This window comes from Strix aluco, chromosome 6 (genome assembly GCF_031877795.1).
Source record: "Strix aluco isolate bStrAlu1 chromosome 6, bStrAlu1.hap1, whole genome shotgun sequence".
Lineage (NCBI taxonomy): Eukaryota > Metazoa > Chordata > Aves > Strigiformes > Strigidae > Strix > Strix aluco.
The window spans coordinates 30,687,348-30,758,649 of record NC_133936.1 but is presented as its reverse complement, the minus strand read 5'-3'; the positions used below and the strand labels follow the sequence as shown (position 1 = coordinate 30,758,649).

Here is a 71,302-nt window from a genome sequence, read left to right as displayed (position 1 = left end):
CTGTATTGAGAACTGAAATACAGGGACTTGTGAAAACATACTATTTTCCTCCCTTCTAAAAAAGTAAGCAGAATCATACACGTCATCTTTGTGGACAAAGGCAGAATCCTACTAAACATTACCCTTAGCACTAGTTGAGAGGAGGAAGTTTCGGTACAAGTTTAAGGGCACTGGCTATTTGGCACTCACTCACCACACAGGCATTAAGCAGAATGTGATTTACTTTGCTTTCAAAGCTGAATGAACTGCCACAGAGAAAGGCACCATTACCATGCGCTAAAAATATCCAAACACAGGGGGAGCACAGAGGAATTGGTGCACTGTAAATTCATATTCCAACATATTGCACACTAACTTTCCTGTACAGACAAGCCCTTAGACTAATAGGCACCTGGGAGTCTTCAAGTCTGAGTGCCCAATAAATAAAAAGGCTATTTTATTTTTTTTTTATTGGTGCTCTGGAACTAAGCTCTGATGTCCCTACTCAGACAATGCTTCCATTGAAATCAAGTCTTGGTCTATTATTAAATACCATTTCTTTTACAGCTGCAAGCTTTCCAGGTTAGAGGATAGGGATTTCATATCAAGCCAAATCACTAATCTCAGTCCAAAGGGGACTGTGCAGGCATTTATTTTGATTTTATATAGGTATCTAGATACTGCTTGATTCAACAGACCTGCACTAATGCCGAGTGAAGTAACTCCCCTCATGTCTACCAATTCCCAACTCAGATAAACTGAAAACAAAAATAAAAATTCAAATTTAATCTCATTTTTAAAAGTGTTTCAGATACAATTTGTTTGGGACAAAGTTGAGGACCACTGAGAAGTTTGAAAATCATTAACACAGCTTTCAGTTCTAGTTTGCCAAGCTTTAAAAGCATAATGGACCCTCAGAACAGAAAATGGTGTCTGTTTAAAGGCTCTGCTGCACTGAGTTCATATAGCTCTGCTCCTCAAGTTATTTTGAGCTGCTCCCCCCAACCACCACAGCAATCTCCCATACTGACAGATGAGGCTTGAGTAGAAACCACTGAACTCAGTGAAACACCACTAGCGATGAAGTTAACTCACTGTCAAGAGTTCACAACCCAGTTTATCAATGTCCCAATCCCAGTGAGGTCCTGTTTCAGGTAACCCGGCTACTCATAGACAGGCACTACTAGGAATTACTTGCAATTCTGTGGAGCTGTGAGGAAGTGACTGCAGAGGTGAGCCCTCGGCTAGCAAAGCAGACCTGGCCAGCATTTGCTTTTTAGCTCTATCTGCAAGAAGCTTCTCAGATTGACACAAGAACCCATTTCCCCACTTGAGGTACCCAGCCACACATGAAGGAAACAATCACATCCATGCTATTTTAACTTCCTTCCTGCTACACCTTCTGCTTTTTTAGAATGATGGGTCAATGACAAACACTTTCCTTGTAGGCAGTTTGCTCACTTATAGTGGTGTTCATAGAAAGTTTGACAGCTTTATCTTATTTCTCAGCTACTTACAGCTGTGACTCCATTACTTAGAAGTCAACTTGGATTTGGCTGGAATGAAGTGCAGACATCAGTGACTGGGGCTTAGTGCGTCACCTGCATTTGTTATCTTGCAGTAGACAATTTAATCAAATATATTTTTTTGTCTAGGCACAAGAACAAGACAAAAATGCTGATCAGCATTTCACAGGGTTGTTTCTTCACTGCTAGCAGGCCATTTAACATCTGATAGACCATATAAAAAGGTCTTCCCAGGGGCTTAGAGTGTTTGGGTTGTTCTTTTTATAGTGCAGAAGGTCATTAATGAGCAAGTGAAAGCAGTGTGGAAGTAGCTAGACAAGTCTTGTTAATAAGAAACTGTCATTCTGCTTCAGTACTTTCTCATTAAGCCTAGCAATGTTCAAGTTGAAGGAGACTGATGGTACAAATCTATTTTAATGCTCAATTTAGTTCCTCAAGACTTGAGTCAGAGCAAGTTTACCCCTTTTTTTTCCATTACTTTTGCAGTTCAGCAATTTCTGAGGAAAAACACTACATTAATTTTACAGATGCAGCTCAAAAGCTGAAATTCAGATCTTTTAAAAAGTGTTAGATGTACCTTGACTTTTCTGAACATAATACCAGTCACCCCAAATCAAATTTTGTCCTCCTGCTGTTATAAAAGTGTCTATAAAGTTAGTCACCATATTATCATACTTTGCATGTTTTCCTGGACTAGAGTCTTTACTACAGCTTTGTTGTTGGGTTTAAGTGTCACACAGAAATTAATTCCCCATTGCTTAAATAGGAGCAAGGCACAGACACCACCTCTGAGTCTTAAGTATCAAGGGTCTGTCATGCAACATTAACAATGAATCCAGAGAACCACTTCTTGCTAAGAACTACATTACAAGAAAAGCTTTATTAACTCTTTAGCTACTCTCCTATGCCCCACTTAATTTTGGTACTTCTGACTAGAATCTTAACCAAGTTCACTTGCCTTTGTTCTTGCCAGGTATCCTTCCACAGAAGATCAGTTACAGAGCTTTTGTTGCCCAATCCAAGCACTTTGTCTTAGCTTTTACTGCTGTACTTATTATTCCAAGCAACTGACTTAGTAAAGCTCACCATCACATGGATCACAAGAAAATGCAGCTCAGATACTTAAACATGCAACAGTGATCTTCATGTAACACTGAGGTTGCTATCAGTTTTCTCACACAATTCATTTAAGTGAGGATATAGGGTAAAACATAACATCCTTGCTGGCCAGTTGCTGATGCTTGGTCGCTGCAAGGTCAGTCTCTACATACCATCACCCCAGACTGTGCATAGAAAGCCATGCTGGCACTGATGCAGCATTCAGTAACTTAGGCCTAGCTTCAGGCACATGGAAGTCCAAGAGAAGAGGGAAGGAACAGATTAGAGGGAAGTTCAACAAAGGAAACTGATGGAAAAGAGCCACATGTTCCCTTTTATACTTTACATGTACAAAACCTTCATGTGTGTATCAGGCCAGAACTGCTAACATTGAGCAATATCAGTTCTCTCCTGCTGTTTTTAACACTAAAGAAAACAGTGCAGTGCATTAGTGAGGGAGTTTCATTCTCTTATCTGTTATTCTCCAGCATTTGTTAGCTAAACCTCTTAACTCTCCTGGCTACCCATTGCTCACACCAGGGAAGTTCCTAAAGCACACCTTTTCACACAGCATGGGTTTCATCTCATAGTTGATTTCTCTTTTCTGAACTCCACACATACGGAATTTCTTGTTAGTAAGCCCATAACGACTGTACATCCCAGCTCTGAAAACTCCCTCTAGAGCCGTTTCCACAGAACTCATTTTTATGTTAGTTTCTTTTCCTTTTCTTCTCCTTACAACAACCTCCCCAAAAGTTCCTAGATCTTTCAAGGCAACGTACTACTTCCTGCAGCGCAGATACTGTGGTAAGGAGCTGAAGTTGCTGAAGGTTTGAAATCTCAAATGATTACGGTCATACAAAGGTGAAAAGCATTTAAAGGACTGAAAAAGAGATGAGAAAGATAAGATGCATCCTGACATACCAAAAATATTGCAGGATTCCAGTAATGTAAATAACCATTTTTCATTATTTGCCATACTGTTTTTGTGGGATGCTTCAGAAGCTCACTGATCTGAGATAACTTGAGAGAAGTCTCCCATTACTGTAATCCATGAGTGCTTCCCACTATCATTCACTGTTGCAGAAACAGTGCAAGACAACTGCAGTCTTCTTCCCTCCCAACTATGTTTTTGCCAGCTGAGCACTGGCAACATTCACAGTACTAGCACTCTTGATGTTAGTGCAGCTGCCAAGGAGGAGAAAAAGGAAGACTTCAGTTAAATCTATAGTATATACCCCCCACCACCTTAAAGCAAATTTAAGGCTGACATTGGAATCATGCCTAGCATTACCTCAATCTACTCTGCACCATGTGAAGACACAGCGGACAATAGCATGGACCACAGAAGCAGCAGCGTGGGCTGGTGTAACTGACAGTACATACTAGTAAGTGATTGCTTTATGCTCAAAAAAAGACTTTAACTGCATTCTTCTGGTGAGGGAGAAGGGGACAGCAAGGCAGCAGAAATAACATAGCCACTAAGACCAGTAAGAGCTAAACATTCAGAGCAGCAAGCACGCATGCTTTGATTGTGTTTCTGGTTCTGCAGCTGGTCAGCTCTGTGACATAAAGTCATTTAAACTTACTACAATATGAACTAATAAGAAATAAACCTGCAAAAATAGTAGTGAGAATTCACGCAAGGCTTAGGAGCTTCTAAAAGATCAAACAAATGCAGAAAAAAGAACACAGTCTCAGGAAGTTTACGTTTTTGTGTTGTGGTTGTCATTAGAAAAAAGATTCATATTTAAAGACTTCTCTCCATTTTGATTTTTTTTGTTACATAGTCTGCATCATATAGGTTTGGCTTTTCTTAGCATATACTGCTGATTCTGGATACCTGAAGTAGATCTCCTGAAGTCAGTATGTCCTATGTAAAGGAGGAACTCTGTTTGGCAAAAGGTAGTTTCCTCCTTGCTCTTCCATCTGCACTTCAACTTTAGTGACGATTGCAAGATATGTCAGCAAAACTCTATTTTTCATGCTGCCATCACTGCTTCTTTCTTGCTGTTTCAGGGCTGGCCTTAGGTTGTACAGGGCTCTACATGCCACTATCACATACAAGCTGATCTCTGACTCCTTCCTCAATTATGATTAAGTCAATATAATCAGCCAGCATGGAGGAACTATGCAGGCGTTGCCTCCTTTCTGAAGACAGAAAGATACTGGAGTTTTTCTCCCCCAGGCGAGAAATGAGAAGTGAGAGATGTGATTTGTGATGAAATTCAGAACCACGCAAAACTTCCCTGGTTTCAGATTTCATTACCCCCACACTAGAAAAGTTTGGCAAGGTAAGAGATCCTCTGCCAATTAAGGACACATATCAAGAATTCAGGAAGTTTCCAGCATGCGGCAAGGTGAGAAGTTACAGCTTCAGTCAAGTCTTTTGTTATTTGTTCAAGCTCTGAAGTCCTACAGGGTTTTGCTCGTGGGCCAAGAAGCTGCCAAGCAACTACACGTGCCCCAACAAAAGTAAATAGACCCATTTTGGCTTTGCAAATTGTCATGGGTAACACAGCAGCTGGGAATGCTGCGTTCCTTCTTGGGCTTGCAGTATCAGCCTTACAGCCAAAATAAAATAAGACTGGTGCACACTCTCAGAAGGAAGCTCAGAACAGGATAGTAGCAACTCCCCCACACTAAGGATGCACCTTTTTCAACAGTGCTGCCAATGTTGTAGTCTCAACAGCAACAGATGACTTCAGGAAGAACGGTTCATGCTGTTACATTGAATTTGATTCCCACTACATTTATCATAAGTTCTGAGACTCATAACTACATATTTAGTTGGAATTCACTTGTCCCTTGGCCCTTTCCTGACCAACATCCTGTGGCACATGAGATTGCCCCCACTCTATAAACTGTTTTGAGACAAGCTCTGTGCATATCCTAGGTAAGTCACTAAAGGCTATGCAGTGCAGGAAGCCTAAAAAACCAGAAACATGGAATCAAGCCTTTAACTGTTAGGTGATCCTTGTGCAACTTCATTGGGGGGGGGGGGGGGGCTTTAGGAGGGGAAGATCATTTTCAACAAGAGTTCTTTTATTTGCTTAAAAATTTATGTGAGCTTTTACAGTACCACACTTCAGTGTTGTGCCCTGACAGCAAATGGTACCATCTATATGGCTTTGCACACATCCTTGAAACAATGGCTCTCTCTGCTGGTGCTTTAACATCCCACACCACAGGCCAGCTCTGTAGAGAAAAGCACTGAACACCCACAGCAGAGCGCTTGCTTTTTTTAGGAAAATCCTGTTCCTCCCTCTCCAGGCCTGAGGTTCACTCTTTTAGTAGGTGTTTCATAAGTACTGTCCTTATACATTGGAAAGACAATCTTCTACTGCTAAAGAATTGCTTACTTGTACAGTTTAGTCTCTTGCACCTTCAGCTGATGCTAGCAAGAAAACTGTCTCCAGGGGCTTTGTCAGGAAGAGAGAGAGATCCCTGTTTAGAGATCCCCTTGTCTTTTTCTATTATTAATTTACCCAACTGTTGAGGTCTGATAATTGACAGCACCAGTGTTTATCTAGCAACTTCAGTCTGGCTCACAGGTCACCTGCAAACTTTTATTTTAATTTAAAAAACAATCCCTTTAATACTGCTGCTCCTGATACAAGGTCTCAGGAGACCTTTTACCTATCTTATAATTTGAAAGCTCAATATATTGGTTCAAAGATTTGGAAGTATATCTGAACCTCAAACCTTCAGTTCTAAAATACTACCTAAAAGCATCCAAAAGAAATCCCCCCCTTCCCAAAGCTGTACTATTGTCACTTTTGCCTCTAGAAAGTCTTTAAACCTAAGTTTGGCAAGTTTTTTTGGTTTTTTGCTTTGTCCCTCAATTCCCAACTAATTTGAGCACATAACCACTAATTCTTCTTATTTAATCCTTATTAAGACATATTAAATTATTCTTTTTGCCACCTTACACACTGAGAAAGAACACATTTGATAGGACTACGAGAAATCTGTAACTCAAGCCAGAAGAGAGTATAACATCAAGTTCCACAATTCTCTTGGGGTGAGGGAGTTAAACATAATCACCATTTTTTTTTTCCCAATGTCAAATTTAGAACTAAAACTATTCTCTTATCCTATGGTTTGGCTACTTATTTACGGAGTCCGACAGCACTGAACCACAGCTGCAGCACAGATGTTCAGCGAGGAAAACTATTCTGCACAAATCTGAGTCTGGCCTAACCTTACCAAGAGTTGAACTTCACTTTTACAGATCCAGGCAAGCAAACAGACAGAAAACCTGAATGCAGTATTACACAAATGGAAACCTGCTTTGACCATACAACAAGCTTTTTAGTAGAGATGTAAGTTTACACAGAAACAGCAGGTTTTTAAATTTTAACTTTTGCTTCTGAAAACAAAACTCAGACTAGGTTTCCACTTCCTTTGTTTCTATTTTAGTCAGGCATTTTAATTACATTATTGTCTATCACATTGTCTAACACAGTGAAGCATCAGAGTGGAATTTCTCAGCAATCGTTCCCCCAACAATAGATGTCTCTAAGGCCCATATTCATAGCAAGAAAGGAGAGTCATTGCCTCCTATTTGTACAGAGACAGATCCCCTGTCTGAGTCCTCAGATTAAAACGTTTGACTGCTACAGCATCTAAGCACTTTTAGGGTGCTTTGATGAGACCTCTTAAAACTGAGAAAAAAGAAAAGGCTACATGAAGTTTACTGCTCAGATGTAAGTCAATTCATTCAAGTTAAACACTAACCATACACTCCAGCCTAGACAGACTCCAGAGGAAAACTAACAAGAGACACAGAAAATGTATACCAGAAACAAGCTGCATAGTGACACCACAGAAAACTTAATCAGATAGTTAAGTTCCACAGGCTTTGTGCTACTTGTGCCACACAAGACAACTATAAATTAGTCTTAAACAGACAGTTAAGCCAGGTTTATGACTCTTCTGCATAGTAGTGTGATGCTAAGTACCAGGGACTCTGAAAACACGGGGAGAAGAGATATACTTAACACAGATTGTTTTCTACAACTCTATATAGGCCTGGACAAGCCTCTCAGCATTTATTTACAGCAGGTGCCCAAGGAGAGGGTTCTTCAATGCAATTTATACCAAATGACCACAAAACCAAATCAGTTTTTAAACCAAAATTAAAACAAAATTAAAATATCCAACTAGGATTAAGATTTTTTTTTTTTGCCTCCTCTCTCACCCTAGTAAGTAAAATGTTTTATACAGAACTTGTGTTAAGCTGAATGCAATAGTTATTACATTCCCTGCTCAGAATGAACATCTTTTTTTTTTTTTTCCCCACTACTCCGACATTGTGGCAAGAGGATCAATGCACCATGACAGTGCTAATTATTTTACACAAAATCCTTACATTCAGGTCACACCTGTCAGAATTTACCCTAAGACAAGAAGCAAAACATTTTCTTCTAATTATGCTATTGATTTACAAATGCACCTCTTAGAGCCATGTTCAGTAAATACATTCCAAACAGGACTTCACAGAAATTTCATACAGAACTTACTAAAATGGGAAATGTCATTATTTGTAGCTTGATCTTCAGTGAAACTGAGCACTTACTGATGCTGCTAAAGTCACTGGAAGCTACGGATACACATCACGCCTAAAATAAAAATTAAAATTAGACCATGAGTTTTGGAAATACTTCAAGATCTTTGGATGATAAGTGTTACAGAAATGAAATTGTAATTATTAAATATTCACGATTATTAAATATGCAAGGCACCTGCGAATGAGTCTTTGGATCTTCCTTGCTGCATAAGAGAGAATGGGACTTGCATTCGTCAGTAATGAGGAGACAAGTGATCTCCAAGGAGAGCAGCAGCTACCTGCTAGGGCCATTACAATTACATGAGTTGTTCATTATATAGTACTGACAAATTATTCTGAAGAGTTTCAGGGCTTACATATGTGCAAAACATGGTGAGAGGTTAAAGCATGAGTGAAACCAAACCTCAAGATTTTTCTACACCTTCCGAAGTTTTTTGTTTGTTTGTTTAAAAAAAAAAAAGGTAATCAAGTCTATATTTTGATGGTTAATTTTATTGTTGCTCTCTCCCATCTCCCAATTTTTTGAAGACAGGATATAGAGCCTGAATCTGCATCAAGAGTTTTGAGATTTCCCAGTCATCAGGAAATGCAGGAGACATCTGGAGTAAAAACAGGTACTGAAAAGCAGCATGCAAGTGAAGAAACTTCCAAACGAACACAGAGCAGGAAAAAAACAGTTGGCATCAGCTTTGTAAGTCCTACGGCAGCAAAACTTCCTGCCCCTTGTCCTGGAATGTCTTTGACTATATATTTATGTTACAGACTGATTTCAGTCATGGTTCAGACACCAAATGCAATGCACTAAGTGCTGTCTGGCTTGTAGTACAGATTCTGTCTGCTTTGTACCATCAGGATAAAGTTAAGGTGGCAAAACAATCATTCATTTGCTGATGAAACATACCCAACTGCTAAGTGACATATATGTACATATAAGTACAGACACTACTGATTAATGGTAGAACACTGTTCTTCCTTATAACCCCTCCGTAGGCCAGTAGCACTGAAAAAATACAGCTGGAGTAGCAGAGGACAAGTTCTGGCTCAAAGTGTGTTCTGAGATCCCATCTGTTTTCTCTCACTGATTCAACAACTGATCTTAGGGTAAAGTGAAACAGGAGGGTCCCAGTGCACAGTAAACAGCCAATCTGCTATTAGAAGGAACTGTAGGAGCAGTAACAGCAGTTAATAGACAACAACAAAACCCAACAATCCACACAGAGCAAACAGCAATTCTTTACACAATCAATAGATGTTGGTTTAGCTTTTAGCATAATCCTAAACTGTAATTTATAGAGGAAAATAGTTTCCTTTATCTTTTCTCCAGCTATTTACCATTGGTGAGTACAAAGAGCAACCCGAAGTTGTCTTTATGTCTCAGACAGGTTTGCATGCAGAATTTTTACGCCTGATAGCACAGGAATACATTTTATTTGGGGTGCTTGTAAAAGAGTGGGCTGTGGCAGTTGTGGTAAAGTCCTAGTGTGTAAATCCTGAAGAGATACGAATATTCTCTTAACAGTGGCTCTTGTGAGGTAACTAACAAATTGGTACAACAATTTCAGCATTTGCTCTTTGCCAGGAGATGAACTGATATCCCTTATCACATATATCATAAGCACACACACTTTGACACTTTTTTAGGATGTGGGAGCTGCAGAGACTAAAGTCAGAAAGAGCATCAGACAGAAGTTGAAAAATTACAAAAGTGGATCCAGCATCCAAAATACAGAAAAAGAAGAGTAATAAGGACTGGCAACACCACAAGGCAGAATGTTATAGCTAAGTTTAATAAACAAAAGTAAATATTTCAGCATCTTGCTGAACGTTATTTTATTCTAGTTATTTCAGTGGGAAATAAAGCAAGGGTATATAAAAGGATTAGCATGTTACAGTCAATTTCTTCAAAACAGAATGAAAGAGACCATCCAGCCAACTTTATTTTTGTCCTTTTACTTGGTAGTTGCTTGTAAGATCAAAGACCAGGGAAAATTTCTGTATTTAGAGATTATTTTGTAGTTTTTGTGAGTGGTAATAATCAACTGTTATTAAAACTAATTTCATTATTATTAAGCCTCAAACAAGATATATCAAGCATCACTAACAGTCATAAATATTTTAACTACACTTAGAGTAAGTGTAAGGGTTTTTTGTTTTGTTTTTGGTTTTTGGGGGTTTTTTTATAATCAAAAAATAAAGGATTACAAATTGTACTAACAAGCAGGCACGGTAGTTAGTTTTTTTCCTCTCTAGACCATGCCTGTAAAGCAGAAAATCCCCAAGTATGTCTACTAGGGCATGCACTTAAACATGGTTTGAGGTTATTTAGGTATGCCTGTTTGCATTAGGGTCATACCTTGAAACAGAAAGTTGGATTTTGTTGGGCCTTACACTGTAGGCAGCAGACTTTCAGAGACAGAAGACCTGTGCAAAGTTAACTAGCAGGCCAGAGGAAGCACGGAGCTCACAACTCACCTGTCTCATATTGCAGCTTCCCTCTGCTGGATATCACAGCCTTCTACCATTTGTCCACAGAAGAGATTAAGTTGTGAGCAAGATCATGGAGCAGATTCTCCTGGAAACTATGCTAAGGCACATTGAAAATAAGGAGGTGATTGGTGACAGCCAACCTGCCTTCAGTAAGGGCAAATCATAACTGACAAATTTGGTGACCTTCTATGATGGGGTTACAGTGCTGGTGGATAAGGGAAGAGCAACTGATGTCTTCTACCTGAACTTGTGCAAAGCACTTGACACTGTCCCACACAACATCCTTGTCTCTAAATTGGAGAGACATGGATTTGACTCAGTGGATAAGGAATTGGCTGGATGGTCACACTCAGAGAGTTGCGGTCAATGGCTCAGTGTCCAAGTGGGGAGCAGTGACAAGTGACATTCCTCAGCAGTCAGTGCTGGGACTGCTCCTGTTTAACATCTTTGTTGGCAACATGGACAGTGGGATCAAGTGCACCCTCAGCAAGTTCACCAACAACACCAAGCTGTGTGGTGCAGTTGACACTCTGGAGGGAAGGGACGTGCCAGCCAGAGGGACCTGGACAGGCTGGAGAGGTGGGACCGTGCAAACCTCATGAAGTTCAACAAGGCCAAGGGCAAGGTCCTGCACATGGGTCGGGGCAATCCCAAGCACAAATACAGGCTGGGTGAAGATTGGATTGAGAGCAGCTCTGAGGAGAAGGACTTGGGGGTATTAGTGGATGGAAAACTGACTGTGAGCCAGCAATGTGCGCTCACAGCCCAGAAAGACAACCGTGTCCTGGGCTGCATCAAGAGCAGTGTGGACAGCAGGTCGAGGGAGGGGATTCTCCCCCTCTACTCTGCTCTCATGAGACCCCACCTGCAGTGCTGTGTCCAGCTCTGGGGCCCCCAACACAAGAAGGACACGGACCTGCTTGAGCAGGTCCAGAGGAGGCCACAAAGATGATCAGGGGCTGGAGCACCTCCCCTGTGAGGACAGGCTGAGAGAGTTGGGGTTGTTCAGCCCAGAGAAGAGAAGACTCTGGGGAGACCTTATAGCAGCCTTCCAGTACTTAAAGGGGGCTACAGGAAAGATGGGGAGGGGACTCTGCATCAGGGGGTGTAGGGATAGGATGAGGGGTAACAGTTTTAAACTGAAAGAGGGTAGACTTAGGTTAGATGTAAGGAAGAAATTCTTTCCTGTGAGGGTGGTGAGGCACCGGAACAGGTTGCCCAGAGAAGCTGTGGCTGCCCCCTCCCTGGCAGTGTTCAAGGCCAGGTTGGACGGGGCTTTGAGCAGCCTGGTCTAGTGGAAGGTGTCCCTGCCCATGGCAGGGGGGTTGGAACTAGATGATCTTTAAGGTCCCTTCCAACACAAACCATTCCATCATTCTATGATTTAATCTAGACAGACAGACAGAAGTTTCAGCCTTTACAAGAGGAGTAGTACCATTGATTAGGACAAGATAAATTATTATAGGTTTATAGTCGTCTGCACCAAAGTCTTAACATTTTCTCCCAGTTTTGCTGTCTGAAGTTCACTACAGTCCTGCTGATGCATTTGTTGCACCTTTTTGATCATAACCATGAAGATTCAAAATAAGATTCTTCGTGTATTTGATTAACTTAGGTGGAGTAGGAAACAGAATAGAGGCAGAAAGACCAAGAATAAGTTTTAATTCTAAGAGTTACCACATTATATCATAGAAGCAATTCTCTTACCTAGAATGAGATTTATATGAAAACACAACTTTCATCCTGTTTATGATCTGACATGATTATGATTTCCCCTACCATAAAAATATTACATAAATCTAAAAATCAACACATTAAGAACAATCAGATTTACCTCTAGATAGAAAGACTTGTACTCTGAATGAACAATCACCACAGTATCCACAGCATCCAAAAGCACATCACTTATATCAACAATGTACTACTTCAATAGTGATTTGGCCATACTAGGTTTGGAAAGCTTTGTGCTTTTCCAGGAAAACCAAGAGAGGAGAGCCACAGGGAAGAAAAAGACCCATGTGGAAAAGGCACAAGGCAGAGGAAGGCAACCGGACACCGACAGGAAGAGGGCAGCTGGCAGCAACCAGCCCACTCACTCTCTTCCCAGGGCAGACAAAGCTCTCCCTGAAAACCAGCCCCATGCAGATGGCTGTGACCTTCCCCCTGGCTCAGGCCACTTGACTCTAATGGTCACCCCAACCAGCAGCAGCCACACAGCAGCAGGGCTGTGGAGGTGAGAAATGGTGCCTGTGGATGCAGGCAGGTGCTTGTGGGTGTGGGCAGGGACATGTGCTGAAGCAACTTCCACACAACGGGGATACAAAAACAAGAACAGACTTACCCGGGTTGTCCTTACCTGCTACAGTTGGAGGGCAGCTCTGCTGCCAGCCTCCGCCACCACAAGATGGCTGCCTCCTCAGGGTGTCCATGCCCCCACACTAAGGAAGAGCCAGGCCCTCTCTCCTCACAAGCACTCTCGCAGCCCCCACAAACCCTCAGCGCACCCTGTCACCACCCTGGCAAGAGGCTTCCCCTCAGAGGAGCAGCACAAGGGGCTCCTATCCCTGGCTCTCACTCCCCACACAAGGCCTGGCCTCTTGGGCTGCCCCATGCCAGACAGAGCTCCCCAGCAGCCCCAGCTCATTTTTCACCCCAAGCACAGGTGTAGCCAAGCTCAGGTCACTCCCACACTCATTTATCCTCATTAGCAACAGGCTTGGTTTTGTTTTTTATTTGCCTGAGCATCATCCATACAGACAGGTATGGGATGAAGCCATCACTCTTGGAGGCCTTCTGGCAGGTTAACTTGACAAGGAAAGGAGCAGCTCCCACCTGCCATGTCACAGCAGGTCATGGCAGTGAGGACCCCATGACAGCCTGGCTGAGGGTGACAGGAGCAGCAGGTGAGCCCAGGCCAGCCCCCACTCCAACTCACAACCAGCCCACTCCCTCAGACCCTCCTGAAGGGCAGGTAAGATATACTAGTTCCTCACCTAACACAGCCGACCTCCTCCTCTGGCCAGGCAGGCACAAAGCTGTGCTTCCTATCATTAACTGGAGCTTCCTCTTAGGAAGCCCTGGCAGACATGGAGCCCCCTGCCCAGGCAGGCTCCTGTTCACACTCTCTCTTCTTCGCCCTTTACAGTGCTTCGGTGAGGAGGCTTTCGCTCACGCAGCGTATCCGTGCTCGTTTGGCTCATCTGCCTCAGTTTGACCAGAGATGCTTTCCCGCCAACCCAGAGCGGCAGCAGCGCACAGGAGCGCGGGGCGCTGAGGGGAGGCGGAGCGCGCCCCTCGCCGCCGGCGGCAGCCCCCCTGCCCCCGGTGAGCCCCAGCCCGCCTGCCCCGCCTCCCGCGGCGGCCAGCCCAGCAACCGCCGCGGTTCCCAGACCAGTCTCAAAGAAAACCTGGGGCCCAGAGGCGCTCCCCGATGCCTTTTTTAAAGGGACAGCACAGACGAAGGTAAAAAGGCTGGTCGGGTATGCTCCCGCGCTGGATCTTAAATCCCTGCAGCTCCTGACAAGTTTTCCTCCGTCCTGGTTTAGAATTGGAGAAATGCGGACTGTTTGTAGCCTTCCCATTTCACCATAGTGATCCTCCAGCTGACAGATCAACTACTAGACTTTTAGCCTTTTTTTAGACTTTACCCGTTTCCTCAAAGTGTCCTCTCTTTTCTGGAACTAGATGAAACCCCTGTGCCTGCCCCCTCATGTATTACAACTTCAAAACATTTAGAAAAAAATACAGGGGAAAATACAAAGTTGGCAGAGGTTCAGAGCACTAGCAACATATTGAGACACTACTAGGAAATTAATGTAAGAGTCACCAGATACAACAAAGGCAAGTACTTACCTACTGGAAGAAAAAAATAGTAAAACATTTACCATATAGAGAAAACAGGCACTCCTGGCCACAGTGACAGGCAAAGTCCCAAATAAGTCAAATTTACTTCAATTAGTACATAAAGCATATCTCTCAAGAATTTTAAATCTCAGTAACAGATAAATCATCAGAATGTCAACTTTAAGTGCATTATTAATTATATTCCTGTTCAGATTCCTTCTGGAAAATGGCAAGAAGAGAAATCTGCACAGGAAAAGCTAAGAGCAGAAAAGGCAGAAAGGCGGCAGCTACAAGTGGAGAAGAGAAAGGAACAAGAAGAACAGAAATGGAAAAAAAAAAAAAGCAGCAAGAACAAATGGAAAAAGTGAAGGCAGATCTGGAAAAGGAGGAACAAAGGAGCATGGAGAAGATGCCAGTGAGAATAACATTCTCAACTGAGAAGGGAACATTTGAATGGAATGACGACACAGAACTACTGTAGTCTCTGCTTTGCTTCTTGTCAGCCAGGCATATACATCCAAACCCATCAATGTCCCAGCATTGAAGAAACACATCTATAACAAAGAATCTTCTAATATAATAGAAGACTAATAATACATAAGAGCGTAAAAGAAGCCAGCAAACTGATCCAGTACCCCCGGGGAAAATTCCAAACTAGAGGATAACATCACAGACCTTTTCATCTGAAACATGTGCATACATAAAGTTCCATCTTTTAGCAGCATATTAGATTTTTCCCAAGTTTAGTATTGTGTGTGTGTCTACTAATTTAACTTTTAAAAATACTTTCATCCATTTATCATTACTCTAAGTTCTGAGTTGGTCCTAAAATTACAGTTTTCCAACTCATTAATGAAAAATCAGTATCGACAGTGAATCAAAGTCATCAAATTCAGTTTTTCAACCAATTGTACCTAGTTTACAGTGAATTCATGAAGATGGTATTCCACACTTTCCATACACCAAAACCACTACTGAGCATTTTCCCTGACAAAAACCTCAGCATGGTTACAACTACATGGTTATAAAGGCATTTCATAGCAATGTAGGTTATTTCTTAACAATACAAGAATTTTATACTACAAAAAAATGCAGTAAGAGCACTTTTGCTCTTTGCCTCTGCTGACATAGCATTAGGGAAAAAACAACCAGCAAATAATAAGGCAAAGCTCTGGGAAACCCATCAGTATCAGAAACAAGCTCTGGTGTAATATAATTATCACATTTCTATTCACCTTTTAAAGTGTTCTGCTTATACAGAACAACACATTCTGACACTATCCTATTGCTTTGCTTCTGTTATACTTGTTTTCAAGAATTGTATTTACTGGGGAGAACAGCGACCTCCTTGGGTGATTTTGAAGAGCTGCAGCCTACCTAGAAATGACTGAACACTTCGGAGGGGTATCCCCTGGTTACAAACATTTTAAGAACCAGATTTGTAGAAGTAGCGTCTTTTAATCAGATGGTTGAAAAGAAAGGACAAATCTGACTTATAAAGCATTTTTCGATATTAGTGCCATGCCCTGCTTAACTTTATTTCAGGAAAAGCAAGTAGGCATTCAAGTCAAACTGCTGGACTGAGAACCCTGCATTATTTTGGAAATTATTTTAAATAGTACTCAATGAAACAGAAGACCTCTGGTTTGATTGTCCTTAACTCCCCGTTCTCAAAATAAGGAGAATATTCCTTTGCTTCATGAACCTCCCTGACTTTCTTTCATGCTCCTTACAGTGTGAATCCTCCTGCAAAAATAGCCCATTTTTGACCACCATTCTGTTTACACCTAAATCTCTGACAAGGCTCTTTATTGCCTCCTTGCTTGTTGCATAGCCTGGGTTCTTGTTCTGGTCTCGTGTTCTAGTTCCACAAAGATGTATTGCAATTTTTTCTTCTAGCTCTTGCTCTCTGAACTTTCCTAGTTGGCCCCATGCTCTCCTCCATCCCTTGTCTCCACATCTTTGTTTCATGTAAATCATGTACCTGTATCCCATAGTCCTCATGTCCTCCTCAAAAGCACACACATAAAAATTACAATTCAGGTTTTTGCTCCCTTACAGGCAGTATGAAGGAAAGTAGACAGTAATATTTTTAATATTAATTTGCAGAACCAACCAGTCATATGCTAAGTATCACTAATCAGCACCTGTTGTCTCTTTATTCTAATTTCTCTCCCCTTTGCTTTGGCAATCGGCTTAACTCTTTGGGCTAGAACCTGCTCTTTTTCTGGCAAGAATGTTCAGCAAACCCAAGGTTGCTATAGCAATTAATAATAATTTACATTTTAGTTTACAGAAACAGAAACTAGAAGAAGAGTGGAGGCGCCAGGAAGAGGAGGCAGCAAAGAAGTCACAATCAGAGAAACCAGTGCAAGAACCTATTTGGCAGAAGCAGGAGGATTATCACAGAAAGCTGCTGCAGTTCCAGAAGAGACAGCTAGAGGAAAAAGAAGGGGCAGGTAGTCTATAGAAAGGCCAATGCTTACTTTTAGCTGCAGATAATTCATCTGAATGGATGATTCCAGTAAAGACATAGACTTAGACTGTGCGTCCGATATGGAATTCCCATGACAGTAAGTCCCAAACTTGGAGTACGTCAGCTGCTCCTCCTCTATTAAATAGATACGGTAATAATAGTCCTCTCTTCCAGAATCCCTGCCACCTGGATGAGTTCCACAGCCTAGCTACAACACAACTGTGCAAGACACTAGCAATAATAAGATTCATGCTACATCAGTTCATTTATGCTTTCATTATATATCTTCTGTGAAAGCCCGAGTCCCAGTAGCTACAGTTTAAAAAAAGATTCTACTTTTAACAAATAGTTGCAGAGGAAGACTTGAGAACCTAAATGCCAAGCAGATTTAAAAAAAACCCATCCAATTACAGTTTGACACTCACATGTTTGAGACAATATTAAATACTTGTAATGTCAGTATAACAGTATTTTCTATTTGTAATCGGTTAAAAAAATTTCCTAAAGAGGAAGTATGCAAGCAACTAATAGCTGCTGGTGATCTATTTCTAAGAGGCATAAAAATGCAGACAGAAAGAAGGAGCAATGTGGTTAGAGGAGGAACGCCAGCAGCTGGTGGCGATGGCAGAGGAACACCTGAACTACAAAAGAAGAAACTGAGAGAAGACAAGATACGAAGCTGAGGAGCAAATGAAGAAAGAGGAAGATGCTAGACTAGCTCTAGAGGAAGCCAAAACACAAGCACAGCTTTTAATCAGGTATGTAGCTATTAATCAAAGAGTGAAATTAATTTTTTCCTTAGTAATAATACATCTTTACACCTAGTGCCAGACTATACAAAAATACTTCTCTAGTCAGGAGTTCTACCAGTGTAGTAAACATTGAAGAGCAGCATTGGTACCTCAGGAGTTAGTTAAGCTGCCTTCAATTCAAATGCCAAGACACAATGCAGTTCTGCTATTTAACCAGTTTTCCAATGTTTCCCCAAATTCCACCAGCAATCCATGTACATCTTATCTGCATTCTTTAACTGGTTTTGTTTATAATATGCATCTACACTACAGAAAGAAGCCCAACTAGATTTCCCCACACATCTGAAACTATGATTACATAGTCCATCGGAGTAGGCTCCAGCATAGCGTGCTTTCAGAACTCATTCCTACCACCACCTCAGAACACAGGAACTGGGAGTCTGCAAACCACATACTAAAATACTGCAAATAGCATAACAGGCCTTCTTAAGGGAAGCCTAGATCAACGTCAGGCACAAAGCAGTGGCAGGGATAAGAGGATACATGGGAACTACAGCTGACCAGGAATAACTACCTCCTGCTTGCTCTATTCATACTGTTGTGACAGAAAAACATACTGGCACACAAGAAGGTATTAGCATAACCCAACATTTTCTTTCCCAGCCCATTCCAAACCTTGCTCAAAGCCAACTCCTGGGGCAAGTTCAATCTGTCCAGGCTCAGTGCCTCAGAATGCATGGTATGCACTGTGGCAAACTCACTTCAACTGCCCTTCAACAAGCTAACCAGATATGTAGGTTTCAAGTCAAAGCATCAGCTTTCTAACCCAAGGAGGAATTCTGTCCTGTGTCTGCAATTCACTTTATTAACACTATCTGCAGGCAAAGAGCAGATCTGGAACATCTGCAGTTCCAACAAGCACTACTAATAGAAGCTACCAGACTAGAACACACTCAAGATGTTGCTTATCCATGGGTGTTTTATTATTTTCAGCTGCTTGAAAAACTAGGCCCGAAAACAATACAAAAGAATAAATAAATGCTTGGTGTCAGCTCTTTCAGTTCCAGTCTAATTAAAGATTCCAACCTGATTCAAAAGAGGAACCAACATTCCTTTTTGTGGTAGGTGTTACTCTCATTCACAAATTATTTTCCCAGACTGCAACAGTAGTCTGTGTATACATTCTATTGATAGCAAGTAAAAGCATTCATGTTTTATCAGCCAGTAGAAATGAATCCAGACAGACCTCTTGAGGTGCCAAGAACACATTTAGTTTATCCTTTGCTGCTTCATCCCAGACTCTGATTCATTTTGTGTTAAGAGAGAAAACGGAGCTGTCAGTTTACAAAAGGTATGAAGACCTCGGTGCTGACTTGAGGAATCCTCCAAACTAATAAAACGCAATAAACATGCTACTGTTTAAGAACAGACTAGATTTCAGTATCAATAATGACAGCAGAAAAACTATAGCAAGATAAGAATTTTTCTTCCTTGTATATCAGGTTTATCTTATTTTCTGCTTCTCTAATGTTCTGTAACATAAGAAAGTGTAACATTTGTAGATTCAATTCTTATTGCAGTTCCTGTAGAGAGTCTCCTGTGGAGAAGAGTAATCAATTTTTGCAGTCTCTAAACTAAAGCTGAACTTCATTAATTTAAATATGCATTAAGTACTGGTCTTAAAGCAAAACAAAACCAGTTTATACTACTCCAAACTTGCACAATTCCTACAGTTCTCTGTATGGTGCCTCAGAAGCTGATCTTCTCATTTAAGAAAATTTACCTGAACAGCAGTAATTCAAAAGTGCATACAGAAGGTGCGCAGGTAAGCACAGATATCTTAGCATTGTATTCTTAAAATAATTTCCATTTAAAGTAGGAAAAAAGGTATACAGTGTAGTGTTTCTAAAACAATACATGGTTATTAAAAATGTGGCACACTTCAAGATTTAGCAATATCTGACATCCTAACTGAAGTGCAAATCCTGCCAACGTGTACACGTTTAACGTCCAGGAAAAAAACCCCTAATTTTGTCGAACTGATGATCTTGTAGACATATTTATACTTAAGAGAATACACAAATCCTTTAAACACACCAGCATTAAGAAAAATCTGTTGCGACTGATAATTTTGTAAAGCACTTTCAATACAGCTTTTATATGTCACCATAGTGAGTACTAAATATATTAATTTCACAATTAGAAATAAAGCAAGGATTAGCTTCCAGCTTCCACTGCATAACTGACTCAGTGAAGACACTTTCATTCTCCCACCACCACTTTTTTTTTTAAACACTTAAAACCAGCCATTGACAGCTGAACTCAGTTACTCTAATACACAGGTAAGCATGTGAACAAAGAAAAATTTAAGGAAGAAAAAAGATTCTTTTCTCTGCTTTTCTCCAACATTTGAAGGCCAATCTGACTTGTGCTTCAAAGCTGCAAGTGGTTTAGAAATTCTACTCCAGACCATCTTTTCAGAAAGGAATTTGAGAAGTATTAGTTCTTGCTGAGAAATGAAGAAAATTCAAGTCTGTCTACTCCTTGACTTCAAAATCCAGGTTTTATTTCAATGTACAACTTCCAAGAATGAACTTCCTTAAAAAGGGTACTAGTGCATCTGTGTAGCATGTGTATCTTCTCATTTTACATGAAGCTCTCAATACTAATCTTTGAGGCAGAGTACAGTTTTCCTGTTATTACTGTTCCATCACGTTGTAACAGTACAGACATTGCTTTAGACCAGCAGCTCCGCTGAGATAATAGTTTTCTGAGGTTTCACAAGTCTGAGAAAGAGGTCAAATCAATTTGTCACTGGTACCATATCCACTCTATAAAGAGATGTATTTTAGGACAAGGTTACACAACAGAAAGAAATCTTCGCCTTGAGCTTCATCCTACTGAAGCTGCATTCTGCAGGAAACCCTCCTCCATAGTCTCAAGAGAACTAAATGAAGTGCTTCAACTAGAAAGCTGATACAAATGAGCATATAAAACAGATCTGGAAGAGGAAAGTTAACAGTAAGAAGCAAAGAAAGTTGGTGCAGCAACTAGAGTACTAGCATCAAACCCAGGGGATCTGGATTCTGTTCTCAGCTCCACTTTCAGCTTCCAGAGTGACTGGAGTAAACTACCATCCCCTGCACCTCAGTTCCTAATTTGCAGAAGAGGGATAACAGGAATTTATCTACTAATAAAAGCATTATACAAATTTTAATTAGAAGATGATCTGATAATAATCATAAGGCTGGTTTACTTCTGGTATTCTGAAGCAGATATATTTAGTGTTCTAAAAAAGCATTTGGAGACAAGTGCAAAGAAGCCATGTTGTTCTACATCATAGTAGCAATCCCTCTTCCCCCTAAGAATTAAATTACATTGAGTACTTCAAGAAAACCTCATATTCTGGCATTTTGTAAACAAAACTTTTAATCTTTAAAAAATTGCTTAGTGCAACTATGTGTACAAAAGTATTACTAAATCAGAAACAGGAGTAATACAAAAGTATTACTAAATCAGAAGCCACAAGCATGAAAGAAAATGCATTCCTAGCTTTACAGCAAGCGCCATAAGAACTAATCATTCAAAATCTGCAATTTCTTCCAAGTATGCCAGCACTAAAATGTGTCTTTAAATGAAGTTGGCATTCATAGTGAACTCGATTTACCATACCAAATCAGAAACAAGTCCTATTTATCTGCAGAAAGGCCGAAGCAGGGACAGTGCGGAAACCTTCTCTGCACAACACCCCGCCCATAACCTCCCATCTGAGCTTTCATATCCAGTAACACGTTCTCAAACTGACCATTTAAAACCTGCAACTAGCTAGTACATGAAGTAGACCCTCATAATGATTCCTGATGAACTATCATGACACTCCCATGTCATCCATCATAGAGATTATTTAATGGTACCATGATAATATGAAATGTAGACATTGAAAGTTATCTTTGTATTTCCCTCCAAACTGCATTTTCAGTTTACCTTTTGTGCATGAAGTGAAGCTTTATGTAACTGTATGTGAATATTCTCTAAAAAGAAAAGAAACAGCAAGTAGTCTCAAATAGTCACCTGCAAACCAAGCAGATCAAGTATTTTACTAGGGCAAGTAGAAAAAAGTAATTTTTTTTTTTAATGAGGTATATTTACAGAGCACATTTTTTTTCTGGCTTCAAAGTATAGTTACTGGAAAAGCATGCCCTAATTATAGCTTTTTATGGTTTTGCTCATTTCCAAACATTTGAAAAGAAAATGCAAGTTGTTTATAAAATTGTTTTTCTTGTTTATTTTAAATGAAGCTGGTACAGACAATGTCCATTCAAAACCCACGTCCCAGGCCAAAAGGTACAAACAAGAGTGTCAAAGTAACACCAGTTGTCTGCTGTGAACATTCTTGCATGAATACCTGCGTGTACTAATTGCTATATGAAGTTAAAATGCTTCTGGGCTCTTCTGGCAAGATTTAAGAATCATTAGGGTTTTCAATTTTATGTCTTCAGCAAAGCCATCTCTGGAGCAAGGTACAGATGACAACAGTTCTAGCTTTTCCATTTCCAACTCGGTAATCTTCTTCGTTGGGCCATCAGCACAATTTAAGCAAAATAGCTCTGAGTTATGGATACATAATTTCTCCACAGTTTAGTTCTCTGAAAAACTTCATCTCGCACTGAAAGTTATAGTCCAGGAGTGAAACAGTCACACATCAAAACTTCAGGGCAGATATGGAAGTCATTAAGAACACTCGCCCACCTGGCAGATCTTACAGCCTTCGTGCCTGAAATGCACGAACCTAGTGAACATACAAATGCATGTGTGTACATGTATTTCTAAAGGGGAGAGCAGAAGGGAAGAGGGGAGCAAGGCTGCAGCTGGATCACAAAAGTTCAGCACAATGAAAACAGAAACAATAGTGTATAATGAGCACGAGAATTCAAAATACCAGACGCTTGAAAATAAACTCCCAGAGATGGGGTGCCAGTTTCAATTCAGTGTTGAACACCACATTACAAAAGAACTATTATTTAAAAATAAAAAAGGATTAAGGGGGAAGAAAACAAACAGAAGGATCTAAACTGTTGAGTGACCCCCCGTCTGTTCCTGATAAACTTCAATCACATCTTCCTCCTCCATCCCCAGCTGTGAGAACAGAGAAAAACAGCATATAATTGTTATAAATCTGGTGTACTGAATTCAGAGCAGGTCCTAGACAAGTTATACAATGGTTTGTTCCTCTGCCCCATCATAATTCATCCAAAGGGTGAAAAAATTTTCAGTCACCATCTCATTAGCCAACATTCAGGATTTTTAGTCCTTTTCCTTCAGTCTTATACATCTCAAAAGCCTTATCAGTGAAGACTAAATCCTCTTGTGGAGCAATACACATCACTCTGGAAGTTGCTGGCTTTATCTTTCTCCAAATCCTTTCCTGGGCAACAGACGCACAGGAACATAACCAACATCATAGTGCGTGCACCAGCTGTACAGCCACATGAAACATATAGCACACTACTAGCTCACAATATAGCTAAAACCTACAGCTTGCAACTCAAAGACTGTTTACAGCTGTTCTCTCAAAGAGCAGAAATTGTTCAATTTCACAGTGCACAAGTTTGATTTTTCAGAAGGTCATTATTGTAACAGTTTCTTCTGCTTTGTCATAACAATTGGTGGAAGTTACTAGACAGCAGAAGTGGTGTTTTCTGTTTATTTACACTTTCATCTAATAAATATGAACTAAATACATATTTATTCCAAAGTCACACTGAAGTTCTAGTTCAACAACTGGGAAGTTCCCTTCAGTTTTTTTCCTCTCTCTGGTGGGCAGTGATTACACCCTTCCTTCTGAGACAACATTACACATGAAGGTCCAATCAGTCTCTTCCAGAACTGCGTATCTGCCTTACTAAAGATTCTAGTCAGACTATATTTGACTAAATATAGTCCAAAAAGTTGACTATATTAAAGAAATACTTTCATTCTGGTTAACAGGCTAGCAGAACAGAGAAACTAATCAATTTGGTATTTAGTTTCTCCAGTGAACTATGTAATACTTTCTAGAAAGAAACTCACCTCCTTGGGGGTATGATTATCAGTAATTCTCTGACCCTCGAAGAGGAACCTGAGTGAATTCATTGGAACACCCTAAAAAAAGAAACAAGATATACAAAAAAACAACTTACTGAAACTTGTACAGATCTACAAGAAAAACTTTTAATAAGAATAACACATGTGAAAGTCAAAGAAAGTGTTAGTTCCTGTTACACAGGGAGCACAGCTATTCTGTCGTGACCATGTAACTACAAAGAAGCGAGTCAAGGAGTATGATAGTGCTGAAATGCGTGTTTGTTCCAGTCTCACTGGAGTTCTAGCTCAACAACTTGGGAAGTTTCCTTAGCCTTTTTTCTCGTCTTCTTTTATTTATAGTGATTACACCCTCCCTTCCAAGACAACATTACACACAAAGGTTCTGTCTTTTTCTGAACTGTGTATCAGCCTTATTAAAGATCCTAAGACAACAGAAGGAACATGATGTTTACTTCATTAACTCCCACCCTTGCTTTCCCAATCTTATATCACCACAGGAAGGAATAGCAACCTTTACCATTATCAGTTCTGCAAAAACCCTACTCTGGGGACAAGAAAGAGCAGAGCTGAGGGGAAGAAAAAGGAACACAATTCAAACAGGGAGAATGGAGCATCCTAATGGTAAATAAAGTTAAGTTGCAGTATGTCTATTGTACAGTGTGCCTGTGTTACAGCAGAATATCATACTTCACATCAATAGATGAGGTAAACACCTGATCTTTTTCTTCTCTTTCAAGTTATGAAAAAAAACACAGGTGAAATATGATCTGGTTTGTGTCTCAAATAGATCTCAGAAATATTGCTTGCAAATAACTAGGCAGAAAAATTCACAGGAAAGAACAGCTCTTCACACTGTTCCAACAATCCCTCTGGCCAACTTGGAAGAAACATTCAGTCCCTTTACCAGAGAAAAGCTACTTGACACCAAAAAACATATTGATTGCTGATAAAGGAAATCACAGACTCTCCAGAATTCAGTCCCCGAGATTGATATAGCTGTGTTCATTCAAACAATTATGTCTTAAAAAACAGAATTCTACACACATGCATTTTCATTAATCAATAAGACTGCTGCATAAATTATTTCCAAAATCTATTTTAAAAATTCAAGTTTTTCAAATTAATTGCAATTCTAATAATTTGAATTGGCTATAAACATATCTGGTGTTTGATCTTGTCTTTCTTCTTACTCCAGAAAGATAGCAAAAAAGAACACATTCTACAAAAGAACACTTCAACTGACAAGTTCAACTTGTCTCAAAGTAATGAGAAAAAAAAAATCAAAGTATTATTTCTTATAATTATATCTCCTGAAGTGAACTCCAACACAGTTACTCAAGAAAAGGCCACACAAGGCATCTATCCCCAAAGCTGGGGGTAAACTAGGCCAGGGCTTCTGGAAATAGCAGCAGTGAATCCACAATATCTGCCATAGAATCTGGAAGTGAAGATACATTTTTGTTCTCTAGCAGGAGTTACTATTTACCTACATCCACACTTCGTGTTGCAGATTTCTTTAACTTAGGGCATAATAGCTAGTGTTAATCGATTACCATAGTAATGGCTGTAAGAATGCCTAAGGCTGCTCTCATTCTAAGCTGCAGTATTCTACAGCTTTAAGGGAGTTTTGCCTGGAGATGGGAGATTTTACAGTAATTATAAATGCATGCCTGGGCATTTTAAAAGATAACTTCTATGTCTTCTGAGCAGCCACTATATATTTTCAAACAGTAATTTTAACTTACTACAAAATTCACAACTACGTTGCATAGAAATACCTTTACTTGCTAAAAGAAACAAGGATATTCATTATATTGGTACCATCCGATACCTGTCCTGCTGGTAACTAGACAGAAGCTTGACTGTCTCAACAAATGTCCTTATTTGAAAGAACAGTGAGAAAAGTAAAGCTAAAGTATTTGGCTTTTCTATTTTCTTTTTAAAAAGAGTGTCACTGTTTCACAAACCTGTCTCTGACAGTATGATTCTTTGAGTTTCTTGAGGTGTGTTGTCATTTTCACCTTGAAGTGAATTTCACTGCTGTCCTAAGAACAGAAAAGAAAAAAGTTACTCTCTTTGTAGTAACTGCTTGCTTTATCTATGCTAATTTTAAGACTTTCATTAAGAAAAACTTAAGTAAACTACCATGGAATGCAGTTTAACTATCACCATGCATACCTTGGTGCATCATAACATGAACCTCCAGGATGATCTATCAGTCACTAAATTCATCATGCACTTCCACAGGAAGCTCTATTTTAAAACAGATGGCATAGTATAGCCTTAGGCTCACTATGGAGGTTTTGGATTTAAAAGTACTAAAAAGCATACATGGTTCAGTCTGTGCTTCCATCTTTCCCCAGCTGATGTACTTATGAAATACAAACATACATATGCAGGGGACTTCTGCTCTAAGATTCCAAGAGACAAGTTAAAGCTTGCACTTCAAAATATATACGAAACCTTGTTCAATATGAGTAATTATCTGCAAGTTAAGTTACAGTCAGACTTGGCAACACAAAACTAACCTAAGGAGAACCTTAGTTCTCATTATTCTAGAGTCCTTCCTACCAGCCATAAATTACACATTAACTACAACTGTCAAAACAGCTACAGATAAAACAGACTACAAGTAGTTCTGTGCAAGAACCACGTGGGTCACATTCAGCTTTTGAATGTGTTCTCATCTCTGCTGATTAAACCAGCAGGAGGTAAGCTAGTTTGTGGTAGTCCTACTTTAATTCACCCATCCCAAGTCAACAGCACAGCAATCACACTGATACTCCAACAAACAATAATGAGTGAAGTCATATGAGTTAGGGGTTCTTTGCACAGAAGGACCTCTGCATTCACATTCCAACAGAACTTGAATTCAGATTTATAATCCACCATTCACATCTACCAACATGCCAGCCAACAGAATCCTCTCCCCTTCCCTGTTCAAGAAAGCTGACCTCATGCTTACTGCAATACATGAACTCAATTTATCACTTTTGCCACATATTTCATTCATACCCCTGGATAAATTAGCCCTCAATGCATCAGGTCCCCTAGTTGCAAGATGGGGATCACACTGATCAAATCCCGAGTCATAAGGATAGATCACTCAAGCTTTAAAAGAAAAACCAACCCACTACACCAGAGAGTATACTAACATACATTACTGGCAATTGGCAAGTAGTTTATTGAAGGGGAGGATCCCCATTAAAGAACTGAAAGTATCAACTTTCATTTGTTCATTTCTACAATACAAAAACTCACAACTTCACCAAATGTCAACAAGTAATTATGTAAAAACTCACCTGCCCAATGACTTTGAGTTTAATGTATTCCCCTTCTTTCTTATCTCCTAAGTCCTCAGCTGAAGGTTTTGCTTCCTGCAAGAAAAACATTTTTAAAAAATCTGATCAGTTCAACACTTTTGTTATTTTCACAGGACAGTATGTCAGCTGCCATCCTCCTTATTACATGAAATTAGACTATCCAAGGCACCTTATTTCTTCCTGTGTGTGAAAATAATAGCAGCATAGAATTATGAAAGGCTGTCTGACTGCCTGTGAAAAGTTTAATTAATGACGGAAGAGAAACACTGTGAAGAACATTAAGAGACAACAGAAGGATCATTTGGAAATAGATGACAGATGCAAAAATGAGAAGTACAATTCTATACCATTAACTCCTAGTCAACAGACTGCAAAAAATACACAAAGTGTACTAAGAGGCTCAGATATTTGACAGAAAAAAGAACACAGTGAGGAAAGTAAACAGAAAGTACTTGTGACACCCTATCAGTGTAAAGAAAGTGAACCATGCAAACATTTTTCAGGCTATTGCATCAACAGTAGTCACTACTTTCAAAAGGATGGTCAGGCACCTTCTTTTCTATGACAACAAAACAACAGTAACAGCTTCCTTCTAGTATGTTTGGTTTAAGACCACAATTCTTAAAAGTTGCAATTGTAAGAACTATAGTATTTTGATATTCTTCCAGGGTAAGAATTAATTGTACAGACAAGTTTGATTCAAGAACTTGAGCGCTAAAGCTCATCAAAAGGGTTTAAGTGTTATGTTCTATAAGACATGAATTAAAGACATCAAAGTTTTCATGTTAGCTGCTGATAAAGAAGACAAATGAGAGATCAGGTACTATTAACTCCATCCCTTGCCTGTCACTACATATTCTGGATCAGGCCTTTAGTTATGTTCCAATGCAACACAAAGGGATTTTACACAGACACTGCCTCGGGTCCAGATGGTGCTTCATGAAGAAATCTTCCCAAGCAGTCAGAAACAAGGATACCCTGCTGATCATGTTTCAAATCTTTCTTTTATATTTTATTGCTTAACACAGTAGACAAAGTAAACAAAATATGTACAGGTGCCTACCACATACGTTTTCCCAGCCCTAAAGGGACTTTTTGCTGAGTATACAGAAACATCCTTTGTATAGTTAGACTTGAACATTCTTTAGGATCAAGCACCAAAAACACATGATAACCTTCTGTATTAAGTCCAGCCAGAGAGGTCTCTCTCTCCAGATTAAAGTGCCAGACAAGCCTTCTCAAGCATTTTTTTTTTCCTCCCCTTAAAGAGGTTAAACATGCACAACTTCTTTGAATGTTAAAAGTTCAGGGAAGGGCAGGGAGGAAAGTCTGCAAACACCTTCCCTCTCTGTACCAGTCTCAGTCTGGAGGAAAGAAAGAGAGGAAGTGCTCTTTGTATCAGTTTGACTCACTGCCTCAAGCCAGACCCATTAGGGTTTCTGTGATGACAAAAAAGTAGGAGCCAGAGACTCCACCTGGTTCTAATACTTTTTACTGTGCTCCCCACTAAAGTTTTCCCTTTCTAAGATATCCAAACTCTAACCTCATGGAACTATTTGCAGGAATAAAAATACACTGGTTTCCACTATTGACTAAAAAGGAAAAGAAAAGCAAGAACCTGCAGCTTTTTATGATAACTTGCACAAACTTAATTTTTATTGTCCATATGCAGGATTACTAACCTCTAGGAATCAGAAAGAGATCCAGATCTTTACAGACCTGAAGTCTGTAACTTCAAAACTATCTCCTGTTTTGCTATCGCTGAAAGAATTTGTGAGAACCTCCTGTCCTTTTACGTGACACTTCAGGTCAGTCACTGCCTTAATTTACTTTGCATAGAAACCAAATTGCACAGCAGCATATTATCCCAGCAGCAGAGACATTTGTAGTAGTTTATACAGTTCTGTGCATTGTAACAGATCTACCTACTTCGCTTTCCAAAACAAATCATCCTGTACATGGTATGACAAATCATCGTTGCTACTACGACAGTGCCTCTGGCCAATGTGAGTGGAAAGCAATGATTCATAAGATGTTTGATTCCTACCCCCAGGTAAAGAGGACTCTAGGACTAAAAACGAGTAGGGGAAGCAGCAAACAGTAGAAAAAGCAGAGGGAATTGGAGTCTTGAAACATCATACCATAAAAGATGCTCGTTTAAAGCCCCAGCAACCTCTCACCCACAAATAAGAGCAAACAGAGCTGTAATTTCAGGAAAAGAGAAATAAGATCAAATCGATGTTGACAATGCCAATAATTGAAGCTTAAAAAAGGAGCAAAATATTTGAAATCAGAACACAACAAGACCCAGCAAGTCTGAAACAGCTCCCTGCATTTTGTCAGTGAACTATACTGCCATTCAACACCAAATGGTAAAGCCAACACAAAAACACTTAAGAACAAAGAAAGCAAGGAGATTGCAAATTTACTAAACTACAAGCATTCACTAACAAAATCCTGGATCAGCAATCTGCAAGCAAGCCTCCAGACTTTCTACTTGCACTGTGAAAAGAACTGGTGTTTAGAGTATCTCATGAAACAGTACATAAAAAAGACTACCATACAAACAGAACAGCAATACCACATCACTCCAAGTTCTAACTTTTCATTAGATGCCTAAAGTTTTAAAGGCTTCATTCCACAGTTTTCCTAAAGAGCACAAAGCAATGCTCCTAGTACTGTCTCACATTTATATATCAACACTAAATTCACAACTGTAAAAAGCACCCAGTTCCTTGAATGAAACACACTGGTATTGCTATTGCAACTAATGAAACAAAACAAAGATTGTAAGGCAGTATATTGCAAATTTCCTCCTCTGGTTTTCCGAAGTGCTCAAACTTCAATGTCCAAGCCTAAAAAAACCCCTATACTCAGCACGCTTTAGATCATCTTTAAAAAAAAAAACAAAACAACAAAACCAAAATTACTAGATGAATAGGACTACAGCACACTTTCTAATACAGCAAATGTACTCTTACATTTGTTATAGGAGTGGGAAAATGCATACAAACTACAGTATTCTTTATTAGTACATGAACAGATAAAAATGCCAGCATCTAGATTCAATTAAAGCAAAACCAGCCTGAGACCCTTGACGGGAGGGGGAAAATGATTCTTTTTGTTTCTGCTTAGATTCCACCAAGCAGCCATGCGTTTTCTGAAGTCTGCCCTTCTTACAAATATTTTTACTTATCATAAAAGTTAATTTCCTATTGGAAATAAAGTAACTAAATCAAGTATACCTTCTTTAGTAACTATATCAAAAGTATGCCTTCTTTATTTATACTAAAAAGACAAGCCAAAACTCATAACTGGTGACAAATTATGTCCTCTTAACTCGATTCCGGGGCCAAAGAGACAGACACTAAGCAATCCACAATTTTGAGTAATTCAATTATTCCTGTAGGATTGATAAACAGAGGAATGAGATTAACAGTGCTGCACTACCATACGTTATACTGTTACTTAAGCATCTGTTTAGCTCTTGTTGCACAGTCCCCCAGAAGTGAATGACACAACATATAACAATGTTTAGCTTACCTATTAAAAAAAAAAAAAGAGGGTCCTTATTCCAAGAACTTTAAAATACATATCCAAAAAAGGTTATCACATAAAATGAATTTTACATAGTTCAAGCAGTCCCAAAGTAAAAACATGTATGTGTTTTAGCAGAACTTGCCTGGAGAAGGAATTACCTAATGAAAGCTGCTATGTGTTAAAACATGCCTTAGTTCACAAATGCAGAGAGCTACAGAGCAGGTCACGTGAAGACCAGTCTACAAAATCTAGTTCAGAATTTGCCTCTTTTCTTATGCAGCCACTTTCACGTATTTTACTACACTAGAAATGTGTCCTAACGGGTGTCAGCAATAGCTGTGCTCCTAGCTGCACTCACAGGCAGGGACAGGCAGCAGCACCATCCTCACCAGGAGAGTTGCATTGTGCTTGAAAGTTGGGGGCGGGGAGGAAGACTACCAGCACATACAGCAATGTTTCTATTCACGGGTCAGAACGTATCCAGGCTATTCCTCAAAGCAGGAACAGTGTATAGTAAGCTTAGCCTTGTCTCTGGATACTTTTAATTTCCTGGCTGGCAATAGTACTACTATTCTTGACTCCACAGCACTGCAAGAGACATTTCTAGATACCGACATTGATTTTTCCAAAGTCGAATCGTCGTCATGACAAAGTTAGAAAACACTGCCATATGAAGGCAATATAAAAAATAAAGCAAAACAGAACACAAATTAAAACCGGAATGCTGTTTTAGCTTTCCACCAGCAGGTCACATAGCCTAAAGCAATAGTTGCAAGCAAAGGACTGTATACATGCCACGCCAAGCAAGCCAGGAACTTGTGGTACAAGTAACTATTTAAGTTCCCGGTTGAGAAGTCAGAATTGACAGGAACGTAACAATGTACAAGGAGTGAAAGCAGGGCAGAGTCTTGGTGAAGGACGGGGTGTTTAATATAGGCAAGCAACGCTCAGCTAAGAAAGTCCAGGGTTTTTCCCCCCCCTCCTTTTGCATTCCTAGGGCAAACAGAGGACCTGGCAGGTCTAACCCTACCCCACACAAAGCCTGCTCCGGGGGAAGAGCATCCTACCGCACACCTGGGAAATGGAAATTGAAAGGAAAGAACTGTTCCGCACCACGGCTCACCTCTCGCTGCACTCCTGGCTTTCCAGGGCCGGGGCTGCCCCGGCGGCGATCCCGGCCCCGGGCCCTGCGGAGCCGCCCCCGCTCCCGCCGGAGGTCGGCCCCGGCCCCCCGAGTGTCCCGCGCCTGGAGCCCGCCCCCGTGCTCTCCGCCACATACCCTGAGCGAAGGGGAAAGGGGGATTAAAATACCGCGGGGGGCGGCGAGGGGGTGTCAAGAGTTTGGCCGAGGTCGGAGACGAGCACCCCCCCACACACACACACTCCCCGACGGGAGCATCCCCCCCAGCGCCTTCCGGGCGGCCGCGGCCTCGCTCGTCCCGGGCCGCCCCTCACAGAGCACGGGGCCGGGCCGGGGGCTGCCCGGTGGCAACGGAGGAGGTGGGGGGGCGGACAGCTCCTCCCGCGCCCCCAGGGCCTCGCCGCCGCCGCCCGCGGCGCCGTCTCCCCGCGTCCGGCGGCAGCTCCCCCCGGGGCCGGCGGCCGGCGGGTCGGGGCCGGCGGCACCCGTACCTGGTCAGACATGGCTCGGCCCCGTTGCGTGCGGCAGGCTCGGCTGGGCCGCTGCAGGCGCTCCGCTCCTTTCTCTGCCCGCAGCGCAAACACAGGCCGCGGCGCGGGCGGGATTTCCTGTGCGCCTGAGCTCACTTCCCGCCCGGCGCGGCCCGCCCGCTGGCTCCGCCCAGCGCCGCCGGCCCCCCGTGCCGCTTCCCCGGGCTCGCCCGCACCGGCCCGTCCCCGGGCAGAGGCGGGGAAAGGCCGCCAGACCGCGGCAGGGAGCGCGGCTCTCCCCGGGCCCCACGGCCAGGCCCGGCGGCTGCGAGCGTAGGTGGCCTCCCAAGGCCCGGCTGTAGCAAGGCACCTAATGGCCTGCCCCGGAGGGAAAAAAATGGGTGGGTTTGCGTACACCGCTAGCTATAGGCAGCCTGACTGAAAGTGTGGGTCTGCACGGCCGTTTTGTCCTGCCCCAGAGCAGCAAGGCCAAGTCACCTAACCCTTCGAAGAAAAGCAGGGTTTACAGCAAAAGTCACTCTCATTACACCTACCTGTAACGACTGGCTCAGGTTTTTTACTAAAAGATATATTTAACAACAGAACTCACTTTTCTATTTATGCACAGCTTGCATTTTTTAAATCATTGCAACTATACAAGTAATAGGGCATGCATGTATTAAGCAAAATTGCACTAAGGCCATTGCCTTTGCACAAACTTCTAGGGATACGCTGTACAAGCACAGAACGGATGTCCTGCTCTACATCGGCACAGCACAGCTATTTAGAGGTTCACACAAGAAACAACACCTACACCTTAAAAAGATTACATTTAGACTTCAGGCTGTTTGGACTGCAGCCCATACTATGAACATCCCTCTACAATAACTAAGGCAATTCTTGTATGGCATCACTGCTGGAATAAGTGTATGCTTGGCTCTAAGTGGCCAGTAAGTAGAAAAAACACATGTGAAAACCATAAAATAACAACATCTGTAAAATAAATGGATCAACAGAAATCATTCCCACTGAAATGGGAGATTCTTATCTGGATCCTCCTAGATAGGTTTTTAACTTTATCAGCTACCTTTGGGGAAGGGCAAGAAATCTCTCTAGGCAGAGCACATCCATCAACACAGAGATTCCAACGCTCTGTGTACCACGTTCCTTTCTAATAACACCAAACACCAAAGCAGCTACACTCTGTGCCTGTACTGCTGCACTTCACTAATTGAATGGCATGTTACAAACATAGCTACACCAAGGGGTGCATTTTAACTAGCCAGGGAAACTATGCTGTATCTAGATTCAGAGGCATTAGTTTTAATCACAACCATTAAAACAATTCCAAATTAACAAGGGAGGATAAAAAACCTAAAGAGAACCAAAACAGGTGCTATTCAGAGCTACAGAATTAAGATAATCTTTCTTAGGCAAGGCCTAGTAGGGAGGAAAGCTAAATATATTCATACTATGCCAAGCTCACAGTAAGAGCTCATTGTGAACTTAATAACACTACACAAAGCACCAAAATAAGCCATTCAAGCGCTTCACAGCAAAACATGATATTAACAGAATAGAAAATGGCAAATACTTACTCTGTCCTAAACATCACTGCTCTTCACAAATGAAAGCAGTTTTAAGAGCAGGGAGAGTAGCTTCATAGCAATAAGGTTGAAATCTCAGACTCTGGCATAAAACTTGAGTGTAATTCTTCATTTTACCAATTTTTCTGTGCAGTCTTGTAATAAAGGTAACACTCCCATGAGTCAGAATGCTATCCCTATACATAGCAATAAAGGCATAATGTTGAAACACACCTGCACACTAATGGTAACACCACCTCTCTTTATGCCCTTCTTACTCAGTTGGTTGTGGATGCATTGTCTCTTCAAGATACAAGCCATGTTTGTACAACATCCACATAGCTAGTCTCCGTTCAGCCTATGAGAACTATTGAAATACACCAGCAAAAATCACACCTTTCTTCCTCGACAACCCAAACTCAACACACAGCACACTTAAAACACAACAAAAATAATGCTGTTTTAAATAGACTAATATACCCCCACAAACTGCTTTCCACAAAGCCCAAAACCATTCTTGCTGCTGCAGCCACCATCAAGGCTACTCGCCCTCATAACCTCACTTAATTCTCAGGTGTTTTGTAACTTCTCTAATTCCCCATCTGCAATTAATCACCTGAAGTCAATAAAGTTCACTTCTGCTCCTTCAAATTGCTGTTAACTTCTCCAAAGCTGTGTATGTGGTTTAAGAGTTAAGAGCTGTTAGTGGTTTTTCTCAAAAATATTGGTGCATGTAGCCTCTGAAAAGCTTTTTCGGTCTGTCAAAAACAAATTCCTTATAAAACTGCTCTTTAACCTCAGAACAATCTGTAATTACCTCATGACAACACATTTGCTTGAGAGCAGTTAGTGCTGGCAAACAGGCTGAATGCAGCATTTTAAGTCAGACAACTAAGTAACATTTACTCTTTAATTTGCTCTTCACAACAGTAGTACTGCCCCTGAGCCAGCAGCACCAGAACCAGTACTTTAAAACTAGAGGGAACCTGGAAATTCTCATTCTAGTTGAACAACATTTATTTGACAATATTAAAGAGTTGTGGGACTTCAAAAAATTGGTTATATTATCTAAAGCACCAAAGTCTTTCCTTTAAAAAAAAATCTTAAGAATGATGTGAATCCCCAGATTTCTCTGACTTTCCACGCTTTCCAGCATATTCCTTACATGAGAAGCAGGAGAGGAAATGAAGGCGTGCTGACTCATACGGATGGTTGCATAAAATGCAGCAACAAATGTCTGATATTAATCAAGCCCAAGTGTTGCTTGCAGCCTCTCTTCCTGCGGGCAGGAATAACTCTGCCTCTATTTTCAGCGCAGGTAACCCTCAATGTGAAGGAAGCGGGAATTTATCAGGGCAAGGCCTGGCGCTTTTCACCCGTACTCCCCTGGCACGCAGCTCTTCCATTACTGAGCCGGGCCCGGACCCAGGCGCAGAAGTAGGTCAGAGGCAGCAGCGCGCACAAAGACGCTCTTTGCCGAAGCAGAAACCAGGAGGTGGCACAACCGGATGGCTGGAGGCGCCTGCGGCCTCTGCCTTCCCCCGGGCGGGACCGCCCCTAGCCCGGGGCCGCTGCCGCGGCGTGCGGAAATCAGCAGTCTTTACAACGCGTGCTTTAAATGCACGTACTCTGGCACTTCTCCGTCGGAGAAGCAAACCTTTCAAATGCACGCAGTCGCAACTAATTCTTTACAAAAGAGAATTGTATCTGGATGACGCTCTGCAGACGAGGCCTTGGGAACAAGCCCGAGGAGGGCGAGCAGGGGGCAAAGGGGATGCACCCCGCTGTGTGGAGGGGGCCGGGCGCGCCGGCAGAACCCCGGCACTGCGGGCAGGCCGGACGCAGCGCCCCAGCGCACCTCGGGGTCACCCAGGGGACCATCCGCTCGAACCTGCTGCAGGATTCACTCGGGACACAAAAACTACCAACACGGGCACCTGAGTCCCCGAGCACAGACCCATTTTTAGTCCCCGCGGCTGTCCCCACCGCCAGCTGCTGCGCCGGCAAAGCCCGAGAGGCGCCGGGCAGGGGCCCGCTGCTCCCCAGGAAGCAGAAATCGGTGAACGGCTGCCGCGGGGGCAGTACCCAGCGGCCAGACCGGCACGGGCTACCACAGAGCACCCCCGCGCACCGCGCAGCCGCCTGAGCGCTAACAGGGAGGTTGGCTGAGGCCAAGCCACCGGCCGGCCCGGAGAGGGGCAGCACCGCCCGCAGCTGGGGAGGGCCGCAAGGAGGCGGTGACGGGCGGTAACGGCAATCAAGGGCCCTAGCACAAGCTCCGCCCCCGTCTGCCGCGCGCGGCCACGCGGACCCACCGCCCGCCACGTGGCTCGCGGGAGCGCGCGGGGAAGACGGCCCCACCGCTTCCCCCTCCTCTGCGCTCACTTCCGCTACCGCCACTTCCCTTTCCGGTGCGCGCGCGCTTGACCGGGGGTCGCGTCCGCTGGCGCACGTGGCCGCGCCCTTCTCCCCTCTGGGCCCGCCGCCGGCCTCGCCGCCGCCATGTTGGTGCTGTTCGAGACCGCCGCTGGCTACGCTATCTTCAAGGTGAGGCGTGGAGGGCCGGCCAGGTGCGGTGCCTCTCGCCCGGCCGCGGCCCGTCCCCGCCTGGGTGGGTCTGGGCGCGGGGGGTGGCGGCCGCTGTCCTGCGGGGAGGGAGAAGCGAGGGCTGGGGTGGGCGAGGAGCGCTCCGGGTGTGCGCTGGGCTTGCGGGGGAAAGCACGGGCGGCTCCTCGGGGAGTTACTCTGCGCCGTGGCGCGGCTGTGTGGGGAGGGAGGCCTCGCACTAGAGGCGCGGCGAGCGGGCTGCAGCTGAGGTCTGATAGCGCGTGGGGGGAGGACGGGGGGCTTCCTCGGTGGTCCTGCCGAGCATCACCTGGGGAGCTCGTTTCCCCCACCCGTACGGGTGGATTTGGCAGGAGGGCGTGCACCCGTGGCCGTGCCCCTTCTGGCGTCTCCCAGCGGCACCCGGGCTTGGGCATGCTGACCACTTTCTCTTCCTAGCTGTGTCCTCGTGGCTGCTGTTCCAGCAAAACCTTGTGGATGCGGGAAGGGGGGCGTGGGAGACAGGCAGCCTGTGCCCGAACGGATGTGGAGGGTGTGCTGGTCCGAGGGCGTTTCTGAAAGCGGGGCTCGTCGGCTGGCTGGGTGCTCGGGCAGGGCGAGTGTGCTCGCAGGAACGGTGCGTCGCCTGACTTCCCTCGCTCAGCTGAGAACGTGGGCTGGGGGAACAGACCGCTTCGCAGGGCTCTGCCAGCCTCCTGATGAGGCTCAAAGGCTGCAGCTGCACGGTGGTTGGAACAAGTCTAAACTAGAGCTGCTACAGTGTCGTGCTTCTCTCTGGTCTGTTCTCTTGCTTGAGAGTTGATCCCTGTACAGTTTCACTAGCTTGTTCGTCGAGTTTGATCATAATACTTGTATCCCCCCCCCCCCCGCCCCCAGTTTAGACTTTTTTACCAGGTTTAGCTCGTACACAAGTGCAGGTGCAAAGAGCAAGGCAGTGGTTACTTTTGCCTTAGAACTACACCCTTGGTGCCCTACAGAGCACTATGTTTACTTCCTCTGCCCTAAAGCCTTTCCTCCTCATTGGGGTGCAGCTATGCAATTCGGCCAAGGAGGATTTTGAGATGTAAGCCTCAGGGAGAAGACAAGTGCTTCTAGAAGCAAATAGGTTCTGTTCTGTGGTGCCCCCCCACACTTATAACTGGGGAACTAACACCTACAGTAGTCTCCCTGAAGGTTTTGCTCACTGCTTGTTCACCATAGCTAGTATCCTGCACCTTCCAAGTTACTAAAAAAAAAGTTACCTCTTCAGTAGGCTCAGACCTCTTTTTCAGTGAGCCAAGGCCTTTTAACCTTTTAAAGGTGCCAGGAAGAGCTGAAAATAACCCATATTTTAATTTCTGAAAGCAGGGTAGGCATAAAGCAAAGGCAGGAGAAGGGCCATAAAGAGAAATGAAGTCTCTCTGCAGAAGTGCTGCAGCACTCCGCTGCAGGTGTCACCAGCTGGGGCGAGGGGTCTGGCTGTGATGTGTGTGCAAAGCGGCTAGAGGGCACCAGCCACCAAGGAGCGATGTTCAGAGGCAGGCTCTTGAACACCCGCTGCCTGGGAAAGACAGCGGGCTGCAAATGGTGTCTGGGCTGGATTGGGAGAGAGGGGAAAGCTGTCTGCTGGAACTGAGCAGAAGTAATATTTTATTAAAACCCATGTTTTGAGGAAAGCTTTGGTTTTCCATGCTGATTCTGTTTGCAGCTGCCAAGGCCGGATACAGCGAGCCACAGCACACATCTGCAGGGCAAGGCTCTCAAGCATGTACCTTTCCTTTCCTAGACATGGTAGCTGTTCAGCTGCAAACTTGTGTCATTGTTACACTTGTATGTTCATTCTGTGTCAAAACATTCTCTGCAGAGTTTAGCTTTTTTCGTTTTAAAGCAGTCTCTAAAGATTGTCACTGCTGGGATTTTGGGGAGGGTTGGTTAGTTGTTTTTTTTTCTTTTGGTTTTTAGTTACTTCAGGGCTGGACAGAATTTGTGCTTCTGAACTTTGGGAGACCTTCACGGTCACCCACTTCCCTTTTCAGCAGTGCCCACGGGTGTCCATTGCCAGCATAACTGTGCTCTGCCTTTATGCCTTGGCGATCAAGAACTGTTGTCCTCTGCAAGCTGTGTAGCTCTCTTGTAGGCGTTGCTCACATCAGAGGAGCAAACAGTCTAAATAGTAAGAGCAAACGGGGCATAGCCATGTTCTAGATCTTGGAATACTTTTTCCAATGAGTCTTACTATTGTGCATGACACAAAATATCCATAGGCATGTACTTTCTGTATACTAACAACCTTGCTTTAGCAGCTTCTATGTATTTATTTTTCTCTATGCACCCATGTCTGTTTAACAGAGGCTGGAAATTCTGTATGCCTTGGGGTAGGAAAGTTGAATTGGAGGAAAGAATCAGCAGTCTGAGGAAAGGAGGAGTTGCTCTGAGGTTTTTCTGTGCCTCAGAGTCCTGTGGGAAATGAGTTACTATGTTGCTCTGTTACTAATTGAGTTTTAAAAAGACAGCCTCCTTTGACTGGAGTTTGAAAATCTGCAAGGGAGCAAAATCTCATAATCCCAGGAACGATTTCATCACTGCACTGAGTCAAATTGCATTTGTGTTGCATTTGTGTTGTGGGGACAAAACCACGAGATTTGAGTGAAGTGTAAAGATCTTGACTGTACTGTTCCCCTGAGCACTTCGCTAGCATTTTTCAGTACAGTCTGTGTTTTGTTAAATGTGTGTAGGCTCTGGGGTGTACTTTGTTAATCTTGTGCTGTTTAAAAACTGAGGAGGATCCCCTTTGTACAGAGATGGGATTAAGCCATTGCTGCCTGTTAGGTAAATCTTAGTTCAGTTGATTACCAAGCTGTGGTGAAAAGTCTTCTTTACAGAGATGTTCTCTTTCTTCCTTGGGCTAGCTTAGATTAATGAAAATAACTTGTGGGATCACTCCTTCCTGTTAGGCATCCCAGACATAGTTTGTACTTTCCCAAAGCAGTGGCAGGTTTGGTTTTTGGGTCACTGGGGTTGTGAATGAGTCCTGTAGAGGAGGTGGAGCAAGCCCAATTTTGATAAACAAGGAGAGGGTTTTGCTTTAATGTGCAGGTTCAGAAGGACACAGCCATTATTGAGGAACTTCTGTAATTCAGTTGAAAGTAAAAACACTGTAATATTTTGTGTATATTAGTAGGATAAAGCTGCTGAGAGAGAATGATGAAACTGGAGATTACCAAAATTGAGTTTGTTGACTTGATCAGTATTACCTTCCAGTGGTTGTATACACTGTAAATCTGCTTCAGGTCTCCTTTGCTGAATGCAGGGTTGAAGGTTGCTCAAGAGTGCTTTAAATATAGTTGTGTTGTTTTGTTTGTTGTTGTTTTTGGTTTTTTTTTTTCTTCTACAGGTTTTGAATGAGAAAAAGCTCCAAGAAGTTGACAGTTTGTGGAAAGAATTTGAAACTCCTGAAAAAGCAAACAAAATGTAAGCGGCTTTTTGAGGGGATAGCAGCCTGGCTTTTGGAAGCATATGACTGCCAGTAGTTATGCACATCTGTGGTTCAGAAAGAAGCATTATTTTTTATTTTTCAGTATTGTAAAACCTAAAAGCTGTGAACAATGATAATGAGAAGTTAGATACTCGGAGAAACTTGAAATGGAATATCAAAGTGAAAGAAATTACTTTTTTCCCTTCCAACATAATTAAGCTGCATAACTCATTACCATGTGTCACCAAAGCAAAAAATTGAACAATATTTTAAGGAGATCTGGATGCTTTGACAAGAACATCCAAGCTTGTAATGCTGAAACTGGCTCAAATGACAGGTTTTTTTGCTCACAGGAAAATCTTTTTTTAAAAAAAAAAAGTAATTTTAATGCATCTGAAACTAATAGCATGTGAATCACTATGAATTGAGAGTTACTGTTGTTACCTGTTCCATCAGTGAGTGTTAGCACCACTGCATAGCTGCACGGGGATTGCAGTGTCCACTGACCAAGCTGGCCTTTCTAGCAAATTGTCCTAAAGCTGTGGACAATGGTGGATTCCTTCCAAGTCTGTCTAGGGTGTACTTACTTACTTGAGGATTTCTAACCAGCCTTGGTTATAACGGATGCCTCTGAACAAGCTATGCCTTGAGATTTGGATTTGTCTTGCTCTGTAACAGTATTTGGAGGAGAGGCTGGAAAATCCCACATCTGCCTGTTTGTAGTGTTGATAATCTTGTTTTGGAAACATCATCTTGGCCACTTGGTAGACAGGATGTGGCTCTTAATGGATCTCTACTCTGATCAAAGTAATTCCTATCTCTCCTGCCTTTCTGAAAAGGCATCAGTATAAGCCTGGAGCTTCTGCTGGGCTCTGTGATGCTTAACTCAAGCATTCGGCTTTATCTGTGACCTTGCTTCCTTGGCAGATACTTAACTCACAAAGAGCAGTGGTTAATCAGAACTGGATTAGTCAAATGCCTGTCCCTGACAAGGAATTTACTGGATTGAGATAGCTTCTTAACTGTAACTCTAGATATCAACACCACAGACTTATGTGAGGGGGAGAGGGAAGCTGGGCCTAAGGATCTGACACAGTGTGGTTAAACACTGTCCATATGATTTTTGGCTCTGGTCAGCAGTTAGGGTGTGGAAGAATTTTCTGCTGTTTCTTTTAAGCTCAGCTCAGAACTTGTATTCTAACATCTAATTACAAGGGAGGACTTGAGGATTCATGGGCAATGAATCAGTTCAGTTTTAAAGTCTTTGAAGATGCATTTGGTTGAAAAGCATGTTAAATCTGACTTGTGCAGGCTATGCATTCCACAGAGGCAGAAGGTTCTCTTTTGAAGATGAGTGGGAAGATGCTATCATCAGTCAGTCAGCAGTGACACCTAGTTAATCAGGGTGCAGTGTTGAGATTCAAATGGATGATGTCTGTCTTTAAATATGGACTACAAAACAAAAAGGGGGTTTAGGTTTTCTGATTATGTTGGTCCTAGAGATACTAAATCAAAATTCCTTCTTGTTTTTTTTAAAAAAAGTTTGTGGGACCCAGCTGAAAAGCTCAAACTCAATCAGCAGATTTAATGCTCTTCTTTCTTTTTGAGGATCTGGATATTGATCTCTGTTCTCTTGCAGTCTTAGGGAGGACAGGGGGACTTATAATAGAGGCAGAAAAAAGTAAAGTAGTTCTATCATCTGTTTTATGTACATTCGTTTACACATTTGTATTTTTCTTCTGTAGAGTAAAGCTGAAACACTTTGAAAAATTTCAGGACACAACAGAAGCACTTGCTGGTAAGTGACTTAACACTATTCTTACAAAAAAAAGATCCTTTTCATGCACTAGTTTACTCATTACTTACATCTGTCCCTGTTCTGTTTCTTTGTTTAGATTTTAAATTACAAATTTTTCAAAGTCAGCTGGTTTTGTTGTTTTATGAGGTCATCCATCCAGTCTATAGTGCCGTAGAGGTGTAATGAAGTCTAGTTTTTTTCTTACCATGCTTATCTCCCGAGCAGCTCACTAATGAGCATCATGTAGAAGGTTTTGACTGGTGTGTATATATAGCCTGTTGTCAATGATGGATTCTTGTTGAAGCTGAATATAACTGATTTGAGTCAACATTTCGTCACTACCACTGAGACAACAGACATGTCAGAGTACATATATTATTACAACTGCACTTGTTTTACGGATGCATATTATGCCTGTGTTTTCTCAGCCTAAAAAAAATGCTTGTATTCCACTTAAAAGAAATTTGGGAGTTTAAACAAAATGGAAAGCCTTATATTGAATAATTTTTACTAATTCAACACTTAAATGCTTGATGCTGTGAACTAGTTTGAACAGAAATGATAAAAGTTCTAGCTAATCATTCAGAAATGGTGTGACTGTTATTGCTGAATGTGCTGTATGACATCAGTAGGTGGATGTTCCAGGTCACATTTACGACTAAAGAACAGGTCTTTGTATACTGATGTGGTAGGGATAGCTTATAAAGGAAGCTGAGGAAACAAGAATGGAGACAGTACTATCACACGAGATACAAGTAAAACAACTGAGACTAAAGCTGGTCTGTATTCCTCTACCTGGCATATTCTTTGGATAATGTTGCTTTTGCATAGGTTTGGAGTCAGATCATGGACAGTTCAGCTGATTTTAAAAAAACCCCACCACCCTCACAGAACAAAACAAACAAAAGAACCCCCCAGAACTTCTACTACTTTGCTTCAGGTTTACTTATCTGTGAAACGGGAGATGTTATTCAGACTACCTATGTCGCATTTATTTTGAAGGGAAGACTATGTATGTGATTGTTTTAAGTGGGTTAGGAACTATTGGCCAGCTTGAAAGGTGTAAACTTACCTCCATTGGAGAAAGATTGAGAGGAAACTCAGCACAGCACTTAGATTTTACTCTTACATTTCATTAAGGTTTGGGAAATCAAAAATCTCTCTTCTACTCTTTACTGTGATGAAAATGTTGCATCAATCACAGAAGTTCAGTGGAGCACAGAGCTGACCTACAAAGACAGTTATATAAGTGCCCGCTTAAAACATACTGTGTGGGATTGTAAAGCTTTTACAGATCTATTAATACTTGAGAATGAAGAATGTCCTTTTATAATTCTTCAGTCTACATGCTCTGTTAAAAATGTCCATGTCTGACTGCCCAGTCAGTGCGTTTGGCATCATTCTGTGTAGAGCTTTAGGTAGTACATTATCATCATCACAGGATGCAAATAAGCCATTATTCAACTTAGGATATCATGGTTGCTGACTAAGGGACCTGGAAAATGGTTGGTTAATTAAATGGTACACAAAATGTTCCCATATAACCTTGCCTTTGGAAATGTTAAACATATCTAAAGCATATGGCATGCTGTTTGTAGAGATCCTTAAAATTGCCAGAAATAGAACTGAAACCACATGGAGAAAGGAGAGGCAACTGGGAAAAGGGTTTTTGATTTAGGCCTCCAAAGGAACAAGTACATAATTTTCTTCTGCTTCAATTTTAACCACTGCATGGTGAAGTAGTATTGCAGCTCAGACTAGAGCTACTGTGGGCAGTTAAAATAAAAATACCAAGTTAGGAGTACTATTTTTGCGGGTTTTAGGAGGAGAAAGAAACTGCATCTTTGGTCTTTTCACTTTATACAGCATCCACGGCTCTTGTAGAAGGCAAGCTCAGCAAGAACTTGAAGAAAATTCTGAAGAAGATAGTGGCAAAAGATGCCCATGAACAGTTAGCTGTAGCAGATGCCAAACTTGGAGGTGTCATAAAGGTGATAACTGATTTTGCCACTCTTCCTTTTGTCTCATGCTACTGAAATCTTATAGTCAGGTTCCAGAGATTTTGCAATTACTAGCGATGGATTATGCTGCCAGTGTTGTGTTTGCAGTGTGGAAGATATCTAATCCTATGATCAAATGCGTACTGCACGTATACTGGGAAGATGTCACCTTGAGTACACAAGTGAATGACGTGGTAGAAGTACACTAAGGTGTTCAGGTTTGCTTGATTTCTCTCTTAAATATTGGTTAGCAACCCAGCAGAATAAAAAATTATTTTCCTTAATGATCCCATCCAGAAAAAGAAGCGGGGAGGAACCAGACAAAAAAACAGCCAGGCAGACATGCTTATTCTTCACTAACAGATGGAGCAATAGTGGGGTTAATTCTGTCTTTTTGGAGGCTCGCATCATTCTGCCTTCCTCAGACTACAAGCAGTTGTGCACATCCTTCAGTCCTTGCCTACCAGAGGAAGGAAGCAGTACCATAGAGGAGGACTGCTTTCTCCAGTGTCTCCTAGGTGTCAAATACCAGGTTCCCATCTCATGTCTGAATGCTGCCTCTTCCAGTGATTTTTATTTTGACTACCTTCTCATGTCTTAGACTGGTAGGCTGCAAAATGAGGAGGAGTTAGCGATAAAGTGAACAATACCAAGGACTCTGAACTAATTATTCAGTTTTGTTCCTTGAAAAAGACCCAAAGCCCCAACCCTCTACCTCTGAATTTCTTCTCTGTGGCCGAACTGTTTCTAGTAAACTGCAAAATCTTGACTCTTCGGTTCCAGTGTCTACATAGCAGACAGAGCATTAATCATAAATCTCCTCCTCAAACTGGAAGTGTTACTGTGTGGGGAACTGGTGGTGTTGCTACCTTGAGCATCAAAGATGGCTGAAACTGTTGTGTGATCACAGGATTGCAGCAGCAAAACTGGGTATAATGAGATAAGGAAGAAGGACCTTAGAGGAATGTCATTGTCATGCCTGACTTTAGACCATTGATTTCTATCCTGCAGGACAAGCTGAATTTGAGCTGTATACACAGCCCAATGGTTACAGAGCTAATGAGGGGAATTCGCTCACAGATTGAAGGGCTTATTACAGGCCTCCCTTCTCGAGAGATGGCAGCTATGTGCCTGGGTCTGGCGCACAGGTAAGTTCCCAGAACAGCTCTATTTCATCCCATGTCTGCTCCGCTCCTGCGTCCTTGGCTGTGCTGTGTTACTTGAAGTGTCTCTCAGCATGTGACATGGTGTCGTACTCTGTAAGTCAAGACACATTTGTATCTGAAATCTTGTTTTATAAAGGAAGGGCTTTCCAGTTTGCACCCACCCTTGATAGCTTTCCTTTGCATATTACATACTTTAGGATTTGGTTTGAAATGTCTCTGTAGCAGTCAAATGGGTCATTTACAACTCCATTGCCACTGAGAGACAGGGTGACGACCATGGTTTGCTGATTTATACCAGAATAGACACCCATATAATACACAATGTAAGTGTTAAAGGCAGAGTTGTCTTCAAACCTTGCTATCACCGCCTTTGAGGTTTAGTGAAGCAGTAGTTAAATACAAAGTTGTTGGATCAGCATGGGGTCAAGCATTCATTCATGAGTAACTTTTAATCCATATTCTGACATGAGCTTGTCCTGTCTGTGAGCCATTGGCAAGTTAGAGAACTGCTTTGCTGTAGCTAATTCCTGAAAAATAGATGCATGTTTCCTTAGAAAATGGTCATTAATATTGAAATAGGACTTTGAAGATGCAAGTCCTCATTGATATCAAGTGTGTTTTACTGTAGCATACTGAGAAATTTTAAACATTCATTAAAGCCAGATGGTAATGGGCTTTCTCAGACAGTGAGAATCTGTTCCGGGAAGTTTATTCTGTTGCTTCACATTAGTGTTGCTGATATTTGCTGCTGGGTAGGTACAGTTTTGTGGATTACTTCCAGCTGCTGCAGAACTGGAAGTGCTGTTGACAAATACTCTTTTGTGGGGAACCATGCAGAAAGAAACCAACAGCCCATTTCCTGCCACAGCCCTCATGTGCAGTCTGTTGCGCATGGTACAGATAGTCTTAACTTTCCCTTTCACCCTGACCATGGGGTATATGCATGTACACACGTCAGAGCTGTTGTGAAACTTGTGTCAGTGTGGCTTCTGTCCACAGCTGAGAGCAGTCAGGGGCATAAAACTGAGCAGGTATGAATGAATGTATGGACAGCTATATTCGTGTAAAACAGGAACAGATGGAACATGCTCTGCAGCAGGATGTCAGGATGCTGATGAAACTGTATTTTTGTCTCCTCAGCCTTTCCCGATACAAGTTGAAATTCAGCCCAGACAAAGTAGATACCATGATTATCCAGGCAATTTGTAAGTATATTTAGAGCTTAAATTATTAATGGATTTGACTTAGGATAGCTGACTTCTTTACTTTGATTACAGAAAAGTATTGCTGTCAATTTCCTCCTAGCATGTTTCAGTAAATTGGGCACTGGTGTTCAGTTAGGCATAAGGTATGTTTAAGAGTAGAGTCGACTTAGCGCTGAGGGATATGGTGTAGTTGGGAACTGGCAATGTTGGGTTAATGGTTGGACTGGATGATCTTCAAGGTCTTTTCCAACCTAGACGATTTTGTGATTCTGATTCTTAATAGGATTTTCCACAAGCAGGAACGTTTTTGGGAGATACAATAAACTGGTGTCCACTTTCTCCCAGCATAGAGATCAGCTGGAGTACAGGCAGTGTTAGCTCAGTCCTCTGAGGACCTCACTTGCCAACATGCCTCCCTTCTGAGTAGTGTTGGGAGAATGGGCCCCACAGGACAGAATTTTTTGACCTTTCATTTTGAAGGTATCTTGCATAGAGGGCAATGTAGGAATAGACTCTTATGTTAGGTATGTAAAACCCACTGCAGTGTCTAATGCTGCATTCCATCTCCTTGTTTAATGGAAAACAGACTGAAATTGTAAAGGCAGCTAGGAAAGCCCATTCCTTTTTCCTTGAAGACATCCACATCATAATTGGCATGCTTGCTGTGAAGCAGTGGTGAGGAATCCTGTTTGGAATATTAATTCCCAGACTGTTGTCAATGATGAAACATAGTTAAGCTGAAATTAATGATTTAATTCAGTTCCTTCGTCACTACCACTGAGATGACAGATGGGAATGTTGGTATTGCGTTAGTGGGAAATATTTTAGCCTCAGGGCTCTGTAGCAATATATGCTGTGGGTGTTATATTCTTATGTTGTAAATCCAGTTATTGGTCGTATCTGGTAAATGGTGAGCCTGTTGGATTTGTTGGGTAGGCTTATATTATAAAGGCAACTAAAGGGCTTAATACAATCTTCTAAATCAAGTAATTGAATACAAGATCAGTTTCTCACCATTAAAACATTTTTCCTTAAAGTTTATTAGATGGTTAAGCTTTACATCAATCTTGTGTATAATACTTTGGCTGACTGAGAGGAAGAGTAACTGGCTGCTGCTCCCCTTCCAGGGTAATGTGCTCTGCAGCTGTTAAAAGAGTCTGTCCAAAACAGTTCCAGTGATGAAACTTTCAGGCCACGCTCACAGGAAGTCTTACTATTTCTATAATATGGTGCTTGGGGTTATGTGATTATCTGAAAAGTAAAGACTTCTAATGTACTGCAGCTTGTGTTTCATTCCAGTGTTTATGGGGTAAAATACTTCAGTTTATCTCCCTTTACACTATTTAAATTTGTTGATTTGAGAGTTTTCTATTTTTAGATTACCTTTTTAGAAAAACTAGTCCATTCTTCTTTCTCTTAGCACTTCTTGATGACTTGGACAAAGAACTGAATAACTACATCATGCGCTGTAGGGAATGGTACGGCTGGCACTTCCCCGAACTGGGCAAAATCATCACAGATAACCTAACGTATTGTAAATGTGTGCGGAAAGTTGGTGAGTAATAAGGAGGCATGAGCCTGGAGAATGTTGCATGTTAGTGTGCAATGCATTAATGGCACTGATTTGTAGACCAGCAGCTCACTTATCCAGCTACTCGTGACCCTGATTACAATCCTGCCTTCAGCAGCAGTGTAAATAGGGCCCATAGAAAAGTGTAGTGTATGCTTGCATCTGCGTGTTGACGCAATTTACCATTTTGCAGCTTAAGACAAAGGTAATACCATATCACCAGTGGGGTCTTCATAGACCACCGGCATATCTTCTTAGAATCACAGCTAGTCAGCAGACCAGTTTGGAAATCAGCTGCCAAAAACTGATGTAAAGAGAGTTGCTGCCTACTTGCAGGTGTTCTTGGAGACCACAACTGCTATAATTATAAGAGCAGAAAGAATGACTGCTATAATATTTTGGACACTTGCCTCGCCTGTTAGGCATGTGCTTTGTATTGATGATTTCTTTTTTTAAATAATTAAATTTGCAGTCCAGAGAGAGACTTGTAGTTTTAAGGGAGCTTTTTTCCCAATTGTAGGAAGAATTACATAGTTTGGTTAGTGGTAAATGGCTACTGGCTTCCTGGAATTCTTCCTTTATAACCTTGTGACTGAAAATTTTGCAGCAAGCAGCTACTGAAAAGGTGAAGTATGCAGCATTACAGAATAAGGGCTCTTTTTCCTAGTTTGAAATGTAGTATTCCCAACCATTCTCAGATAGTATAAACATAAAGTCAGAACACTGACATGTATTTTGGGAGTTTGGAATAGGATAAGGTCAGACTTGACTCACTGTTGTTATTTTGGCCTTTCGTCTTCATTTGTTTCTATGCTTTTTTTTTACTAGTTCATCTCACCCCCAGCACAAACTTACTTTCATCTGTCCCCCACAGGAGACAGAAGCAATTTTGCTGCCTCTGATGTTTCTGACATCCTACCAGAGGAGATCGAAGAGGATGTGAAGGCTGCTGCTGAGATTTCCATGGGGACAGAAGTATCAGAAGAAGATATAAACAACATAATCCACCTCTGTGATCAGGTATGTACCCGTGGAGGAATGGCAATAGGAACTCTAGCCATATCAGAGCCTCTTCTATGAAGGAGAGGTTTTCCCAGGGCATTGCTAACACACTTGTGATGGCAGTGATGATTCCTGTATTGTTGCTTTCCTGATGTACAGACATGAGGGTGCACAGTCACTACCTCATCTGAGCCATCTCAGACTGTTGATGTCTGCACAGTCTTCTAAAAGTGGCAGTCTTAGTTCTGGGGGGAATTTTGACATCATTGTGCTTTCAAGTCTTTGAGATAATGGTACCCTATAGCCTCTTTAATCTGTTACTTTTGAAGCTAGGTGATAAACCCTGGGTTAAAAGTGGAGCACTGAGGCCCCAAAAGAGTTAGGACCCCTCTCCTGCTTTCATCTGGGTTGTATGTGAACTCCCTCTGACTTTAGTGGTGCCAGTTGGATCCCTTTGTGACTTTACCAGGGAGTGGCAGGCTTAGGAGTTCCTGTTCTTGGTCTAGACCAGGCTGCTTTTTTATGTGCATTCTAATTGTGTGTATTTGTGTGGAACAAGTAAAGAGCATTTATCCTATTTCAAGAGAATGGTGGAAAAGATTTATGTGAAAACTGAATGTTCCAGGGTTTTGTCCTAAAGAAAATGTCCTTACTAAGTATTTTTGTTCTGCTTCGCTGTCTTTGGCATGTTGTCAACTCCCTTATCAGGAGCTTTGCTGAGAAAATAAGTTGCATAAGGGAATAAGCGATACAGATCCAATATACTTCGTGGATGGAGCTCTGCTCTGGGAATATGCCCTATATAAAGCTTTCTGTAACTCTGGCTCTTGGCAGTCTGCATTTTGCTCTTTGTTAGTCGTCTCTGTTAGAATTCTCAGCACTTCCTTATTTCAGTATACTTAGCTCTTAATATTTGTCGGTCAGCTAATACTGATTCCTGTAACCAAACTCTGTCTGTGCCAGGTAATTGAAATCTCTGAGTATCGGACGCAGCTGTATGACTACCTGAAGAACAGAATGATGGCCATTGCTCCTAATCTCACCGTCATGGTGGGTGAACTGGTCGGAGCAAGGCTCATTGCTCATGCAGGTGGGTTACACTGATTAGTGTAAATAAAGCTTAGATGACTTCATCAGAGGTTTTGTCTGAGGAGCTGGTTAGCTAAAAGCATTATGCAAGGCCCTGATGAACATCTCATGGTAAAGAGGGGGAAGGTAGCTCTTGAGGAATCTTGAGAATACTGGCATGAGCTTGGTAGTAGTCTGTGATGATGTAGTTCTTGGTTGGCCTGAATTCTTTTTGGAATATGAGGGCAACTTAAGTCACTACCTCTTCTGAGACGCTGAGCCTCCTGCTGATAGCCCAGTCACTTTGAGGTAAAATGCTGACAAACTGGCATTAGGCTTTTCTAGTCTGACTGGCTCAAGGTAGCAGCCTTACTTCAGTTATCTATGCTGCAGTTCTGTGATGACACATTCTTCCTGCCAGACTTTGTCAGGAGTAGGCATTACTCCAGTGGAATATGTTTTATTGAGTCAGCCTTCTTTCCTGTTGCTGAAACCAAACCAAGACAGTTAGCTGAAGCATAAAAGACTGAAATGGCTTATCTGTCCTTCAGAACATGAAGCAGCTCTCATAGAAATAGATGGCTCTGAGCTTCCTACTTTTGAATAGTGTAGGAATCTAGCCTTCTGCTTCTCTAGCTGCTCCTCTGACGAATTGCTATTGCTGTGTCACCTCCTTCTAGGTTCCCTCTTGAATCTGGCAAAACATCCAGCCTCAACAGTTCAGTTACTGGGTGCTGAGAAGGCACTCTTCAGAGCACTGAAGACTAAACGAGATACACCTAAATTTGGCCTTATCTATCATGCTTCCCTAGTTGGACAAACCAATACCAAAAACAAAGGAAAGGTGAGTTGCAGAACTGTTTACCAGCTTGGGTTTTTCCAGAGTATGAATATCTGTGGATGAGATGACTTGACCTTCACAGTGAGGCTCTTTCTGTAGCTTGCTTTACTTTATTGCTTCATGGTTACGTAGAACATACCACTGTCCCACAGATCTTTGGATGTCATTCATTTCTGTTTGAAAAAGTGAATAGGATTGTCCAGTGCATTTGAGTAATAACAGATGCATTCCTGCTGGGTTATGATGTAACTGTATTTCTCAAGGGGTATGTTACTACTTTCTTCCACATGATAGTAAAGTAGGCTGTTACAGGCTTTAGTCTTGCTTGGAAATCGGACTCTTGTTGTGCTAAAGCTAGTAACTTCTGTGGCTTGCTTTTAAAGAGCTTAGGATTTTCTAATGCAGGGGGATGAATATGTGTTTGAATTGTGGAGAAAGCTATTCAGCCAGAAATGATGCATTAAACTAACCTGGTCTGAAGGTTGGGGTAGAGTGGGATATGTATGACTAACTTGCTGTCTCAGATATTTCCCTCTATTTATCGAGAAAATAAGGTGTTACATTAACAGTATTTCAATGTTGAAAGAATGATGTACTAATTGGGTTTTGGCCTAAACACTGCTAGTAAATGATTACTTTGTTCTTTTGTTTGTGGGTATGGTTTCCAGATCAGAGTGAATCATTGCCTTATGTTGTCTTAGCATTTAATATTCTTTTTGTCTTTTCCAGATTTCTCGAATGCTGGCAGCTAAGACTGCCTTGACTATTCGATATGATGCCCTTGGAGAGAATACCAATGCCGAAATGGGAGCTGAGAACAGACTAAAAGTAGAGACGAGACTGAGGCTTTTGGAAGAGAGAGGGGTAAGTCTAGCAGAGGGCTGCATGAAGCTAACATGCTTGTTTATGGTATCATTTTCTGAAGCACTGCTTTCTGAATCTTTCCCCTTCACTCAGTTGTGTGATCTAGTGTTGCTCTTACTCTGTAGTTTCTCCCAGCCTTGTCTGGAACAGTATCGTTTGTAAGCTGGCTGCATCCATTTGTACGTCAGTTTTTCTTGTTGACATACCTGTCTTCATTTGCGTTATACTGAAAAATCTCGATTCTGAAAAAGATGAATAAGATCATACCTTTACATTCTACTACATTTTTTTTATTAATTACAAAAATATGCTTATTACTTCATAGCTTCTTTTTCTTCACCTTAGAAGAAAGTGTATTTGGATTTTCTACACCCCCCGTGTCCCCCCCATTTTCCACCATGGTTGCCCAAAATCTGAACACTGGTGATGCTTAGTCTTAAGGAACTTCCTCTGTAGCTAAAGCAAGATGTTATTCTGCAAATTGCTGCATTGCCCTCCCATTACCTAATGCGTATCCTGCCTCTCTATACCTGCTGTTCTACCTGTTGCCATCAGCACAGCATGCTGGGAGAACGTAGGGTTCACTTTTCTTTTTTAGATGACGTGTCTGCTACATGTGATCTTGTAAATGATGACTAGGTTCTGCCTCCCAAGATAGATCTGATACTAATGCTGTAGTACTGGCATCGCTAGAACCAAAAAGAAAAATCCAGAACAACCTGCCTGCTCCTCCTTGAGCATTTCATGGGAGGTGATACTTCCCATCGAAACAAAGGCAAGGGAGAAATGTTAATACCAAAACACAAACTGATCACCTGACAAGTACAAATTTATTTCAAATCCAGTTTGGTGCCTGTGTTGTGGTTTTAAGGTTGGCTTTATGCCAGGCATAGGGTGATACCTGCCCTGACATGCAGTTATTCTTGCAAAAAAAGAACATGTGCACAAATTTGAGCTGGTCTTGGAAATTTAGAGGTATGATGATGTATGTCATGTGGCAGTGATGCCCTTTTAATTGAGTTGGGCTCTTGAAGAACAATATTAGAAAGGCACATGCCTTTCTCACCCCACTTACCTCCCTGTCACTATTCTACTCCTAGGTGTAAGACTTGTGCAGGTACACAAGAACCTGACCAATAATATATGTGTATCTTTCCATTTTTAATTGCTTTCAAGAGCTGTAGGACTTGCGTTGTGAATTGTTTTCATTATGAGTAATTTGGTTTTTCACTTGTAAATTTTTCTTGTAGATAAGAAGAATAAGTGGCACTGGAAAAGCCTTGGCCAGGACAGACAAATATCAAAACAAGAGGTAAAGAGTTTTTCCTTTCAGCTTGGCTGAGTATAAATAACTCTTCATGTTTTTATTTCTGAGAAGCTCTTTGGTTGTGGGCTGAGTTGACTTAAGATCCAGAAAACATTTTCTGTGCTTTTAAACACTGATGACAAGTCCCATTGCTAATGGGAATTCCCATTTTCCCACACTTTACCGTTGTGGTAAAGCCAGTGAACTGGAGAAACAGTCCTGATTTTCTAATAGTAAATTACTGACATCATCAGATAACATGTATATTTAGATGCTATCAGCATCAGCCCAAAAAGCTGGATAGTTTGGGGAGTTAATATATAGCAGCTTTATTTAATGCAAGTCTGAATAGATTAAATTTGAGAAAATCAGAGTTTAAATTAATTTCTTTGACATGGAAACTGTTCTAGAGACCTACTTAGTTGTTTTATTCTTGGAAAAGGAAAAAAACCACACTTGTTTTGAGCAAAGCTGCATTTCCTTGTTTAGGTCTCGTACGTAATAAGTAATATGTATCTTAAGCAATGGATAGGGTCTATACTCTGGACATTGTTAGAGCAGTTTCTGGTGCGTGAAGTGACACTGTAAGTTGCAACTGGAACAGCTGAACATCTAAGGATTTGAACACATTATTAGTCTGAGCTGTGACATCTGGGTTTTCTGCTTAATTTGGTTGCAGTCATCTTGCTTGGCTTGGCCTGCTTATTTTGCTGAACCTTTGGTGTAGAGAAGGCAAGTGTTCAGCAAAACCAGGGCTGGGTGCTAGTTCTGTGAGGAAAAAATAGCACTGTTGCGCCCATCTGCAGTCCCCAAACATCCTTCTCGAGCCTAGCTGTAACTTTCATTTCCATATGCTAGGCATTTCAAAATGTAGTGATGGCTGTGATTTCTGGAGCAGCTTTTGAAAAGACAGTGTCAGTAAATGAAGCATCAGGGTGTGTAAGGAAGCAGTAGCTTAGGGAGGAGGGTGTTGAGAAGACGACATACATGCTGGTTTTTGACCTCTTGAAATGATGAGTCATGAATTCCTGCCAGGACATGTTTCTACTGTTAGACATGCTTTGCAAACATGTCTAGTCTTGGGGGAGAGACTGAAGATAGTTCCTGGCTGTTTGGCTTAGTCTGGTTGTCTAAAAGGGAGACTAACACAGTCCCTGTCAAATTTGTCCTTCTAGTGCAAAAATGGCAGTACTGCTGCTTTATGGAGATTGTTTGAAGGGCTGAACTAGTGTTTTAAGGAGATTGGCAAGAATCTCTGTCTTGTATGGAGCTATGGATCCTGTATGAATTAGCTACATCAAAGTAATGTTTCAGAAATAAATTGCGAGGCAGCTTTTAGAGATAAGGCTCAAGTGAATAATTTGCTTTCCAAATGAATGTGTTCTTTCCGAAAAAAGGTGTGAGAGAGTGCATCACCTATCTTTGGCATATTTATTTGCTGGGGTTTTTTTGGTTTTGTGGGGGTTTTTTTTGTTGTTATTAATAGCAGTATTTTGACAATGACAAGGAAGCCAGTGAGCTCTTGCTTGGGTTTAACTGCAGCAGAGTCCACTGTTTGCAAAAGGCTGCATAACTAATTTCTGTAAAGCAATATGCAGTGTTAATACCCATAAGAATAATTTCTGATGACTAGAGGATATATTGATGGTACTGTCTGCTAGCATTACCACATGCTTCCCAGTCTAGTCACTAGCCTCAGTTGCTTTTGTAAGCTCTGCAGGATAGCTACTTGAGATTCTGACTTTAGAGAAGTTCAGATGCTCAGTTTGTGGTTGGGGGGAGTAGTTTAGGCTTACTGTTTTAAAACTTCTTTCTCCTTCTGTAGGAATTCTATTCTGCATGAGTAAGAAAAAAAATTGCTTCATTGCTATTAGATGATTCAATTGCTCCTGAAAAGGTCTAACTAAAGAGCACTGGGTTTCAGGATGGCTGGTTCTCTACGGCCTGTGGAGGAGTTTGGGAGTAAACAGAGGAGCATGCATTATTTGAGAAGAGGCTGTTTCAGAGTCAGATTATGTATTCGAATGTCCCATAAAGTCAGTGGTAAAGAGATGAGCCATAGCATTACCTGCTTTGTGAGTCGGACCCTGTGAACGTAAAGGTGGAGAGGCAGCACAGAAAAAGCAAAGCTACTTCTAATCCTCTATATATATTACCCTTAGGGTATGTTTATATGGACTTAGCAAATTGTGGGGACCTGTGTACTTGTGACCATTCAGCTATGCTAAAAAGGCTTTCAGCAGCAGAGAGATCAATCTAATGCTCTGTAGAGCCTTGAACAGATACAAACCAGAACCAAATTCTTACATAACTATGGTGTTCTGTTCAGATCAGATAGTTGTACTTCATGGAGTATCTCCTGTAGTCGTGATTACTGATGAACCATTTATGCATTGGAGAAAGGGCGTCACTACCTGTAGATGCTTTGTTAGCTGAACAGGATTGACTTGCAGATATTCTTGAGAGGTTGTCTTGGAAAGTTTATGTTCAACTGCAGAATCTTACCTGGGGGCTAGCTCTTCTTTTTGTTACTTAAACTGACTTGTTTTCTTCATTACAGTGAAGTAAAAATATTTGACCCATCTGGTGACTCTACACTCCCTGCTGTTTCAAAGAAACGCAAAATTCAGGAGGTGGAAGAACAAGACACAGAGGTTGCTGTGAAAGCAAAGAAGTTCAAAGCAGAGATGAAAGGTTAGTTGCTGCATCTGTGCTGCTGGCATGTCGTTGTGTGCATCATGCAGTGGGGCTTAACATTTATAGCCAGCCACAATACCTGATTATTCTCCTTGGGTATGACAGTGTATTTAAAAGAAAACAATACTTTATGGACTGACACCAGACTGAAGTCAACTTACTTTAAATATCTGCTTTTAAACAGTTGTAAGCATATAAGAACATTTAAAAACAAAACTCTACTCATATTCTTCTTGCAGAATTTCTTGCTCAGCAGGTTCGTGTTTAGTGGCCTCAGTAACTTGAAGACAAAACATTTCTCTGTAAAACCAGAACTTGTCCAATTTTCTTTAAAGAATAATATTTTATTCTGTATAGAAATGTTTTCTGGCATTCTTCAGCATTAAACATTGTCAGAATTAGATGTGAAATGACACTTGGAAATTTCATTCTGAATTTACATAATATGTGAATAATTGTTATTCTCTGGAGAGCTAAAACTTAACTATGGCCACAGTTGTTCTTTCCTTCTCTGATAAGTTACTCAAGAAAGATTTTGGACTGTGACTTCAAAATAATCTGGTTTTGTATTATGATTAATTTTAAGAAACATTCTTTCTCTTGTCCCCAGTGGGCACTTCAGCACCTCAAAATGTCTGGCCTAGTACTTGCTGTGATAGTGGAGTACACAGCGTGTAACTCGGGGGGGCGCAGGGGGGCAGGGAAGGAAGATGACTTTTAAGTCACTTCTGTGAGACCCCAAGACAGATCTGGGTGTGAACTACTCCCAAGTTTTGTCAGCTACCTGTGCCTGCAGCAGGTGATGGCTGTTGGAACCTTCCCTTTCTGCCCTCCTCTGTGCTGCTGTGTTCTAGAGTATCAGAGTGTGGTTATGCTGGTTCTGTACCTCTTCATACTCAGCTGATGCTGAGGTGTGATCTTTCCAGATGCTTGTTGGATCATGATGTCTGTGTACATGGATGGAGCAATTTGCAGGAACCTAAACTTAGCTGATAATTGAAGTTACACTGGAGGGAGAATCCTTTGTGCTATAAAGCTGAGATCTGTGCCCCAGCTTGTTGTGTTGTACTTATCATAATGAGACAAGGACACATGAGCACTTTGGAGGCTGGAACTTCGCCCATTTGCTTTTTGGAGAACGTGGGTGTTCTCACAGCTACTGCTTTTGATAATCTTTTGAACTAACTTCCCATACTGTAGTCTCAGAATTGTTCCCTTGGGCTTCCCTTGCATTATCAAAGCAAGTGTTGACATCTCGCAGGCATGAGCTCCTCACAGATGAAATATCACATTCATTTCCAGCCTGGTCTCCTACAGTATGAGGAGGATATTTCTGTTCATAGATACATTATACAGTGGTTCGTGCTTTCATACACAAACCTGCTTGTGTTTGCTTCATTTACTTTATTGAGCATCGATGCCTCCTGGTTTAGGGGTTGGGTGGAGCTTAGCAGGTATCCTTGAGCTACCAAGAATTGTTTGAGCAGTAGATGGAGTTAGGAATACTTGTGTACTACTGAAATCTGTGCTGTTTGCTGGTTGTTTTTTTTTTTTTAAACTTCCCCAAACCTTCAGATGTGGTGCTTTTCTTCCTGAAAAGAATATGGCATCCTTCAGATGTGTGGTTCATAGCTCCTGCTTTTTCCCAGTTCTTCATATCAACTGGGTCATTTTATTTGGATACTTGGGCACTAGAACTAACTGTGCCAGTTGCTTCAGACTGTGGAAGAAGTGTTTTCAGAGGGGTTATTTATCTCATATCACCTGTATGCAGCACTAATCTTTTCAGCCTGTCCTCTTGTACCCATTAAAATAACACTGCCCCTATATTTGCAAATTCTTGTATTTGACCACCCAGTGAAGTACATGGATTTCCCTGACACAGGCTACACACATCATGACCTTGCTCTTTTCCAGTGTAGTTGATATGACTGCACATTGTGCTAGAGGGGTGGTGGTGGTGATCTGAGAAGTTTGAGTAATTCAGTAAGTTCCGTAATACACAGAAGAGTTTAAATGAGGTCCCAGTATTAAGATTTATGTTGCATGTCCACTTGAATATGCATGAGTCTTTAATTTCTGCTGTTTTTTGATGCAGTACTCTTTAAGCTTTTCCCTGGTCAGAAATTACACACCCAGACATAGTGTTGTGAAAGAAGTCTCTGCCCTCTCTTTCCCCGTGCTGTTTATGCAGCTGCTTTATAAATGGGGGTGGTGGAAAAACAGTCCAGGAAAAAAGGGAATTCTTCAGCCAGATCAATTTTGATCCAGTTTGTATTACAAGAGGCAGGTAAGGGACAGGAATAAGCTGGGAAGCTGCCACTGAAAAGAGATTTGTGAAGCTATTGCTTTAATATCTGTTATAAAAGGGGACAATATTTTGAAATGTGATATCCTGAAATGTAAATGTTATTGCAAGATGAGATGTTTGGTGTTTTTTCTCCCTGTTTGGGGTGCATGTATGACAGTACTTTGGATAGGAACTGCCAGGGAAGTTGGGAGTGAGGCATGACTTCAAACCACTTCCAACTTTTACACCTAAAAAGAAGCCAAGTGGAAGGATAGTGCCTGAAACAAGTTACAATCCACTTAAGTTGTCTGTTAAAACCTGTTTTAATGGTGGGGGAAGGGAATAGGACAGAGATTTTTGTGACTACAGTTGTTGAAGTTGAATGTGGCTAGCCACAATGTATACCACCAACAGGGCTAGCCAGTGCCCCTAGTCAAGTGTTCATCTTGCATTTAAGCATCAGGATAGAGCAGCAGCTAGTCATTTGGAAAGGTCTCTCTTGAAAAGAAAAATATCAAAATGATGGAATGAACCCTGCAAGACACAAAGCCTTAAATGACAGCAACATCGTGACGTGGCATCTTTATTGATAGGCAATGTGACTTGATTCTGTACATGCAGACCATCGTGGAGGAGGGAGGGTACACCTGGTGTGTAAAAGCTTGGAGAAAACTGGTGGAAAATGGGTGAGTGGAACTACTGCTGGTGATCTCCAGCACTGCATAGGGCCATCAATCAAACTGCTCTTCTAGGTGCTTCTGTGCCTGGATGCCTGATAGTAAGAGCTGTTGGCTTTGTGTCAGCTGCAGTGTTTCACAAAGAAACCCCACTGGGCTTGAGTGGCTTAGAAGTGTTGCACCCGGAGGGAAAAGACCAGCACCCCTGGAGCCTTTATATTCATTCTGCCTAGGTACAAATACATAAAGTCTTGTGTGAGCTTTGCTAGAAAGCAGTGACTGAAATCTTCAGGAAGGCGTCTGCTGCTAGCTGTGAGAAGTGACAGTGCCTATGAGTGCACAGTGCATCATCTGCGTTTGTAAATTGTGACAGGTTCCACTGCCTGGTGTGTCAGACTTGATGACATGTAGGGTAATAACAAGAAGTTATTTTTCCAAGGTTACCGCCCAACGTTTTGCTTGAAAAAGCATAGCTTACCAATCCAGCTGAGTGAAAATGTGTTGCGTAGCAGAATATGATGCATATGCTCCTGTTATGCTGTATGGCTTTAATGTAGTTCATGCTTATATTTCCAGCTACTTCTTATTTCCCTGTGTCATTCATAGGGAGGTGACGATACCAATTTTTACACGTGTTTTGAATGCCTTATGCTTGCACACTGTTCACTGTGAATGATGTGTATGTCAGAATCCATTTACAATTATATTTACCAGTTCCTTTATCTGGAATACTTTGCTGTTTTGCTTCTGGCATTTTTTAATGTCAGGAAACTGCATGTGTTAGCTGGCTGTATTTTTCTGTAGACTTGTCTAGAAATTTTTTACCCTGAAGCCAATTTTTTTGTCTGAAGTTTATGTTAGAGGCAAAGATGGAAGTGTATTTTTGACTCATAATCCTTCTGCTGCCTTGAGGAACTAAACTTGTGACGAAGTACAATCAAGATGTTAGGAGTTTGTGTGTTTTGGGTTTTTTTATAAGTGCACTTGTTTCATTTCTGTTCTTTTGTAAGTGGTGAGTGTGCTTCAAAATGAAACTGATTCATTTTTTTGGGGAGTACAGTGAGAAAATGACCTCTTGAGTCAAACCTCCAGTAGCAACTCTGCACACAGTGAACGCCACTGGTTTTAGAATTTTTGTTTTGTAGCTTCTGAAGGACAGAGGTTGCTACGTCATGAACTTACTCATGAGTACTATGTACTGAGAAACTTGGTATCCAGCACTGACTCAGCTGTGCAAATAAATTTAACTTGGGTATGCTCCAGTAACAGCCTAGCTACTGCATAGGCTGTCAGCTTGGTAATGATTTCTGCTTGGTTTCTTTACCTAGAGATTCTGAAGACTCTGGTATGTATTCTAGAAAATGAGTGGTAAATCATAGTGCCTTTACCACTGTGATTAGATAGGCCAGCTGTTGGTGAATAGTTCTGAAAAAATAAATGTAAGAGGGCATTAGTAAATCTTTCCTTGGGTTAACATTCCTCTCAGCTTATATAAATAATTCAATTCCTGTCTTCCAGGACAGGAAAGTGTTTCTGCTTTTGCATTAAATGCTCTACATTAGTGCAGCATTAAGAGATCTTCGCGTTTGCCAGTCTAAACAGTAAAGAAAACAAGTCTGCTTCTTAGCAAATTCCAGCATCAAGATAGGGAAATCAGTTGTGAACAAGCTACTGCTGGCTGAACGCATTTCTGATGTGGGTTTTAGAGGCCTTCCACTGCTCTTATGATGCTGGTGAAAATATTTGCCGAACTGTGGACAGTCTGTTTTCAGAAAGAGTACTTGAAGGTAACTTGGCAGACAGATTAAAACATGCAAGCTTGTTTTAAACTTTCAGAGCAGCATATAGGAGTGGTGTTTGTACCAGGGAATGTGAATAGGTCTGTCTGCACATTGTCACTTGTGTCTCAGGTAGTTGTGTATTTTGATTGTAGCAGGGAGTAGTCATGCAGGTAAGGGCAAAGTGGGGAGAAAATAGGTGTACAGAGATGTGAAGAAGGGGCAGCGTGGCATTAAGTATTTCATTCTTACTGTCATCATTGCATCCTTTCACATATCATAGAAAGCTTTTCCTTTTGCCTTTTACACTCTTAATAACTGACAACCTGCCTTTCATTTTTCTTCCTTCTGTGGTACAGAAGAGACAACTGTAGAAGATGGTGAACCTGTCAAAAAGAAGAAAAAGAAAAAGGATAAGCAAAAGCAAGCTGAAGAGGAGGTACTGAGTGAGGAACCCCCTGCCAGCCCCACAGTTGAGGTGAGACAGAATTGCACAGCTGCCTGATGCTTTATGGGAATGGATTCTCTCCAAAACATAGGGAGTGGAGGGGAAAAAGTGTTCTTATCTGTATAACCCACGGTATGCAAGGACAGTCTAGTAACTTTAGTCTAGTAACTTTATTTCATGATATCCATCACTGTAATGTGCAAGAAGCTTTGCATTACAAAATAAGGTCTGGGAAATCTGTGACTAATGCCTCCGTGTACCAGGAGTGTTTCCTCTCCTTTCGTCTACCCACCCCTAGCTTTAGTCTTCTCTTTCTACATCATTTTCTAGTGGGAAGGGTGTCCCTTGGTGCTGATCCACAGGCATCTAGTCTAGTGTTTAGGACGTGTAGGGAGCAGAGGCTGTGCCTGCTGATCTGATGGAGCATCATTTGATGTCTTCTAGCAACAGTAGAGTGGATTGGGACCAAACAAAACTAGTTGCTCAGTTTTGAAATCCTGTTCTTAAGATGGGGTTTAGTCTTCTCCCTGTTGTTTAGCGAAGCTACGCTGCCTGACCACAGTGCTGAGTTGCCAGCAGTGTGGCAGACAGCACAGCTTCCCTTGCCCACTGGCCCCACTGTGCTGTAAACATCGAGTGCATTTAGCAATAGAGGAAGGTGACATCTTTTGGGTTGTGCTTTGAGTATGGCAGCTGCTGTGGTGCTTTGAGTGTGAGCTCTGTTGCCTAGTTACATGTGTTGCTTTCCTTCTCCATTATGGTTTGTTCATAGCAACATTTGTTTGTTTGCAGAACACAGAAAAAAAGAAGAAGAAAAAGAAGAAAATGAAAGATGAGGACGAAGACTGATGTGGAGCGGAGGGGGAACATTGGTCCTTGGACAGCTGCTTCAGAGTAGCATTTCTTGACATAATTTCTTTATGCCTCTTTCCAGCCTCTTGCTGAAAACTTAACTTCCCTGGATTGCAAGAGGGCAAGGAGATGGATTTGATAGCTGTCTTCTGGCCTGGAACAGGATACCCCAGTGTCTCTGCTACTTAGGAGGATTGCTGGTTTTTTGCATTTTCTTTTGTTGAAAAGCTCACAATAGAGCCTCTTTTCATATGCAGCCTCCACTGATAAGGAATAAAAACATTTTTATGGAGATTTTATGCCTCTGTGTTTTAACTTGTTTGCTGGTTTTCTAACCATTATCATGACTGTTTCTAAGATTTATTATTTTAAATGAATGATCAGGAAAAAGGGTTTCTAAATGTGTAAACGTTATGTTGCAGTTTATTTTCTAAAGAATTCAAAGGTTGTAATAAGTTCATAAAATGGATACAAGTATCTCTGTGTAGTATCAAAGATGCATTGAACAGCTGAGGTGTGTTACTGAGTGTGTGCTATAGTTCTCCTGAGAAAGTGTTTTTTAATCATCATTCAAACACTGGTTTTGCTGCACTGACAAGATTCAGATGCATGTTTTGACGTAACACAAGTTAGCTTCCAAATTGCTTCTGTGGTGGTTGTGGCAACTTTCTTCACTTGATTTTTAAAAAAAAAAAAAAAAAGCCCAGGGCAAAATTACTTCTTCAGCTATCTGATAATGAAGCTGAAGAGACAAGTGTTTTTTATTAGAAGCAGAAATCAGCCATTTGCCAATTCTGCCATTCTCTGTAGGGGATACAGATTCACTGAAGTAGCATCATATGATGAAGACGCTAAAACTCTTGAAACTTTGTTGTGGAAAAGGAAGCAGTTTTTATTTGACTATGCTTATCACTCAGTTTAACATGAAAACGTTCTTTTTTCTAGGTGTAGTGGTACACTGTTACCTAAATAAAATAGCAGTGTCTACCTGGATAACATTTGGTAACTCTGCAGCCAGTGTAGCTGGTGCTTTTCTGTAGAATACAGCTTATTGACCAGCTCTTGGTATTTAACTGCCTGTAGCTTACTTACCTGTTAGTGTAAGTGGATATTCTGAATCCCGAACAAGACTGGCAACGTGTTTATTAATGCAGTTCGACCAGTATCAAGAACGTGAATTGTATCTTTTCCTTCTCAGGAAGTTTGCAGTGACTTTAATGCTATAATTGAGAGGGGCTGGTCCAGGAGTATCCTGGAACAGCGTATTGGGACTGTGCTACTGTATTGCAACCATCTCTTGTCCAAGGTGTTATGTATGGATCCTTCTGTTGCACTGTCTGCACTCACTGATATTTTACTATGCAGAGCTCTGGATTGTCTGTGAATACTGAGACCTTTTCAGTTCATCAGCTTTTTGCTAGACAAGTAAGATGAGTTTAATCTGAAATGTTTGAACGGGCAGTGGAGGTATTAAAAATTACTCATAATGAGATGGAAGACTTGACTATTAGTACCTTTATTTTTTTTATTGTAAATGTGTTTTCAAACAGAAATCCTTACAGACATGAGAGTTCATTTTCTTCTGAGCTATTAATGTAGTTGCTCTCTCAAAAGTATCAGATAAATTATGTATGTGCTGCTCAGAAACTGTCCTATATAATTTACCCTAGTCAGAAAACTTGTGTGAACATCAGTTGCTTAGTGAGTCTTATCAGTGGGATGAAATGGAGAGAAGTTATTTTTGCATGGCCACTCTTTCCTCCCTTTCACTTATTCCTTTGATAACAAGGGCATGAGATTCACCTCTTTTCTTACATAGCACATTTTAGTGACTTATGATTGCAAGCCAAGTGCAGGCCAGCTTCCATCTCACAAGGCAGCCCGTTGGAGCTTAGTCACGAAGTAGCATGTCTTTGCCTCTCCTCCTGCTCTGGTGTTGGAAGTGCTGATTTCAATATCAAATTAACTAGAGCTTCTATTTTATTCTCTATCAAAACTTCTGAAATGCTGTAGGTTTTTTGGTTTTGCTGAATGAAACTCCTTTGAAGAAAAAAAGAGCTCTCACAGAGCTCAGTGGGTGTGACCCAAAAATACTTGGTGGAGAAAAGGAAGCAAGCTTTAAGCTTTTCAGTCCTGGATAGACCATGCACTTATCTGCCACCACCTCTTTTAAGCAGGTAAGGAAATAAGTACTCTGGGTTCTGACTTGAACTGTTAAACTTCTCATCTTCAAAACAATAAGCTGCATATCCCAAAGGACTGCTGCTGAAACATTGGTAAGTGTATTTGAGTGTTAAATATGATCAGTGAAAATGAACAGTGATGATAGACTGTGGTCATTGTAAGCCAGGGTCACCGCATTTTGAGTTGCTTATCAGTTCAAGCAGATAAAACTGGTTTGCTGGCACATGGTTTTCCACAAAGAAAGATCTGGGCATTTGTGTACAATCTTGCACCTTAATAAAACCTACATGTATAATTGGGATATAACTAGAATCTCTTTGCACAGAGAGGTGGTGGTTCTTGACCAACAAGCAGGACAGGCCTTTATTTGGTACTTGAGCCTTGTGATCTTTTTACAGTAGAAGTTTAAATCCTGAGGCTTGTACAGCCTCTCTTGTAAGAAATAATTGTGCAACAGGGCATTCATGTAGAGCCTGTAGTATGGGTCACTAATCTTCATGAGGGAGTTGATCCATCCAAAAATGGATCTTTATTTAGTCTATTGATAAAGCAAAACCAAACAAAACCACCAAACCTATGCTGGATTAAGTATAGATACTTGTGAGCTGCTTGAATGTAGAAAGAACAGCTAGCCAGACTGATGGTGGCATTTCAAGCAAACCAGTGAGAATAGAACACTGTTCTGTGGAACAGAATATTCTAACATGTTTTAACATGATCATTAGAACACTATTAGTGCTGTTTATTCTATTTTTTTTATCCTCTTTGGAACTGGGGAGCTGTGAACCATGCGCCCTTCCCTGCTGTTCAGGGAGGGCATCAGCAAGTGCAGGAGCTGCTCACTCTCCACTCCTGTTGGGGCACTTTCTCACCAGAGAGACATCATCTGGCTTTTTTAGTAGCTACTTTGTACTGTGAAAGCTGTTGCCAGGAAAATGAGTGTTTTCTTCAGGCTAAGACTGTAGTCTTTTGGCAAACAGATGTTGAGGGTTTTTTCTTGCTACTTGGGAATTTGCCTGGTAGTGTTCCCTGTGCATGAGGATTTGTTTGCATGGGACAGTTGAGGGGACATGGTGGTAGCCCTGCCCTGCCCCACAGCAGTCCCTTACCCCCGTGCCTACTGGCCCTGGATGTGCGCTTCCTTCCAGGCGTCTCCCGCTGCCTGCAGGCTTCCTGCTTACTCCAGCCATCCACAAATTGTTTCTCCTGTCCACAGTCACACACTCTGGGCATGTCTTCCCTGTGTTTCTGCTGAAGTGCAGCAGCTCTTGCTGGGTATCAGAAGCCAAGTGGAGGGACCCTGTTTTTCCCCCACCACAGGGAATGGGATGAACAGGCACCCTGAACTGCTCTGGGCACTGGCCCTTCTGCTCTGGAGACAAGGAGCTCCTTGGAGCCATTCTGGGATTTTGTGTGCCCCTGCAGCGCCTGCTGAGACTGAGGTGGAGACATGGGAGGTAACTGCTCAGGGATTACAAAGGCTGCCTGCTGGGGAGGGATAGAATCACTGCTGGCTTTCAGGTAAAACCTCCAGCTTGCCCATCCCTCTTGAGAGTTTCTGCACATGGAAAATCCTGCAAGTCAGCTTCCTGTCATCTGTACCACATCCTGGTGCCTGTGTGCTCCTGCAGCGAGGCTTCACTTTCTCTGGAAAAAATAATTTTATTACAAAAGATAGATAGCTCAGCAGTAGCTTCCTGTCTTCCCCAGGGAGAAGCATGGCAATATGTTGTCTTTCAGAGTAGCTTAGAATTTTGAACAGAAATTTTGCTTTTTTAGTCACCAGGCTCAGCCCCTGTGCCTCTCCGGCCACAGGGTGTGATGTGCAGCTCTTGGCATCAGTCAGCCTTGTGCCTGTGGCTGATGGCGATGCCCTGAGTGAGAGGTTGCCTCCTCAGGCTAGCACAGAGTGCTGCCAAATACTCCGTCCATGCTTACACTTGCTTATGCTTAGTTAGTCCCTGTTAGAAATTCAGGAGCTTCTGCAGCAAGCACCTGTTCTCCACAGGTGAGCCCTAGCTCTGAGTTTTCATTTTCTTTTCACATCCTTTGCATTCTGTGTTATTTCTTAAGCAAAAGGTTATTCTTCTCATGGCAGTGAGCACCTCTATGTCCAAAGACTCTGTGTTTTCAGTAGTATTAATCTACAATAGGAAGATTTTTCTGATGTTCAACTTCTCATCCTAGCTCATTCTGTTGCTAATGGAAATAGCAATTTTGTCTCTACAGACCTCAAGCAAAATATGATGAGGGACTGATGGTGATGTGTTGATGCAAAATTTGAAGCTGCCCTGGAGAGGAAGGATGGGGTAGGACTGAGGTGCTGGGATGGAGAAGTGGGAGAGCTGGACCAACAGCCGGGAAGCCAAGAAGGGCTCCAGATCCAAGGGAAATGAGGTAGAAAAACTCCTGTTGTTTGGATCACAGCCCATTGGGTTTGCCACTTTTAATCTTTGATCTTCATATTTCACCTCTTAAAAACTGAGGTAGTGCCTCACAAATGCTTTAAGTGTACAGGGCACTCGTTATTGCATTATTTATGAAGCACTGTAAGAGCTCTAAATAGGACATGATGTAGAAGTGTGAAAAAGAGGAAGGAAACCTGTTTGACAGTACAATGGCTGCAAGTGGGATTGTCCAAGTGCACGATGAAATCTCTCTTAGTAAAGCCAGTCTCAGGGCAGCCATGTTAAATTCTTTCTTCTTGAAGAAGGAATTCAAACCAGCTGTGCCTAAACACAAAACACTTCCTTTTGCATGGTGGCAAAAAGAGGTTTGCTTTTGTAGTGGTGTAGAAGCACATTTAAAAATGATCTTTTTAAAACTGGCACGGCACTGGGTGGGTGGAGCACAGCACTGAAACCTGAGCTCAGACTTTGTTGCTGCTCTCCACTGCAGGATCAGGAAGGCCATGCAAAATGGAAGCTACTGTGGATGGGAGATGGGCTGTTATTTATAAAGCTGTGAAGGTAACACCATAACACTGGTGACAGATGAATGCAATACAATGCCAATTACTCAATCAGTGTATTGCGACATGCTGAAGCAATAGTGGGCAGTGCTGTGGCAAGGGAGTGTGCTTACTCCCCATGGCCAGCCTGCCTGCATCCGCCTGGGAATGACAGGACAAGGTAAAAACTGTATTTGCCCTTCAGTACTGTTTTTCCTTGGTTGACAGCAGGCAGGCATGGGAAAGGAGGTGCCAAGCACGGTGAGGAATATCAACAGCTCTCCTGTGCCCAGACCCTGCCGTGCCATGTGCAGCACGAGTGGGCTGCGTTGAAGCTTTGCACCGGGGTGTCAGGCACTCTTCTGTGTGACCCCTGTGCGGGAGCCCCTTGTGCTCTTCAAATCCAGCTGAGGTTTCTGAAGCAGGACTGACAGGGGCCTAAACCACATGTGGTCTTCCCAGGAGGCAGTTTCAGCTGCAAGGATCGGTGCAGCCAGCTCGTTTCCCATTGCTGCGTGACAGCGCATCCATGCAAATAGTGATATCCATCCATTTTAACCCCAGGGGGTCTACTACCTTTAGGCTGTGGTAGTTAAATAAAATAACTAAAAATGCATAAACCATCCCTAGCATGTCCTAGACATATGAATCTGTCACAGGTAGAAAGAGTGGAAAAGTAGAAATCCAAGTTCCAGGATCTGTACTGTAGCATCTTTTAAAAATGTCATCAACAACAAACCAAAAAAAGAAGCCTTTGTCTAGACGCTTGTTTCCTAATGCCAAATGCCAGGAGTTATTGCTCCTGTACCTTTCTGGAGACTTTCTGGCTGGGGAATGTTCTCTTTCCAGAGGAAATCCTTTTAACTTTCAGCAGTTCAAGACTCTAATTGGGTGAAATAATAGCTTGGCACTCCCCCAAGCAATATGATTTTTATCTTTTTTTGTTGTCTGCAAAAGTCTGGCTTGTTGCAATCCTATGAGTCATGGAGGGAATATGGATGTCGGACCGCCCTGGTACCAGGGATGGGCTTCTGGTGAGATGGGCATGGGGTCCTTAGTCAGAGGTGACCATGGGGGTCTGAGACATCCTCCACGGAGCTGACGTAGTGCTGCCTGTCCCTCTCCTGCCTTCGCCAGGGCTGATGTTGCCTTGTCGCTGATGTGCACGTTTCTAGGCATCTTCATTCTTACTGAGTTATTCAAAGGGGGTTTTTTGTTGGCTACTGCTCTGGTTTCTCCAGGTGACTCATCTTACAATAATTATGGATTCATGCTTTGTCTTTGCCAAATGCTAACTATTCATCAGCTTCAACTAGCATGTTTAGATGTTTTCAGTGGGAGACTTAAGATTTTGAAGGTTTATTTAGCCCAGAAATAAGCCTGATAGAATAAACACTGGAGCTTTGAACCTCTCAGGATTTTGTTTCTCTAGGGTGGATTAAACAAACTGAGGTATTTATCACAAGCCTCTCTTCCTTGTCCTGGAAAAAAAGACCTCAAGCCTCAGGGCGCAAAGCAGCAGCAATGGCTTTCGCTGCCTTCCTTGTGTCCTTGGGGCTACGCCAGCCGCTGGTGCATGGCTCCAGTGCAGGGGAGGACCCTCTGGCCAGGCCCTGATGCTCCCACGCTCGAGGTCAGGTGTGTGCCAGGGACCACGGCTCACCCACATTAGGACGAGGTGCTGGTTTTACTTGCGAGATGCATCAAGTAAACAAAGTGCAACAGGAAGCTGTGTGGATGATCTTTTCTCAGGTCTTGTCTGGCTCATTTGAGTTTATCACCAACGGGTTGAATATAAACAGGACTGTGCTGCTCCCAGCCCAACAGCTCCTCCCTGTGCTCTTAGCAGGGCTCCCATGGGGTTGCAGGTGCTGGTTTTAGCCTCCAGACCATGGAGAACCAGAATGACACATTGTGTTTTGCTGTTTCCCACCTCCACGTGGAAAATCCAGCTGCCCCTGGGCTCCCCACCTCATACCATCCTCGCTGTCCAGCTGGGGACTCCATCCTCCCTTTGCGGTGGCTTGAGGCAATGGGGAAAGGACCAGAAGCAGGTGAAGATGTGCAAACCAGGAAACTACACTGCATAAAATACCCTCAGGATAGAGGGATGTATAAGGCTGGGCTGTGCAGGACTAGCTTAAGCTAAACTGAAACCAGGCATTTCCCTCTGAATCCTTGCTCTGCTTGAAGCAAGGCATCCAAGCAGTGAAACCTCTGTTGAGAAGGAAGTGGTGGGCCTCCATGGACCCTCTGTGAAAGTCTTTGTTCTCTCTCTACATCAATGGGACAGATTGAAGGCAGGGTCTGACCAGATGCAATAAGAGACTAAATCTGGAAAAACAAGCAACCAAAACAAGCTAAGGAGACATGAGTGCAGATGTGTCTGTGTTGCACTTGGTTTGTGAGCAGCAGGGCCCACATGGCTTCTGGGTTGGATGTGCTGTCCTTCACCTGCTGCCACTCTTGCAGAAGCAGCATTTAATCATTCTCTCCAAATTGTGCCACCAGATGCTTTTCTTCACACTGCCACGGTGAAATATCTGCCAGGCCAGTAGCTCATATCAGCTTGGGAAGTGCCAGCCCCCACAATTTGTTTCCAAGGTAGGTTTTGTCACAAGGGGGCAAGGGGGAAGCAGGGGGGGATTCCTAAGGCAGGACATGATGCTGTTTGACATGTGCTGTTCATGTTTGTTTCTGTTTCTGTGTTATTGTGCCCTTTGCTGGAGAGGAGCTCTTGGTCTCCTGCACCAGCACTGTTCCCCTTGGGGCATTTTTTTTCCTTCTCCTTTTACCATCTTTACAGCTTGTTTTCCTTCCTGCATCTGCATGGCTGCCTCCAACAAAGCCCTGGCAGACAATCTTATCTTGCAGCACAACCAGTCCTGCTCCTTTCACTACAGTATCTCGTCTGCTCAAATGCTTGGCTGGAGCAAGGCCCCCGTTGGGGAACACGGCCACTCTGCATGTGCTCCTGCCCACCGATGCTGGTGGCTTTGCCCTCTGGCAGGTGCACGGGCAGAGCCATGTCCCAGCAGGGAGGGCAGGAGAGGGGCAGCTGCAGGAGCTCAGCTGTAAAAAGGCACTCGGAGAGGTGTGCACTGAGTTTGCTGTTTCTGCAGAGGAATGCTATTAATTAAAAGGATAGGAGAGATGACAGCCCCCCCACCCCCCCCCCCCACCCCTTGGCTTATTCACTTGATTTGAAAGGCCTTTTATCTTTTTTTTTTTTTTCTTTCCTCAACTTTGTGGTTTTAGTATTTTGGAGATCAAAATAGTTCTGCTCTGGTGCATCTGTGGGAAAGGGCCTTGCACCTATTTCAGGAGAAGAGGTTTTAAAACCCCACAGGGGAAGACAGATTGAGAACTTTCATTGCTTATGCCTTGAAGCAGATATTCCTGATAACTAATGCACCTGAAACTATTAAAGAAAGTATAGATACAAATAGCACCAAAATTAATTCAAGAAAATGAACCATTCCTCTTGCCCAACCACACCCTGCAAACCAGGAAATACTTCATCTTATGCAAAAAGTAGAAAGTGATGTACTGTCCTGATCAGGGCAGTCTGGAAGTCTCACCGTATTTGTTTTGTTACCGTTGCTGGGGCAGGATAGTGAATTTTGTGTAGCTGCAAGTGAAAGTCTTCATTCTCCAAGGCTTGTAAAAGCTTTGTCTCTTGAGAAGTTTGTAGGAAACTGAGTTACTGGGCACACCATTTCAGATGGATCCAACTCTCATTACAGTCAGTGGTGACGTTTCTATTTACTTTTAAAGGCACTCAGATGGCTTCACTGAGACTGTGTTAACAGGCAAATGCTCAAGATGACGCGTGTTTTGTAGTGAGGGTTAGAGCCTTGTTCAGTAACCAGCCATCTGTTTTGTCAAATTGTTTACCTTTTGTTTCTGAAGGCCAACTGATGCGCATTGTTTTACCAATGAAAAGGACTAAGAAGATGGCTTCTGTCAAACACTGTGCATAAAGCACAGAGCAGGACCATAAATACTCATTTAGACTAACTATCTTCTGATGCACTAGGTTTGGATTTATTTTTACTCTGTTGCTGCCTCCAGCCCTTTCTAACTGGCATTTCCTGGAGCCTCCTGATGATTTCCAACAGGCAACGAGAGCAGGTGTGTCATGTGTGAACTGCACTGCCGCTTTCCCCAGCGAGGGGTTTGCACAAGGCTCCATTGGGTGCGGGTGGAGGTGGATCCTCCAACACCTCGTGGTGTTGTGGTGAGTCACGAGTGCAGGCACCATGGGCACTGAAGCCTGTGACAATATAACAGCACAGTCCAAACGTACCTGTGCAATCTGAAAGTACAATCTAGGGTGCAATCTAAAAGTAACTCCAGGCGTTAAGGAAGAAAAATCAAGTGTTATGTCCCACACCGTATGATCAACTAAAAAAATGACAGTGGTTTTACAGGTAGCAGCTTCTGGGGTTTGGCTGGCTCCTGGTATACACACTTTTATTTTCCTTTATTTTAGTGCAAAGCTTAGAAACTTATGCTGATAAAAGCTGAAACACTGATTTAATCACATGTCTATAGTCTGTCAGAAATATCAGCTAGCATGAAATTTGCAATAAATCATTGGAGCTCACAACTCTGATACTGACAGTTGAACAACTACCATTTGCTGAGGTCAAAACTACAAAAAAGAGCTTTGAGTGCATTTTTAACCTAAAAAAATAATCTGAATGT

The 71,302-nt window shown here is 42.2% G+C and overlaps 2 protein-coding genes and 4 non-coding genes across 6 annotated transcripts; 5 read left to right on the top strand and 1 right to left on the bottom strand.

Moving 5' to 3' along the window:
• Nucleotides 1-21,991: 21,991 nt before the first annotated feature.
• On the bottom strand, nucleotides 21,992-32,465 carry SUMO1 (small ubiquitin like modifier 1). Its single transcript, XM_074829419.1, has 5 exons — nucleotides 32,313-32,465; nucleotides 27,120-27,194; nucleotides 25,785-25,862; nucleotides 23,803-23,874; nucleotides 21,992-22,869 (listed from the first exon to the last, which is right to left on the bottom strand). Exons 1-5 carry the CDS (start codon nucleotides 32,322-32,324, stop codon nucleotides 22,801-22,803), a joined length of 306 nt encoding a protein of 101 aa, XP_074685520.1. The 5' UTR covers nucleotides 32,325-32,465; the 3' UTR covers nucleotides 21,992-22,800.
• A 3,698-nt stretch (nucleotides 32,466-36,163) lies between these two features.
• NOP58 (NOP58 ribonucleoprotein) lies at nucleotides 36,164-61,752 on the top strand. Its single transcript, XM_074829418.1, has 15 exons — nucleotides 36,164-36,424; nucleotides 39,816-39,892; nucleotides 41,642-41,694; nucleotides 43,561-43,685; nucleotides 44,706-44,842; nucleotides 46,001-46,065; nucleotides 47,486-47,620; nucleotides 48,510-48,655; nucleotides 49,601-49,727; nucleotides 50,386-50,549; nucleotides 51,276-51,410; nucleotides 52,661-52,722; nucleotides 55,277-55,410; nucleotides 60,518-60,636; nucleotides 61,399-61,752. The coding sequence occupies exons 1-15, from the start codon at nucleotides 36,380-36,382 to the stop codon at nucleotides 61,453-61,455; spliced, it is 1,581 nt and encodes a 526-aa protein (XP_074685519.1). The 5' UTR covers nucleotides 36,164-36,379; the 3' UTR covers nucleotides 61,456-61,752.
• Nucleotides 41,966-42,054, top strand: LOC141925549 (small nucleolar RNA SNORD70). Its single transcript, XR_012623886.1, has one exon. It is a non-coding gene; the product is annotated as a small nucleolar RNA SNORD70 (small nucleolar RNA).
• On the top strand, nucleotides 46,771-46,858 carry LOC141925550 (small nucleolar RNA SNORD70). Its single transcript, XR_012623887.1, has one exon. It is a non-coding gene; the product is annotated as a small nucleolar RNA SNORD70 (small nucleolar RNA).
• Nucleotides 48,752-48,835, top strand: LOC141925547 (small nucleolar RNA SNORD11B). The gene has a single exon (XR_012623884.1). It is a non-coding gene; the product is annotated as a small nucleolar RNA SNORD11B (small nucleolar RNA).
• LOC141925546 (small nucleolar RNA SNORD11) lies at nucleotides 49,896-49,981 on the top strand. Its single transcript, XR_012623883.1, has one exon. It is a non-coding gene; the product is annotated as a small nucleolar RNA SNORD11 (small nucleolar RNA).
• Nucleotides 61,753-71,302: the final 9,550 nt, after the last annotated feature.

Coding starts and splice junctions, on each gene's coding strand:
- SUMO1 (XM_074829419.1), bottom strand. Junction 25,863..27,119: donor AACTCAAAGTCATTGGGCAG/GTGAGTTTTTAC, acceptor TTCTGTTCTTAG/GACAGCAGTGAAATTCACTT. Junction 22,870..23,802: donor ATAATCATACCCCCAAGGAG/GTGAGTTTCTTT, acceptor CTGTTCTCACAG/CTGGGGATGGAGGAGGAAGA.
- NOP58 (XM_074829418.1), top strand. CDS start 36,380: ATGTTGGTGCTGTTCGAGACCGCCGCTGGCTACGCTATCTTCAAG. Junction 51,411..52,660: donor GGCTTTTGGAAGAGAGAGGG/GTAAGTCTAGCA, acceptor TTTTTCTTGTAG/ATAAGAAGAATAAGTGGCAC. Junction 60,637..61,398: donor CTGCCAGCCCCACAGTTGAG/GTGAGACAGAAT, acceptor GTTTGTTTGCAG/AACACAGAAAAAAAGAAGAA.